The sequence below is a fragment of the Canis lupus genome, chromosome 14 (assembly GCF_003254725.2).
Source record: "Canis lupus dingo isolate Sandy chromosome 14, ASM325472v2, whole genome shotgun sequence".
Lineage (NCBI taxonomy): Eukaryota > Metazoa > Chordata > Mammalia > Carnivora > Canidae > Canis > Canis lupus.
This window is the reverse complement of record NC_064256.1, coordinates 33,199,294-33,271,382: the sequence shown is the minus strand read 5'-3', so window position 1 is coordinate 33,271,382 and position 72,089 is coordinate 33,199,294. Positions and strand designations below refer to the sequence as shown.

At 40.3% G+C, this 72,089-nt stretch overlaps 2 protein-coding genes and 2 long non-coding RNA genes across 7 annotated transcripts; 3 read left to right on the top strand and 1 right to left on the bottom strand.

Annotated features, from left to right (window-relative positions):
• The first annotated feature begins 13,011 nt into the window (after positions 1–13,011).
• Positions 13,012–13,877, top strand: FERD3L (Fer3 like bHLH transcription factor). The gene has a single exon (XM_025464800.3). The coding sequence runs from the start codon at positions 13,012–13,014 to the stop codon at positions 13,519–13,521; it is 510 nt and encodes a 169-aa protein (XP_025320585.1). The 3' UTR covers positions 13,522–13,877.
• A 3,031-nt stretch (positions 13,878–16,908) lies between these two features.
• LOC112670538 (uncharacterized) lies at positions 16,909–41,646 on the top strand. Its single transcript, XR_007402036.1, has 3 exons — positions 16,909–17,061; positions 37,535–37,630; positions 41,544–41,646. It is a non-coding gene; the product is annotated as an uncharacterized LOC112670538 (long non-coding RNA).
• On the bottom strand, positions 39,884–45,554 carry LOC125752472 (uncharacterized). Of its 4 annotated transcripts, XR_007402034.1 has the most exons (5): positions 45,347–45,554; positions 44,889–45,062; positions 43,697–43,781; positions 41,744–41,905; positions 39,884–40,390 (listed from the first exon to the last, which is right to left on the bottom strand). It is a non-coding gene; the product is annotated as an uncharacterized LOC125752472 (long non-coding RNA). The 4 variants fall into 4 exon arrangements; XR_007402035.1 differs by lacking the exon at positions 43,697–43,781 and having other exon boundaries at positions 44,798–45,062; XR_007402033.1 differs by lacking the exon at positions 43,697–43,781.
• Positions 45,555–46,077: 523 nt separating this feature from the next.
• Positions 46,078–48,122, top strand: TWIST1 (twist family bHLH transcription factor 1). The gene is made up of 2 exons (XM_025464312.3): positions 46,078–46,886; positions 47,454–48,122. The coding sequence occupies exon 1, from the start codon at positions 46,218–46,220 to the stop codon at positions 46,842–46,844; it is 627 nt and encodes a 208-aa protein (XP_025320097.1). The 5' UTR covers positions 46,078–46,217; the 3' UTR covers positions 46,845–46,886; positions 47,454–48,122.
• Positions 48,123–72,089: the final 23,967 nt, after the last annotated feature.

The window sequence follows — 72,089 nt, the reverse complement described above, 5'->3', positions numbered from 1 at the left end:
CAGGGCCTGATGCTGGAAACCCGGGATCCAGTCCCACATCGAGTCCCACATCGAGTCCCACATCGAGTCCCACATCGAGTCCCACATCGGGCTCCCTGTATGGAGCCTGCTTCTCCCTCTGCATCTCTGTCTCTCATGAATAAATAAATAAAATCTTAAAAGAGAGAGAGAGAGAACCACTGTTAGACTTAACCCATGAAACAAAATCTTTAGCATACATAACAATATGCTGGATAGGACAACCTTTGTCTACCCATCAAATATTGTGATTCCATTAAATCAAGGGTGGGTCCAGAAATCTGTCTTTTAGCTAGCAAGTCATTCTGAGACAGATTGTATATAGATCAAGTGATATTCATTGTCTTAAATGCAAAACAAGCTTTGTATCCTTCCGCTCTGTTTATTAAGGTCTGCCTAAAGTACACATCTCAGTTTCAGAGGAAAAATAAGACCTGGAGAGTCAGAAAGAAGAGTGACATCAGAGGCAAGGTGACCTGTGAATGCTCCAGCAGTTTCGTAACCTCCACACAATGTAATGGAGAACAGTTAAGAAGAAGTTCCACCTATGCAAGCTCCATCCTCTAGACAGTGATCCAATAAAATGTCCTAGGATGCGCACCAGAAATTACTTTTCCTGGTGAAGTAAGATGGGACTAGAGAGAGGCCGGTGCTCTTCCTAAATGCTAGTGTTTTCTTTGTAATTACTGTTGCTACAAAAAGTCTCAGTTGGAAAAAAAAAAAAAAAGTCTCAGTTGATTTCCTCAGGACTCTATGAACTTTAATTTTTCATAACTTTAAGGATTCCAAAGATGGCATATTTTAAAATATCAATGTAAAACTTCATCTCACAACGATACCAATATTCATTAAAAATCAACTTTCTCAGGCAGCCCCGGTGGTGCAGCGGTTTAGCGCCGCCTTCGTCCCGGGGTGTGATCCTGGAGACCTGGGATCGAGTCCCGCGTTAGGCTCCCTGCATGGAGCCTGCTTCTCCCTCTCCCTGTGTCTCTGTGTCTCTCATGAATAAATAAATAAAATCTTTTTCTAAAAAATCAACCTTCTCTTTTATAGAACCCTAAAATGGGAACATTCCAAACCAACATTCTACTGGGATAAAATAATCCGCTGCTTTCCTCGAGTATTATTCATAGCCATATCCTATTCAGAAAAAGAGTTGCCCGCTTTGGTATTCATGATGAAAAAGTAAAATGGATGGTTCCAATGCCAGAAAATGTCTTGGTCCGGACTGAGAAATACTTAATCCGGAGCGAATGCATGCCGAGGACGAGGAGGCACACAGATGAGAGGTAGACAGCCCATGCACAGTACATAGTAAGCGCTCCAGAGCCTCGTACCGGCCGGTGGCCGCCCCCTGACCGTCCGCGGAGGTGGGCTCCCCGCATCCCACCAGACGGGCAAGTCCCAGTCGGGCGCCCTGCGGGGCACCGCCGCCGCCACCCACCACCACGCCGACGGCCGCCTGATAGTCCTGCCGCGCGGTCCCGGGGGGAGCTCGGGGCCCGCCTTCGCGCAGCGAGTTTGCGCTCCCTGAGGCCGTGCCCGCGGCGCCAGCACCCGCGTCCCCTGCAAGCTCCACGGCCTCGTCGCGGGAGCGGTGCCCCGGGAGCGGAGCAGGCCCCGCCCGCCATCGTCCGCGGGTCCCGGGCCACCGTGTGCCCTCGGGCCTCGCGGGCTGCGCCGACCGCACCACGGGCCTTGGGTCCGCCGCGACCCGCTGACGACTCCCCGCCCATCATTTGCAAGGTGGACCCCGAGGTCGTGAGCCCGCCACCACCCCGGCGCTTCGGCTCCCAAAGCCACCCAACGACCGCTGCCCAAATCGGGGGGCTGGCGGGGAGCGAGCACGGTGACAGGGCACCTGGGGCGTCCCAGCCCAGAGACTCCTCAGTCCCAGCACTGGCCACTGGAGCCCCAGGGGGGTCGACAGCCCCGCCCAGCCTCCCGTCTACCTCTACCCTGCCTACCTGCGCGCTGGGGGCGGCGCCTTCCAGGTGGGCGGGGAGCAGCGCCAGGCCCTGAGCGAGGAAGAGGGCATGCGCGGGCGTCCTGCTGGTGCTCCCCGCAGGCAAGCAGCCCTGGGATCTGACTTCCAAAATTTGACAGTGGGTCACCCTTTTCAATTTTAATATCATAGTGCCGGTCATGATTGAGCCCATGGCCTAAAGGAAAGGGCCGTTTAATTATGAGATGTGAGAGTCAATGAATAAAAATATGGCAAGAAGAGGAGAGCAAAATGGGTTGAACAGAAAAAGGCGCAATGTGGAACCCTGCCCAACCATTATAATACTGTGTGTGTGTTTGGGATGTTTCTTCTCAGATGAGAGAAAGGGAATAGACAGTGGCCAACAACATTTGGTATTGCTCGCATTGTTGTTTACTTTATTCCCAGGGCAACAATGTTGCAGCTCACACTTTCCATGTACTTTACACAGCAGGCCAAGTCAAACCTGAAATCCAAACAAGGTCAAGTTTCCACACTGTGACCTACGGTTAGAACAAAATAAATCATGCAAATCTTTCTTTAATCTATGCAGTACAGATAAATTGTCAGAAACTTTTAAAAATACCTGATCATTTTTTTTTCTCTAGCATCTTATCAATTTAACTCTAGTATCTGATCTTCCCTGCTATCTTCAGTTGTCTACCATATTATAGCTGCGCCCTGTAATGAATTAAAAGAAGTTTATCATACACTTTCTGGTGGATTCCGACTGAAGATAACCAATCTGGAGATAATGGTCCCAAGAGCCACTTCAAAGTCAGCTGGCCATGGAGAAGAGTAACAGGTCAAACCATGGTACACAATCATAAATCTAAGGTAGGAGTAACAGAGACTAAATTTTAAAGACTGGAAAAATAGGTAAACTGGGACTGCTTATGTTTGTGAGATAAAGCATAAGGAAACTTGAGAATAGATCTACGGATGTGGCCACTAGTGTGGCAACTTAATTTTAAAAGTCCTTTAAGTTAATAGTATGTGAGTGAACCACTGTGGCTCTAAAAGACAAAAGTGCTAAAGGCTCAGATCTGGAGATGAGAGCTGTATGAAATCCTGAAGGAATGTATTGAAAGAGAATAACAAAACTGTGTAACAACCACTTTGCCAAATAAGATGACTGATATGCTATTAATGCCACCTGGTTGAGATGAAAGGATTTTTTTTTTAAATTAGAATTTTCTCTTGCCATAAAGCAACACTTTGTGAGAGTGCTCTGGAGGGTCATCATCCTTCAGGACCCACAGAGATAATGACAGTAATGGTTTCCACCAGAATGATGGTTTTCTCCATCCATGATACTAACCAATATGGAGATTCCATAATCCTCAAATGATAGCTATAAGAAGCCACAAAGAGGCTAAAGACAGTGGCAGGATAACCAAAAAACCCTGCCCAAGGAAGGCTGGTGAGTCAAGAAGCAGGAAAATGGTTAGGAACCTTTTCACTTCAAAGTTTCACTTTGTTAGTTTTGAAACAGCCAGCATTTTTAAGCTTAAGTAAATCACTTAAATTTAGAAGAGATAATATAGGACAGAAATAAATCTAAATGATACCTTTGGTATCCTTACTTAAAGAAAGTTATTTAATGAAAATATCTAGTGAGCCCAATACAATATTCTTCATTGAAGAAAAAAGGTGATAAAAAGCTTTCAAACTCAATGCAAAATAAAATTAAACGTGTAATTCCATAGACTGAGTTATTGAGGAAATGCAGTGTTAAACTCTGTGCTAGGTGCTGATATCAGAAAGATAGAGATATTAGTTAGTGGGAAGCATTGTACCTTGGTAATCAAACCCCTCCCTGGCTTCTGACTTATGTTTGAATGCTTATGTGAGCATTTACACATTTGTGAAAACAACCATCTTGAGACTCATTTGGAAACTGGGAAATAAGAGAATCTTCTGCATAAGGCTGTTGTATTATTTTTTTAAAGTTTTTATTCATTTATTCATGAGAGATACAAAGAGAGAGAGAGAGAGAGAGGCAGAGACACAGGCAGAGGGAGAAGCAGGCTCCATGCAGGGAGCCGGAGGTGGGACTCGATCCTGTATCCCAGGATCATGCCCTGGGCCAAAGGCAGACACTCAACCGCTGAGCCACCAAGTGTCCCCAAGGCTGTTGTATTAAATGAAATATATGCACAGCACTTAATACATAGTAAGTATTCGATAACATTTATTATTATTATTACCAATGGTAGGTTTTTTTATGTTTTGTTTTTTTTTTAATTTTTTACTTATTTATTCATGAGAGAGAGAGAGAGAGAGAGAGAGAGGGAGAAGCAGGCTCCATGCCTGGAGCCCGACGTGGGACTCGATCCCGGGACTCCAGGATCGTGCCGTGGGCCAAAGGCAGGCGTTAAACCGCCGAGCCACCCAGGGATCCCCTTGTTTTGCTTTTTAATGGTGGTTGTTTCATTGTTGTTTTGGAGTTTCTTGGGAGAGGTAACTCCTCTCAATTACTCACAGGCAACTCCTGTGAAAAATAAAGGGAGAGAAAACAGAATTGAGCTGGCAAGAGCCTGAGACCGTAATACTTATATGACAGCTGTGGGGAGAAAAAAAAAAATAGAAAACAACACAGAAGGAAACTCAAGCTATGATGCAGAGCTGAGAAAAAGCTCAGCAAACATAATAGGGAATTCTGGAGCAAATATCATCTATGAGGAAGTCCCATATTAGGCAGAAATGGCCAGACTCTAGTTTGTTTTGTGCTTAGGCTGATCAGAAAGACTGTAATCTCACCTCGAATGCTTCAGTGACTCCTAAGTCACTGAGGATGGAGCATGTTGGCTAATTGCAACCCTTGCAGTTGAATGAGAAATCTAGTCAGTGCACTTCCATGGTTACTATTTGGAGTTCATATTCTAATGAGGGAAACTGAAAGTACACAAGTGAAGAAATAAATATACAGATGTTTTGTGTGCTTTGGAGAAAGATCAAGCAATGCAAGAAAGTTAGAGAGTACGAGAGAGGGAGTACTAGTTCATATAGGATGGTCAGGGAATGCTTCTCTGATAAGCCAGCATCATCCAGGGACCTGAAGAAACAGAGGGAGTGAGCTATCTGGATATCTAAGAAAATATTGCAGTCAGAGACAATAGAAATGCAAAGGCCCTCGGACAGATTATGTGCTTACATGTTTGAGGAACAGCAAAGAGATCAGCATACTTAAAGCAGAGTGAAGGAAAGGGGAAAATAAGAGATGAGCTCTTACAGTATTGGAGTGAGAAAATAGTGTATCATGTAAAATGGTGCCTTTAACTCTTACCCCAAGAGAGATAGAAACTTATTCGGTGTCACCACTTGACTGTTAATAAATATACTAAGATTTTCAAAGCTGAACTCCTGATCTTCATCCTCCCCCAGATCTGCTTCTCCTGGGATCTTTCTCATTTCATTTGATCACACTTTCTTTCCAGTTGCTCGGGCCAAAACCTTGGGATGGCCCTTGATTCCTTTCTATTCTTCAAATTCCAAATATAAGCCATCAGCAAATCCCATTGAATATTCTTCAAAATATATCCCAAATATAACCACTGTATATCACAGCAAGTGCTACCATCCTGGGTTACTATAAGAGCCTATCTATCTCCTTGTTTCCTGTCAAATTTGTTCTCAACACATTAGCCAAAAGGCTTATTTTAAACAGTAATTAAATCTTCAGAAGGTTCCAATGGATCCTCAATTTATTCAAAGTAAAAGCCAAGGTCCTTAAGTGATTGAAAATATCCTACATAATGCAAACCTGCCCTGTACTACCATACTGACCTCATCTACTTTTTCTTTCTCCCAATTCTTTCTGTCTGATGGCTTCTGTGATGTTCTTTTAGTATCACAGGCATTCTTCCACCTTATCCTCTCAGAAATGTTCTCTAAAATGTCTCTGCCTGGAACACTCTCACTTGCTATGCAACTAACTACCTCCCTGCTACCTTCAAATATTTATTCAAATATCACTCTCCAGTCAGACTGTTATGTGATAACTCTACTTAAAACAGCAACCTGCCCCTAAATTTCAGTATTCATGGTCTCGCTTATATTTAGCAATTTTTTCCATAGCACTTACTATCCTCAACACTATGAAGAATTTTTTGTGTTTTCTATCTTGTTTACTGATATATACCAAATTCCTAGATCAGTGCCACAATGATCAAGCACATCATAGACATTCTATAAAAATTTGTTGAAAAAAATTATATAGTATATTTTTAAATTTAGTGTGCAATGCATTAGTGTACAATAGAATAGCAGGTTATAATTTGTATATATTGTTGCAGGTAGTACATTCATGTATAATATTAATTTTAAATATAATTTCACTTTTTAAAGTAAGAATATCATTAAATATGTTAAGCCAAATTAAGTTGCCCACTTTTTTTGAGTTAAAAATGGTTTGATTTTTGGAAGTTAACATATGTTTCAACTTAATATTTTCTGCATATCATAAATAAATAGTATAACAGGGAAAACTTTTGAAAAATTATTAAGTTGTAAAGTCACACATGTAGTCTTTAATCTCTGAATATACACAGAACTTAAGGAGTTAAGGATGACTGTCAAGTCTATAATGTTTATTACAAAAGAAAGTCACATTTAAAAATAATATGCAAAAATATAGCATAAGAAAATGAGATGAAAAATATTATTTGGGGGAACTAATTTATAACATCCTGAGGGATTTTTTTCTTCATACCTCTTTAGTTTTCCACATGTTTTTCAAAAAGAAAGATTTTGGAGAGGGTTCAAACAACAACTAATATAAGAACTACTATAATTGAAAATTTGGAAAATACATTTATTCCAAAGGCTAACTGAAATGGAACTATTCATGTGAAGAGGAAAAACTTGAGACAAAAAATTAACATTTAAAATTAATATTTTTAGCCATTAAAATCATTATTAATTTAAGCCATTTTTATAAGTGATATTTTAGAAATAGATATAGAGGTGCCTGGGTAGCTCAGTCATTTAAGCCTCCAAGTTTTGGTTTCGGTTTTGGCTCCGGTTGTGCTCTCAGGGTTGTGAGATCAAGCCTGACAGGGGGTCAGGCTCTGTGCTCAGCATGGAATCTGCTTGAGTTTCTCTGACCTTCTTCCTCTCACACTCCCTGCTGCATATGTGAATGCTCTCTCTCTCAAATAAATCAACCTTTTAAAAAAAAGATATAAAGTAGTGTATGTGTGTGTGTGTGTGTGTCTGTATATATATATATATATATATATATATATATATATATATATATATATATATTCCAGTTAAGAAATGGGCAGGAAACCTGAATAGACATTTTTCCAGAGAAGATATATAGATGGCTAACAGATATGTGAACATTGCTCATCATCAGAGAAATACAAATCAAAGCCACAATGAAATACCACCTCATACCTGTCAGAATGGTTAAAATCAACACAGGAAACAACAGGTGTTGGTGAGGATGCACTCCTCCTACTGTCGGTAGGAATGGAACTTGGGGCACTTGGGTGGCTCAGTTGGTTGGGCATCTGCCTTTGGCTCAGGTCATGATCCCAGGGTCCTGGGATTGAGCCCTGCATCAAGCTCCCTATTAGGCTGGGAGCCTTCTTTTCCTTCCTGCTAATGTTCTCTCTCTCTTTCTCTCTCTCTCTCTCTCTCTCAACTAAATAAAATCTTTTTAAAAAAATGCAAACTGGTGTAGCCACTCTGGAAAACAGTATGGACAGTCTGCAAGAAGTTAAAAATAGAACTACCCAAAACCCAGGAATTACACTACTAGGTATTTACCCAAATGATACAAAAGTATAGATTCATAGGGGTACATGCACCCTGATGTTTATAACAGCATTATCAACAATAACCAAACTATGGAGAGAGCCAAGTGTCTATCAACTGATGAATGGATAAAGAAGATGTAGTATATATCTACAATTAAATATTACTTGGCTTTCAAAAAGAATGAAGTCATGCCATTTGCAATGACCTGTTTGGAGCTAGAGTGTATTCTGCTAAGCATAATAAGTCAGTCAGAGAAAGACAAATAGCATAAGATTTCATTCACATGAATGTGGAATTTAAGAAACAAAACAGATGAGCATATGGAGGGGGGAGAGAAAGAGAGGGAAACAAGCCATAAAAGATCCTTAATGATAGAGAACAAAGTGAAAGTTGTTGGAGGGAGGTGGGTGGGGGGTGCATCAAATGGGTGATGGGCATTAAGGAGGTCATTGTTATGATGAGCACTAGGTATTATGTATAAGTGATGAATCACTAAATTCTATTCCTGAAACAAATATTATATTATACATTAACTAACTAGAATTTAAATAAAAATGTGGGAAAAGGGCAGCCCCAATGTCCCAGCGGTTGGCACCACCTTCAGCCCAGGGTATGATCCTGGAGACCTGGATGAGTCCCACATCAGGCTCCCTGCATGGAGCCTGCTTCTCCCTTGGCCTGTGTCTCTGCCTTTCTCTCTCTCTCTCTCTCTCTCTCTCTCTCCCTCCCTCTCTCTCTCTCTCTCTTTCTGTCATGAATAAATAAATAATCTTTTTAAAAATGTGGAAAAATAAAAATTAAAAATTAAATAGCATATCTATCTGTTTAATCTTTCAAATCATTGTCTAATTTTTTTAGGTACCAGCAGAAAACACAACACTAAATAAAGAGATCTGAGATAAACTGGAGGTATATCTTTTCTCACATATTAATCTGAATTTGAGAGGTACAGCTCTACTCCATTAGATCATTTCAGGTCCCAGCTTTCCATTGCTCTGTATCACCTAGGGCAGGATTCAGCAAGCTATAGCGTGAGAATCAAATTCTGCCAGCCCCTTACTTTTGTAAATTAAATTCTATTGGAATTCAGCTACCTCCATTCATTTATGTATTTTCTGTGGTGTTTTTACCTTACAGTGGTAGAGTTGAGGAGCTGTGATAGAGATCATATAGCCTACACAACCTGAAATAGGTACTATCTGGCCCTATATCGAAAAAGTCTTCCAGCCCCTTGGTTAGTGCTAGCACACCACCAAACTACTCACATTCCAGGCTAGAGTAAGAAAGCAAAAGACCAAGTGGAAAGCAAACAATTTCAATTGTTTCCAAAGACCAACCTGAACTTGCACATACTATGTCTCATTTACTCCAGTGTTGTGGGGTAGACATGTGCTCAGCAAAAATTCAGTGGGTCAGAAACATGCCCAGCTAATATATGTGTGGGCAGGTCTATTACTAAAAGGAAAAAGAGTAAGTAGATACTGGGGAATGCTGAGCAGTTTCTGCTACAGTTAAAGGAGGCAGGAGGCAATATAGGTGGAAATAAGAGTACAAAGGATAAATAAGCCTCTTGAAGCATCTGCCTTTATTGAATGAATTCTGACAATTAGAAGTACTTCATAAAGTAAAAGCCTGCTTTCCAGGAATTTTGCCTCCTCCTTATTTTTTCCTAGTTAAATATAATTCACCCCAAACCTGGTAATGCTAATACTTTAAAGACTACATCATCATATTTGGTATGTGTTTTCTTTCAGTGACTAGAAATAAGCCTTCAGTCTGGGCAATAGCAACTTTAGCCTGGTATGCACGCTTCCCATGCAGAGCCTCTTCTTGTTACTCTATAACACCTCAGTATAATTTTAGTCACAGTGCCTACGGATTCAGTTGCTTCAGGAGAATTTTCACAATTCCTGTCCATCTTCCTGGCACACATATACACATGCATGTGCTCAACAACTTAATATTCACTTATATGTTTAAATGCTTTATCTTAGCAAGTCCTCATTATAGGCACTCCAAGGAATGTGAAGATAGGCTTATTAAATAGGACAGGGTCAGCAAACTACAGTTCAAGAGTCAAATCCAGCCCACTGCCTAATGTTGTAAATAAAGTTTCAGAGCCCACAGCCAGTCTTTTTCATTTACATATTTTCTATGGCTACCTTTATACTACAAAAGCAAAGTTGAGTAGTTCAGCAGAGATTGTATGACCTGTCAAAAGCCTAAATTACTATTTTGCCAATTAAAAAGAAATCTTGCCAATCCCTGAACTACACCATTCTGAGGAGCCTTTAGTTCCATTTGAACTCAGGATTATAAGTAGAATATCAAGAAGTTAGTTTGGATGTAAGCAAGAATTTCGTAGCTCTAAATATAGACAAATCCTAAAATTGATTTCCTTTTACATTTCTTGAACCTTTTCCTGGAGCTTCCAAGGGCAGAAAAGGTACTGATTTCATTTGGAAATATTTTAATAAAATAAATAAGTTTAATGAGGTTTAATGGTTCCTTCCAATGAGATGAGCTGTTTTAGATCACTTACAAAATTTATTACATTTAAGTGTATATTTACTGTGGAGCCAAATATCCACAAAAGTATTTTTTAAAAGAGTAGATGTTTCAAAATAAGCAGATAAAAACAATTTCACTTATTTCTGTTCCATAGTTATATTTATAAACAAAAAATAGAGTCCATCATTATAACTTGGACTTTAACATTTTTGCTCTAATTGTGTCATCATGATTAGAGTCTTGTAGGGTAAACTGAAATTATTGTGGTATAAACAGAAGTGTTAATCTTGGGATATTATGATTAAATTGGATTTTTAATTATTGCTACAGACCTATTTAAATTGTATTTTTAAATTATTGCTACAGACCTATTAAGAAATTTTTAATAAATTCCCTAATATTTTAATGTCAATATTTCAACCCAGTTCTGTGCGTTGGGTTCCATTAATATTGCTGTAGGCTTTTTTTGTGATAAGATTGTTGAAATATTCATTCCCTTGCATAAAATCATAAAGAATTTTAGTCCAAGAAAAATATCTGTTTAGAGTCCTGTGATAGTTCTGATACCTATTTTATTAAATTTTGCTTTTAAATGTCTGTCATGTTTCCCTTCAGTAAGTGTCCTAATATATTTTGTTGTCAAACTAGATTCTCACAAGATAAAGTATTTAATCCAGGCATTTAATCCACATACGTTTGCATTTAAAAGAGAAATTTATGAGAAATATTAAAAACTAAAAGTGAACTATAAAATGTGTCCAAATATTTAATAACACATTGTTAACAAGAGTTAGATAGCATGTTACTGCTTACCAAAACAAAAATTAATTCTCCCATTTGCTTATCTTTTAGTCACTGTTGAAATTCCAATTCATTTTTTTCAGTCTTCTCTTTGAAAGAAGTTGAGTAAAAATCAACAGGTTATCATAATCAAGGATCTCATATTCATTAACATCTTTCAAGAACATATATTTCAATTCTCTGCCTGAGCTACCACCATGCACATTGGAGCATGAAGAATAAACGCAAAAGAAAAGAAAACCAACCAAATAACAAAAGAGCAAGGGAGAACACAGACACAAGTGGGTTAAAAGAAAGGATGGATGATAGAAAAAGAAGAATTCAAGATGATACTGCTGGGAGTACACACGGGGAAGCCAGAAAGAGAAGGATTTGTGCTGACCTGTAAGAAATAGGCTGTTTCTGGGAGCTGTCCAATGTACTAACAGAACGGGCACACAACTCACCTCCTTAGTAGGAGTTGCTGTCTTCGGGGATTCTTTCTTGAGCCAAGGTGTCTCTTTACTCATCTTTTAAGACTATTTCTTCTAACCCATCTTTAAAACAATTTTCTAACATGTTATTCTGCTCTTCCGTGTCTTAAAAATCCCTACACTGTATAATAAATATAGCTACTGGCAAAGAAGGAAAAATGAACCCTTTCTTTGTTAAAGTATTAGAGGTAATATGAAATCAGTAGAACCTCATTTTCCTTATACCAAATGTAAAATCTCCTTTCACCTCAAAAACATGATCTAAAGATAACTTTAAAATCTCCCTTCCATAGAATTCAGAAGTTTTCACTCTTAAGTCCTGTAGGGCAGTACGAATCAATGAGGAAAATAAGCTAGGTGGAAGTGAAGATTTATCTGTGTTCGCAAATACCGATCGGCAGGGAGTTTAAAAGTCGAAAGACTTCACAACAGAGGGTGATCTGATCGACCCATTGGCTTATCAAAGGGTAAATCTCATTTTTGAAAGGAGATTGAAGTTGTTTTGCTTTGGAGGGGGGGAGAGGGTTTGCTTTGCCCCCCACGCTGGGGTTACACAGTTAAGTACACTCAGACAAAATATTATGTGCCTCCTTTTTCCCCCCATTTTCTAGCCTTCATAACTTTTGTCCTCAAGTGAAATCTTGCTCTTTACATGAGTAAGAGATAAGTAGGGAAAGGAGAGTCAAGTGTCTCAGTTGTTAGGCTGATTGCAACAAAACGGACTTTAGAAATCAGGGTTTGTAACGAGGCAGGAGAGCTTTTTCGATGACCTGGAAGGAGAAAGCCGGTTCCAACAGCGACTGCGGGGAATGCGCTCTCGGCCCCCCCTACCGTGCTTACTTAAGCTAATGGAAGATCTTGCCTTTCAGTGGCCGCTGCACTGGGATACCAGACAAACAGCTCCCCTCGACCCCCGGCAGACAGGGCCCCTCTTCAGGACATCATTAAAAGCGCATGCACTTGTTTCACACCCAGTGGCAGCCTCCGGTGGCAAGATTCAAGACTTCTACTCTGAAGCCAGGGAGAAGCCAGAGCGGTGGAAAACATCCTCGCTTTGAAAACCCAAAGCTAAATTAAAGAGCTACATGAGATAAGGAGCCTGAAGAATATTAGTTGGCTGCGGGGGGTGAGGAGAGACACACACACAAAAAAGCACAGCAGGTAAGAGCTGGGGTCTGTTGCCAAATAGGAACTGTCCCAGGTGGCGCATCGAAAAGGATCTCGGAATCGGAGGCCTAACCCTTTGAGACTCCCATGCGTGCTCAAGCTTGTCTTCTTCCATCAGTTTCGGGAGGACAACACTGCCAGAGCCTTCCCTCTCGTTGCCACTAACCCCGTTATCCGCTTGGTTATAAATGCGAATTCCCCCGGCCCTTCGCTGATGGCGCTGCCGCCCATCGAGAGCTGCTAGGAGTCTCGCCGCTCCCTGCGAGGCAGGGCCGGGGCGGTGCGATGGCGGCCTACCCGGAGGGCTGCGTGGACGCCACCGTGCTGGACTTCGTCGCGGACCTGTCCCTGGACTCCCCCGGGCACCCGCTCCTCTGCGACTTCGCACCCGGGCTTCCCTTTGGGGACCGGGACCTTGTGCTCCGAGAGGGAAGGCGCAGAAGGCTGGCAGGCTTTGAGGAGGTGGACCCAGGAGAGGAGGGCGAAGGAGAGGAGGGGGAGGAGGAGGAGGAGGAGGAGGAGGAGGAGGAAGAGGAGCGCGGGAGAGGCGCCTCCCCGCTGGGCCGTCCCAAGCGGAAAAGGGTGATCACCTATGCCCAGCGCCAGGCGGCCAACATCCGCGAGAGGAAGCGGATGTTCAACCTCAACGAGGCCTTCGACCAGCTGCGACGGAAGGTGCCCACCTTTGCTTACGAGAAGAGGCTGTCCCGGATCGAGACCCTACGCCTGGCCATCGTCTACATTTCCTTCATGACCGAGCTCCTGGAGAGCTGCGCAAAGAAAGAAACCGGCTGAGCGGGAGTGGGATGGAGGCGCCTCCGGCCTCCCCTCCTCTCCTGGGCGCGCGCGGCCTCGGGGTGCTTCAGGACCTGGCAGGGTGCGGCCGGGGGGCCAGAAGGGACTCTTCAAGACAGAAGGGTCTGGCCTTCTGGAGTTTGGTCCGGGGTTGCGAAATCACAGCCCCCCGAGAAGCGTGGCAGCCCTAGCGCTAGTACACACGCGAGCGGTGTCAGCGGAGTCTGGGGCAGCGGCGCGCAGGGCAGGGCGCTTTGGGACTCAGACCCCGCTGGGGCTGCTGACGCGAGCGCCCAGATTCCGCTTCTGCCGGCCTGTGGGCGAGGGGCTAACCCTCTCCCCAAACTGCACGCTTCCGGGGCTTCTCGAGAGGCCAGACCAGATTCCTCTCTTTCCGAAAGAAAAGAAAGAAAGAAAAGAAAGAAAGAAAGAAAGAAAGAAAGAAAGAAAGAAAGGAAGGAAGGAAGGAAGGAAGGAAGGAAGGAAGGAAGGAAGGAAGGAAGGAAGGAAGGAAGGAAGGAAGAAGAAAGGAAAAGAAATAAAATAGAGGTTCCTACCTTCCCCACCCCCACCCCCTTTTTTTAAAGCCTCCAGAGTCGGTGCTGCCCCATCCTGGAGGGGCCGCGCGCCTAGGGTGGTCCTGCAACAGAAACATTTGCAGGGGGTGCAGGGGGTGGGGTCTTCGGACCTCTGGCCCGGTCCTCTTTGGCTTGTCTAGAAGGAAGGAGATGAGGAAAGAAGAGTCCAGGGGACAGGCGACCTCTGAGAAGGGACAGGATCCCCCCTCCCCTCCCCTTAACGCGCAGAACCAGAAAACTCAATCGGGTCCCTCCGGGAGGGAGACCGACGCTTGAACCCCGAGGTGGACGGGGAGGCGGGAGGGGGGAGCTCGGGCTCAGGCTCCAGGGTCGCTCCCGGGCTTCTGGGGATCTCGAGCTCTCGGGACTTTGGCCGCCGAGCGGGGCTTCCCCTGGGCTTCCGGGAAAAGGACCTGGTCTTCCCAGTGCAGCGCAGCTTGAGCGCGCACTTTCAAATTTTTAGCTGTAGACAGAGAAGATGGCTTTCCTTCTAGCCGCAGCTAGGTACGGGCAAAGCAAAAACTCAGAGGAGGAGATGCATCCTTCCACTTTGGAAAACGTGTGTGATGGAGATGAGGTTGAAGCGGGGACCAAAGTGAGGGCCCACCCCCAGTCTGGATCCTCTGACTTTCCACGTTTTTTTTTTTTTCCTTCTGGGCGACCTGCAAACACCTGAACTGCGGTTATTCAGATAGGCGTAGGTAAGTGAGGAGGAACTCGAGGGAACAAGGCCCGCCTAACTGTAAATTCAGAAATTCTAAAGGATAAATCCCAATGCTTTACTTTGTCGCTTCACCTCACACACCTATGCGTGCACACACACATACACAATATACACACACTATTCTCCCTATCATACCTTTAGAAATATGATTCATTTTTATTAATAAGTACTATATACTCATCCTAGAAAGTCTGGAAAGCAAAAGTTTAAAAAAAGTAAAATTTAAATCCACATTACCTCCGCTATTATTTTTATTTCCTTCTAGTCTTTTTTTCCCTGTACAGTTATAAATTATATTTGCTTAACAAATTTGAGATACTTTTCGATATTGATCTTTTTCTAATCAGCAACATAGAATAAGCACTTTCCCCCTGACTTTAAATAATTTTTGAGCATAATTTTGATTACTGTATTTTATTGTCCTAACGATGTACCACAACTTAATGCCAGTCCTTTACAAGTAGAGAGCTAAAATACTTCCTTTTAAGAAAATAAATGTTGATGCAAAGAGCACTCTTCTAAATGGTCTTCTCTGCCTGTGATAATTTCCTGATATTAGATAATTAGAAAGAAAATTTCTTAACCAAATGAACATTTAAGTTTGTGGCTAAAAATGGCCAGATTGCCATCCAGGTCTTTTCTGCTAGTCTACACTCCTTCCCACCAGCATTGCAGGGATTTGCTTGTCTCTCAAGTGTCTTCTTTTAAAACTTTTCCTAGTTCTTCTATCTACAGGAACTGAATTAGTTCTGAAATGATCACCCTACCAAAGGTGATTTCTTATTTTGGCCATGTCTTTTCACCATGATTTTTTCCACCTCTACCATAAGACAATAAACAAGTAAAAGGGAAAAAAATGTAACCAGATAAGACAAAAAAAAAAATCAGGGAATGTATTTTTTTTTATTCTCTAGAACCTTTATAAAATAAACCAAAATTTGGACAATGACCCCTACATCAATTTTATAAGGTAAAATTACTCATTTTTCCCTCTTTTTCTAGACAACTTTTTGGCTACTGGGACTGGCATATCTGTCTGTATTTTTAAATGATTTTATCTATTTATTTGGGAGAGAAAGGGTGAGAGGGAGAGAGGGAGGTCACAAACATTGGGGAAGGGTAGAGGGAGAAGCAGACTCCCCGCTGAGCAGGGAGCTCCATGCAGTATTCTATCCCAGGACCCTGGGATCATAACCTGAGCTGAGGGCAGAACTTAACCCATTGAGCCATTCCGGTGCCCTCTGTATTTTTTAAGATAAATTTAAAATTACTCATTTTAATATATAGAAAGAACATAACTACTTATTTCCCAACTTCTTATGGAGTGCTAGTGGCTCCATCAATACTTCGTGTTTATACAGTTATTTATTTAATCAATTAAAAAATATAATGACATTTTATGTATAGAGTGAATGGGTTCAAAATTGAAAGAACTTGCAGAAGCTCACTTACTCTCCCCCTTAAAGTTCTCCTGAGAATTAAACATCATGTTAAAAAAAAAAAAAAAAAAAAAAAAAAAACAACCTGGTAAGTTTTTTTAAAAAAATGGCTCAACTCTAGGAATCATCAATATTTTTTTGAAAACCAGAAATTAAAAAAAAAATCTGTATAGACAAAAGGACCTCAAAATCACTGGGTCCTAAAGAATAAATACAAGCAATCCATCATCCTTAATCCTCTCCCTCATATTCTGAAACAGTCATATTCTTAGTAAGCACGTAATATTCTATAGTGCATACCTCTTCACCATAGTAATATCTAAAGAGACCCTAAATGATAAGCAATGTCCTCATTATCACCAGAAGAATTATATCCATAATTCTTGAATCCATTAACCCGCAACTGTTTTGTCCTTTGTAAATTATTTTATATGTTTAGAAGCTGCTTTAAAATGTAAAGTCTCGAGGCATTTTCTTTTTTTTTTATTATTTCATCTATTCATGAAATACAGAGAGAGAGAGAGAGAGAGAGAGAGGCAGAGACACAGGCAGAGAGAGAAGCAGGCTCCATGAAGGGAGCCTGACGTGGGACTCAATCCGGGGTCTCCAGGATCAGGCCAGGCTGAAGGCGGCGCTAAACCGCTAAACCGCTAAACCGCTAAACCGCTGAGCCACCCGGGCTGCCCTCAAGGCATTTTCTTAATCATTGTACTGATAGAATAATTTGAATAATCCAAATAAGGATTATAAACACAGAAAAATGGGTTGACTTATTTCTTACACCAAATCATCCATAGAAGTAAGACAAAATCATCTGCATGAATCTGGTACACCTCCATATCTTGACACTCAACTTTTTTTTTTTTTAAGAATTTATTTATTTATCCATGAGAGACAGAGAGAGAGAGAGAGAGAGGCAGAGACATAGGCAGAAGGAGAAGCAGGCTCCTCGCTGGGAACCTGATTGGGGACTTGATCCCTAGATCTGGGATCATGCCTGAGCACAAGGCAGATGCTCAACAGCTGAGCCACCTAGGCATCCTGACACTCAACTTTTCTAAGCAATATGACAGCTTCAGTTTTTTTTCATGTAAGAGACATAAATTTTATGTTCTTTTAATTTTCTTTCTTTCTTTCTTTCTTTTTACCATAGTGGACACACAACATTACATTAGTTTCAGGCGTACAACATAATGATTTAACAACTCTACACTATATGCTATACTCACCACAATGTAGCTACTACCATCTGTTGGTATATTTGTTAAAAAATTTTATTTGTTTGTTTATTTGAGAGAGAAAGAGAGTGCAAGTGAATGTGGGGGGCAGAGGAAGAGGGAAAGAGAAACCCAAGCAGATTCTGCTCCACAATGAGTATGTAGCCTACAGAGTCTAACACAGAGCTTGATCTCAGGACCACGAGATCATGACCTGAGCCTGAGCAGAAACCGAGAGTCAGATGTTTAATGTACTTCACCACCCAGGCACCCCAAGTATACTTTTTAATACAAATGTTTTTAGTGCATAACACATCTTATGTTAAATTTTTTTTTTTAAGATTTTATTTATTCATGAGAGACACAGAGAGAGAGAGGCAGAGACATAGGCAGAGGGAGAAGCAGGCTCCCTGTGGCGAGTCTGCTATGGAACTCAATCCCAGAACCCTGGGATCATGACCTGGGATCATGACCTGAGACGAAGGCAGAGGCTCAACCACTGAGCCACCCAGGTGCCCCAAAATTGTTTTATTCTTTATCTTTTAAACTAACACTAATAAACTACAAGTAGGTATTCTCAATACCTTCCACCAGTTAAAAAAAATCCTACTGTTAAATTACTTCTGGAAAATTAAAATGTTTTTGAAATCTAAAAGTTATTTGGACGTTTGGAATCTAAATACCATTTTAGATGTTGTTTGGGGCGATTTATTTACATACAATTTACAGTCTGAAACCTTCCTTTTGGTCTCAAACTAAGTTCCCCATAATTATCAGGTTACTATTAGTATTCAGAACTGTAAACCAAGAAAAGATCTATATGAAATTGTATTTGAAAGACATAATTGAACTTTCCAAAGAAAGTAAAAATAATCAGAAGCCTTTTACCATCAATGGGCAGCTATTCAGGATGATCATCTTTTACGGTTGCCCAATGTGAAAGCAGATTTTGGCAAAATTAGCACTGAAAATTGAACCAAATATTATACTTGTATGCATAATTTCTGCATGAACATACAATTAAGATCCTTAGATGGAATTTATTATTGCATTCGTCAGCAATTCCATTATAAAAACATGATGGTGGAAGGTTTATAACAAAACTATAAAAATGCTGAGATGAAATCTGATAAGCAGAGTTTAGCACAACTGTTTTCTTAATTACAAATCTTCAAAGAAAATTTCAAAGGCAACGAAGACACTTAAGTACATTTTACATATGACCTTCCAAAATGAACCTGCAATTTGAAAAACCAGGAGATTGTCTTTAATACAAAAAGTAAATTATTTTATTTTTCCAAAAATAACTGGTGGACTAATTTAAAGTACTAAATCTACTTTTCATAGGGTGATATTATTTCATTAAATTTATCTTTAATATAAGATAGAAAAGTATTGAAGTTTTGGTATATACCTTTATCTTGGTGCAAGTTCATTCAAAGGTTCCTGAACTTTGCCAACATGTTGGGTGAAGTTAGTCCTAGTTTCTGGTCACTACCCTCTCTTGCTGTGAATGCTGGACTAAAAAAGATTGCAAAACAAGAGTCAGCAGTTCTGACCATTTTGTTTTGACTTTGGGGTTTCTTTGAATCCAAAGCTCAAAACCAAACCTGGCAGAGGAGGAGAAGTAAAGGAAAGAAGCCATGTAAACTAACATGAATAAAATACCAGAAAGATGGAAAAAATCCTCAAGTCTCTATAATTCAAAGCCTATACATTTCCACAACTTTCTCTGTGACCCTAAATTTTTAGTTCTGTGCCTGAAATATATTCCATAAAGAAATACAAGGAAATGCAAAGAATAGTATGAATGTATTTTAAAACACTTCTTATGGTTACTATTTGGTAGAAATCCATTCTTAATATTGCAGAAAGCAAAGAATTTTTAATGTTCAGTGAAACCAAAAATTTAATAAATATGATGGAAATTATCATAATAAAATGACTTATGGTTACTTAGTGCTTTATGGTTTTCAAAGCACTATTCACGTACCTCCTCTCATTTGATCCTCCCAACTGGATTTCAAGGGAACTAGAGTCTCTCTATTAAATTGAGTCATCACAATACCATCTTAAAAATTCATTCACTCATTGAAATCAGCATGATACTGAGATACCTATAGAGGACCAACAGTCACATATAAGCAACACTTCACTTTGAAAGATATTGTTTCCAAAGATCAAAAGCACCTTAACACACTTTGTGGATGATAAATTATACAAAAGGCTAGTAGAGTCCAGCTCCCTCAAAGCCAAATTTTACCACCTTCCATTTAGGGCTCTGTGAAAGAGATTTCCACCTGCAGTCAGCAAACGTAGATGACCTCAAAGCAGCTGTTGCAGACAGCTTTTTATAATTTCCAGTCTTCAAAAGGGAGGAAAATATCTATGAGAATCTGGAAATAGATCAAACAGTTGGTATACAATAAAAGGCAACAACATCACATACATGTGTTTGAATGAATGAACAAATGAATGGAATATGATTACACAATTATTTTACTGCAGATAATTTTGTGATTTCTCCAAAACTTAGTGAAATCACTAGTTGCATTTGTTACAAATCAGATCTTGAACTCACTGACTATATTTAGTCCCATAGTTTAGTGAAATGTTGGAGAAGCTACAAATGGTCTGAAGGAAAAAAAATGGAATAATTGGATTCTTAGGTCTGAGTATAGTAACAATATCTATAACCATATTTTTATTTATATAATAGCACGTGTTCTAAACACTGAGTTGGGTTCTTTACATAACTATTAAAGTTCAAATAATAATTTTAGGATATGGATACCATGATTACCCTAGCAGTCATGAGGAGAGTATGGAATTAAGAAGTAAATAACTTGCCCAGGCTCAATCAGCAAATAGATAGTGAAACTAAGATTTATACCCAGTCAAGGATTTGAGACCAATTTCTTAGGGACTGAGGTTATTTGTGAATGAGTATATGTTTATTATTTTTAAGCAGAAATTATGTGCTAAAAATAAGTAACTATCTTTATAAGGATCAGAAATGTGGACATGTGTTTATCATGTACCAAAGGAATATAGTTTTTTTAAAACCGGTAAGGTGGACTACTGGTGTAAGTTTTTGAAGAGGCCTTGAAATAATCTTCTATGGATATTTTAAAGTCAAAACTTTCCTCTAGGGGCTTCAATGCAATCCTGCCACAAGAAAAGAGACAAAACTCTTTTTGATGAACATAATGATTATAAACACAAGCTTTGGAATTTGGCAGAAGTGGGTTTGAATTGCAAGTACATCACATCATGTTATGGAAGTAGTACAGCTTATTTAACCTTGTTGGCCTTTAATTTATTCATCTTTAAAATAGAGATAATAAGGCAGCCCTGGTGGCTCAGCGGTTTAGTGCCACCTTCAACCCAGGGTGTGATCCGGGAGACCTGGATCGAGTCCCACATCAGGCTCCCTGCATGGAGCCTGCTTCTCCCTCTTCCTGTGTCTGTGCCTCTGTGTGTGTGTGTGTGTGTGTGTGTGTGTGTGTGTGTGTGTGTCTCATGTATAAATAAATAAAATCTTAAAATAAAATAAAATAAAATAAAATAAAATAAAATAAAATAAAATTAATAATATTCAGCCAGTTGGGCCATTATAAGGATTGACTGAAATATGTATGCAGAGTAAATGGTGTACAAGCACTCAGTAAATGGTAACTACTATTAAAATACTCATCATCATCATATCCCTTACAACTTTATGGCAATAAAAAGTCTATGAACAAGGCACCACCTTTACTACCAATGATAATATATGAAAGTACAAAATATAAAAAGTAGAATTCATTATAAAATACCTTTAGGTAAATTGAAAAATATCAGATTTTTCCTCCAATATTTTTTATTCCTGGAATACTTATATGTCAGCATTTAGTTCTGGTCTCTGCATCTTTCTAAGTGGAACAATACACACCCGTCAAATGAACAGGGAGATCAAAACTCCCTCCTTTATTTTTTTTAAACTTATTTTTATTTATTTATGATAGACATAGAGAGAGAGAGAGAGGCAGAGACACAGGCAGAGGAGAGGGAGAAGTAGGCTCCATGCCAGGAGCCCGACGGGGGACTCCATCCCGGGACTCCAGGATCGCGCCCTGGGCCAAAGGCAGGCGTGAAACTGCTGAGCCACCCAGGGATCCCCCAACTCCCTCCTTTAACTTGCTACTGCGATTGCATATATATTTTAAAGGAAAGGAAAGTGATTTTAAATCTGAGAAAAATGATATGAATTCAGAGAAGCTCTTTAAAAAAAGAAAGATTTTATTTTACTTATTCATGAGAGACACACAGAGAGAGGCAAAGACATAGGCAGAGGGAGAAGCAGGCTCACTGCAGGGAACCCAATGCAGGACTTGATCTCAGGGCCCCGGGATCATGCCCTGATCTAAAGGTAGATGCCCAGCCATTGAGCCACCCAGGTGCCCCTCATTCAGAGAAGTTCTATTTTATCAGCAGCCTAGACATTACATTTAAATATATATTGTCCAAGTAAGTGTGCGTTTATTCAATCAGATAATTTCTAATGGAATAGTTCTGTATCTTAATTGCAACAGTAGTTGCACTGACCTATATATGTGATAGAATGACATAGAACTATGTCTTTTTACACCGATGTTAATTTCCTGGTTTTGATATTGTAATATAGTTATGTAAGATATAACCAATGGAGAAAGCTGAGTGAAAGGCACACAGAACATCTCTATACCACCTCTGTAATGTCCTATGAATCTATACTTAATTCAAAATAAAAACTGAAAAAATCAGTTAATAACTATGACATTCATTTGAACCTATAAAGCACCTAACAAATGTGAATTATCATTAATTTTAGGGAGACATTCACACATACTTGATTCTTGTCCTGTTCTATAATTTTTCTTCAAGTGTTTCATGAAAGTGAAGCCAAGTTTTGTTCATGGTATTATGTGGATCCTGGAATGAAAATCAGGACTCTACCCCTGAAAGTCATAGCCAAGAACTAAATATCTGATTCTGGATTCTGTGGTCCATGCCAACTTCCTTGGCCAGATACATTCATTCTCAAGTATGGGTTTGAGTGTTGGAAGAGCTACACATCCTAATTTTGCCACTTACTAGATTAGATAACTCACTTAAAAGATCTGGGCTTCAGTACCAATCCTGGTCTATAAAGTAGAAGTAATAAATGCAGAGTTATATAAATTGTCAGAAGAGATCACATAAAGTGCTTAGTACAATGCCTCATACAAAGTAAATATTTAGTGAATGTTGTTATTGTTTATGCTATTTCAATGTTGAACGTGTATATAAAATAAAATGACAATTCAGCCTTTTAGAAAGGCTCATGAGAACAAATACGAAAACAATATTAAATTGTCTTGCTTCTCCTAAACAGAATCAGTCTTTTAATTAGCATGGCATTTGTGCCAAATTTAATCTGCCAGCATTATAGTAAATTTTTGTTTAATTTTGTTTTTAAACATAGAAATTTAAAGATAAGGCTTCTGGTCCATGACATGTAATCACAATCTTTGATCTGCCAGGAAGGTCACTGTAAACCCTACTTTTCTGAAATAACCTCTAAAATTTTCATATAAAGTTTTTTATATGAAAAGATGATACCTTGATTGGTAAATCCTCCGAGAATTTATTTTTGAACAAATTCATTTTGAAGGCTGTAGTGTTGGTAATAGCAATTGAGAAGTAGAACTGCCTCAATTATTATGCATACCTGATCTAGACAAACATGAAATATGAAAACCTGGAACTCAGTTCAGTCAACCAGGAATAGATACACAATCATGCTTTGTTTTAGGTTCCCTGAGGGACATAGGAGTCCCTATGCACCCCAGAAGTTTAAATAATTGCCACCTGCTTTCCACAGAAGAGAATCAGAGAGGAAAGGAGAAAAGGACCCTCCTTGGAACAACAGAGAGGGAAGTTGGGTCTCAAGGTGCATTATTGGAAATCCTGCACTATTTCTGCCATTTATACCTTTATGAAAATTTGGCACCTAGCTTTACCCTCTTTATTCGTGGATTTTTTTTCACTCTGAAATTAGTAAATTTATACAAAATCTTTGAAAAGTTTTGTACACTTTGGCCTAAATTTATTTGTAATTTAAATAGGAGTTTTTGAAAAGATGAAGTTGGCATGAATTTCTCTCAACATTTAAAAATGGGTAACTCTAAAAAAATTAAATAAATAAATAAAAATGGAGTGTCTGGGTGGCTCAGTGGGTTGAGTGTCTGATTCTTGATTTCAGTTCAGGTCATGACCTCGGGGTCCTGAAATCAAGCCCTGCATTGGCTCCATGCTCAATGAAGACTCTGCTTGAGATTCTCTACCTCTCTCTCTCTACTTCTCCTTCTGCTCATGCTAAATAAATCAATAAATATTAAAAAAATAAAAATGAAAATGTGTAACTCTTTCATATCCACTATTTTAATAATTTTTATTCCTTGCATAGAAAGATAAAAGGATAATTGTCATGTCTTGTTCCTTTGAAAAGCTTTGATTCAACTTTAAATGGTTTATTTGAGGGTTGATGGTAAAGGGCCTTCTGAAATTTACTAAAATTTTTCTGACTTGGGGAGCATACCCACTTTCAAATATTCTCACCATGGGTTCATACTTTGACCAAAAAATGTGGTAACTATAGTTAACAAACATTTGACAAGTGGTTTTGTTAATTGTAGATCTTATTGAACATGCCACACCATTGCTTTCATCACTATTCCCTTGCTTAATCTCACCGCAGTCCATTAAAATTAGAGCAGATGAGCTCAGTTAAAATATGCATAAAGGATGCCACTTTGTTTCAAGACGACACAACCACAAATTAAACTTCATACCCTTACTAGTATATTGCATTTCATCAAATTCAATCAACCACTTCTAAAGTTAACATGAAGCAGGCTTAAAAATGCTTAGGACTTAAAGTATTGCACAACAAAACACAACAAAAATCTTCCCAAATTGCATCCACATGAAATAATACACCATACTTTAATCCAAATCTCAATGTCCTTATCCAGGACACCCTCCAAGCTTCTCTTTCTATGGTTATAACCCTTCCTTCCATTGTATGGTTCACATACATGCAAACATGCATACATGTAAAAGTCTTTTTATCAGAACGCATTCAAAAGTGTTTTAGAATGGGTGGTCCTTATGTAAATTTTTTCACTATTAACTCAAATCTTTTTTTTTTAATTATTATTATTATTTTTTTTATTTATGATAGTCTCACAGAGAGAGAGAGAGGTAGAGACACAGGCAGAGGGAGAAGCAGGCTCCATGCACCGGGAGCCCGATGTGGGATTCGATCCCCGGTCTCCAGGATCGCGCCCTGGGCCAAAGGCAGGCGCCAAACCGCTGTGCCACCCAGGGATCCCTATTAACTCAAATCTTAAAACTGATTTCATATCTCTTCCTTTTTCTTCATACTTTGGTAGTTTCACTATTTTTTCAAATTGCCATCTCTTTCTTGAATATTTCATGTAATATTAATGATTGTTGAGCATTTCTAACTTTTGTCACCAAAATTCAAGTAAGCATCAGTGTCTTTACATATATTGAAAACAAGCCCAGGAATTATTCCAGTTACTGACTGATCATTAGCCACACATAAGTATATCAGACCTAAATATAATTACCAAGACCAGCAGCCAGTAAATTGTAGAAAAGGTGTCTGGAATTGCCATTCAGGAAACCTACAGAACACTCATTGATTAGATGAGGGTCATTTACTCAATGAGAAAAACAGAATTTTCCCTGGGAGCAGAACTACTTCCTCTTGGAGAGATTCAATACTATCTGAAGTTCAGGTAATTTACCATATCAAGAAAGGCGTTAGGATTCAAGAATGCTCTCTGAACTTTGGCTCTAGTTGAGAAGATCTAAGCCGTATTTTACAAGATTAGGGCATTTTGTGAATTCTTACAGCTTGCTTACAGAAATTTCACTAGTAGGAATTTAGCCTAGGAAAATAACACTATATATTATTGTTTATAATATTGAGAAAATAACCTAGATATCTAAAAATGTAAGTCCTTAAAAGATGTAAGTCCTTGTTTAAAATTGTGGTCACCTGGGTGGCTCAGTTGGTGAAGTGTCTGCCTTAAGCCCAGGTCAAGATCCGGGTCCTGCGATGGAGCCACACTGGGCTCCCTGCTCAGTGGGGAATCCGTTTCCCCCTCTGTCCCTCCCCTCAACTCATTTTCTCCCACCCTCCCTCTCTCTCAAATAAATAAACTGTTGTGGTCATTTAAAGGATGATGTACAAAAGAGATTGTGCTGTGAAAAGATGATTCCAAAAAATGATAAATGAAAAGGTATACAGCTAAATGTAAGGCATGATTTCATTTCTGTTTCATATAGATATGTGTATAAATATGTGTTTATGTATGCACTTTACTTACATATAAATATTTATATATGGATATAAATATTTTACATATGCTCTATAATTGGCCATTTTTGTACTTGTTTATATTTTTCCAGTTTTCTAACATTCTTTTGTAGTCAGAAAAATAGCATAATTATTTTAAAATAAGTGGGACTACATCAAACTAAAAGCTCTGCACAGCAAAAGACACTATCAAAAAATTAAAAGGCAATCGATGGAATAAGAGGAAATATTTGCAAATATCTATCTGATAAGAGGTTTAAATCCAAAATATCCAAGTAACTCTTACAACTCAATAGCAAAAAACACAAATAATCCAATTAAAATGGACAAAGGACAGGAAAAGACGTTTGTCCAAAGAACACCTACAAACGGCCAACAGGTACATGAAAAGGTGCTCAACATCACTCATAAGCATGGAGATGCAAATCAAAACCACAATGAGATGTCATCTCACACCTATCAGAATGGCTATTACCAAAAAGAAAAGAGAGAAGTGTTGGTAGGATGTGGAGAAAGGGGAACCCTTTTACAATGTTGGTGGGAATATAAATTAGTAGTCACTATGGAAAACAGCTTGAAGGGTCCTCAAAAAGTTAAAATAAAACTATTATATGACCCAGCAATCCTATTGCTGGTTATCTATCTGAAGGAAATGAAGGCAGTGTCTGGAAGGGATATCTGTGCTCTTCATGTTCACTGCAGCATTATTTACAACAGCTGAGACACGGAAGCAACCCGGTGTCCACTAATAAATGAATGGATAAAGAAAGCGCGGACTATACATGGATTGGAATACTATTCAGTCATTTAAAAAAAGAAGAAAATACTGTCTTTTGCAATTAGTGATGGATTTTGAGGTCATTAAGTCAGAGAAAGACAAATACTGTATATTCTTACTTACATGTGAAATCTAAAAATACCAAAATCATAGAACTGGAGTAGAATGGTGGCTGCCAGCAGTTGTGGGGCAGAGGAAATGGGAAGAATGGGAAGATGTTAGTCAAAGGGAACAAACTTCCAGTTAAAAGATTAATTCTGAGGGTATAATATACAGCATTGTTCTAATGAACAATACTGTATTATAGACTTGAAAGTTGATAAGAGAATGGATATTAAATGTTATCAAAATTAAAAAAGAAAAATACAATTATTTTATATTAAAAATAGCCACACAAAACAATTTGTGAATTTTGTCAGTTGTGTGTCAGGATGCTATTACTCAAGGGAGAACTATTGCCTTCTTAGCTCTAAAATATTTATTTATTTTTTTATTTTTTTTTTTTTGTTTTTTTTTTTTTTTTTTTTAGCTCTAAAATATTTAAAACTAGGCATTTAATATGCTGAGATGTGACATTCTGTAATATTTTTCTTTGGATACCGCAGAGCATAACATTATCAGCATACTAGAGGCCTCTCTCATGCTTCCCTCCAATTATGGCCCTTCTCTCCCTACAAGGATATCCAGTAACCTGATTTTTAACAACCTTGATTAGCTTCCCAGTTTTTGTATTGTTTTATGTGTAATGGAAATCATCGGGTTTGGGGAAAAGACTGCTTTTCAATTACAAATCTGTCTTCAATAAAACATGTATTTTGACATTCCTCCTCCCCAAACATACAAGAGAAGTTGAAATTAATTAGCAAGATAAGGAATAAATTTACCATTAACTACACAGAGTTAAAAACTAAAAGGAAAAGTACTTGTAAATATACACTTCAATTTTATTGATACTGAAATGGAAAATGCAAGTGGAAATTTTAACAATGTTGTGAGCCTTCTTAAACACAGCTGAGTTCACCCACAACTTACACACATACACACACACACGCCTAATAAAAATAACTATCATAAACTATACTAATTTCTAAGGAAATTCCTGGTTTTTAAACAATTAGCACCACAGTTTTCTTCCTATTTAGCTCCATGGGCATTACAATGCATGTATGAGTGCTTGTGCATGTGCATTGTGTGTGTGTGTGTGTATGTGTGTGTGAAGGTACAAATTGTATAACATTTAGTGTTTACTTCATCTTTTTAAAGGACATATTAGAACCAGATAAGTGTACATATCCATATGCATATTCATTGTCATATACTTTTCATATTCATGTTTGAAAACTGCCATATATTAAAAGAAAAAATATATTTCTAACATAATTTCAAAATATTTCAAACTTGCACTGCTTTTAATAACTTTTATTGTTTTTAACATGTGACATTTTATCCCCATTAGCAATAACAGATGTCTAATGCATTAAAAAGGAAAATCCTGCACATATGTTGAAATAGAGGACTTTACTGAAAGGAAAGCATGTGCTTTGATTTATATTAGTCAAAATTTAGATACTGTACTTGGTGCTATTTCAGGAAATGAAAAGGTGAGGAAACAGTTATATACTATTAAACCAGAGCAAAAGTCTCCATAGAAACCAAAACAGTTTCAGTGGGAGCCACATAAGCTAAATTAATACCTAGAATATGGTCATATTAGCCCCTAGAGAGCTAATTCGAATGGAATAAAAACCTGTCTACTGGTTCATGCATGTTACATAGTATTTACAATTATTCTTTGTTCACGTCTGATTGTCAAAAACTCATCAGTCGAGACTATGAAAATCTGGGTGAATACTAAAGAGAAAAGATCACAAAAAGTCCATTATCTTCACTACAAGTCAAAGGGCAAACTGAAAAATAATGAAGGAGAAATCCCATTTTATTTGTATTTGGCTGGTGTTTTGCCTCAGATTTCACAGACACTCCTGTAGACGTGGCTCCCCACTCCACTGCAGACAGTGCTGAGTGAGAAATCACAAGCCAGTAGGGACAGCAATTGATTTACTGAACAACTACTATGCACTAGCTGCCTACATATACTATGTCATCCCATCCTTACAAAATACTATGATGAATATTAATATGTCAACTTTACAAATAAAAAAAAACAAGCTCAAATTGGATAAAATATCCTGTCTAAACTTAGACAGGGTGGAGCCTGATTTTGACCTAGTTGTCTCTTTCTCTAGAAGTGACTGTGACAAATGTTGCCATAGTATAGCTCTGTGCCCCTGTCAATTAGCTGGACGATGGCATGTACTCCTTGTGAAGGTGGCCCAGCATTGTTTGTGCATCCAGTTTGGTAAGGAACTTATTTAAGTACAGACTGAAGGACTCCTTTAAGGGTTACTGTTAGTTCCTATGGTTTCAATTTATACCATCTTTCAATACTATATGTGTTGCTAGCAGGATGATTTGAATTTTATGCAATTTATGTTTTGTTTCCTTACTCTCATTTTCTATATTGCTTTGTGTTCACAGAGTGTGAAAGAGTTTCTTCCATCTAAATTGGGCTGTTTTCTTAAATGCTTCAGAAATACATATGTGTGACCTACATGTATAGCTTCTTACTGCCTGATAACTATAACAAAAAGGCTACCACCTCAAGACCACATAATCCTTGATATTTCCTTCATGCGATGCATTTGAGGCTCTGATTTAGAATTAATGATGAGGTACACTGTCATCTAAAGTATCCTACATAGGATATTTATCGTATTTATGATGCTTGGAACAGCAAAAAAAAGGGGGGGGGAGGAGGGGAGAGTACGTGAAATATATAAGCATTAGATAAATCTATCTCGTGTTTTGGCTGATATGTCCTAACTAGTCCAACCCTTGTGCTACTGGACAGTTACTTTGTTTTTTTTTTTCTTTTTGTTCACTGTATTTTTCTGGCTCCTTAGCAAAATTAAAACTAAATTGAGATGATCTTCTATAAGTGAAATTCTAACCTTAAAACTGAGAAAATTTCCTCGTAAAGATGTTTACTTCATCATCTCCACAAAAGGAAAATACAACTTATGGGTTTAAACTAGTTCATATCTAAATACAATTCTAGTATAAGACAATAACATTGCCAAGTTATAATGCCAAAGAACCCAAAAACAATGTAAAGAGCAGCACCGAGGTCAGAAATGTCAAGTCCTACTTGCAAGAGGACAGTGTGGACAAACCCCAGTGAAACATCTTTTAAGAGGGAAGGGTACTATTCAGACTAAACTATGAATCTAAGGGTGGCTGGAAACTTTTCATGGAGGCTGATCATAAATTTACTACTGAATGAATCAAGTGGCATAAGTGAATATAATTCTTAGATTTATAACATTTAATTCAGAAATAGAGGTTCTCTGGGGCACCTGGGTGGCCCAGGGGTTGAATGTCTGCCTTTGGCTCAGGTCATGATCTTGGGGTCCTGGAATCGAATCCTGCATCGGGTTCCCCACAGGGAGCCTGCTTCTCCCTCTATGTCTATGTCTCTGCCTCTCACTCTTGTCTCTTATGAATAAATAAATACAATCTTTAAAACACATACACACACAGAAATAGAAGTTTTCTTGAGATAAAATTCCAACAATGGGAGAATTTCCGTGTCAGAAGATATGACTTATGACATTTTCCTTATGAGCTTAAAGTATAAGACCATTATTGTATCTCTGATTTTGTGAATGTTCTTTAGACTACTTCAATATTGCATAAATCTGTTTTTCCCCCATACTGACTGGTTTGCTACAAGTTAGTTGTTGGTGCTTTTTAATATTCCTATATCATTCGTAATTGGCTTTCAATGCATTTATATTACAATTCTACTAGTCCTTTCTTGATCATTCATGCCACAAGGATAAGTGGCTATGTATAACAAAAAATAAATAAAATCCTCATAGATCTCTCTTGCCTCCCTTCTCTTCCCTCTTTCCCCACAGTTTTTCCCCTTGTTCATGTTGTCACTGTTAGATTCATTAACTAAATTTTATATAATAGCATATAAAAGTTTATTTTCTTTTCTAGATTCTTTCCTTCTGTGAAAAATGCATGCAAATTATGTTTTCTACAGAAATTATAGAGAAGAAAACATGAAGATCTATTTTCTTCAGTTTAGTGAAGTGAGTGGGCTATAAATATCTCCTTTGGGAGAGAAGTTGACAACATGATCAAGAAGGTGAACAATTTCCTGACTTCCCTTTCCCAAGTCAATATGTATGGTCATTCTTATGTGCAGCCCTACACTAAGCAAGCACATAAATGTTAGCGAGGAGAGAGTGAAAAGTAGCAATAATGTAGGCTCAGTTTACATTTAAATTGGGCTGGAGCAAACTGAGTTCTCTTGCTCTGTTCAGCATCCAACTCTTGTGCTAACTTTCAGGAAGAATTTAACAAAAATCTATCAAGTTTATTGGATGCTTACTATGGGCTTGACTCTGTTCTCAACACAATTTTCTCCTTCAGTTAAGATATCTTCCCTAAAATGAGCTCACAGTGGAATGAGGGATATACACTTACTCAGCTTGTGCAGATACTGGATGGGACATGTGGGAGTCTTAGGAACACTAGCTATTGGAATATAATAGAAGACATGTACTTAATATATTGTAAGTTGTGTGGTACCTTATACTGAAATGCCCTTAGGTTGAGACTGCTGGAAGAGGAGCACTGACATGCTGAGTAAAACAGCCACATACCTAGCACGCACACTATGACTAGGTCTAAAGGAGTAAATTCTAAGCCATGCTGAAGCCAAGATTCATGACTATTTTATTCACTACTTGATTAAGAGCCTGTTAATTATCCAACACGACCCATTCTCCCCTTCTTCCTTTAGCAAAAGAAACTGTGAAAGTGATGCTTGACATGGCTATCCAGCTAATGACTACATTTCACAGCCTCACTTGTAGTTAGTTGTGGCTAAGGGACTATGAGCTAATAATGGCATGTGAGGAGTAGTCACATGTAATTTCTAGACAGGGCCCTTTCGAGAGGACATGTCTTCCCTTGGCTTCTCTCCTTTCTCAATGGCTGGAATGCAAAATTGAAAGGAGACCTAGGGTGGTCATGTGGTCCATGAAAGAGAAGTCATATTTTGAGGATAGAGTAAGAAGTTAAATCAACAAGGCTGAGCCATTAAGCCAAGCCTATAACACCTATCCAAATTTTTCATAAAACAAGCTGTACTGTTTAATCCAGTACATTTTTTAATCTATTATAGTACTATATGCTACTTAATATATCTCTTCCTCCCAGGTGCCTGGAACAGTGCCTGACATATAAAAGGGTCTCATTAATATTGTGCACCATGAAGGAGCAGAATGAACTCACACTGCACAAGTTTTTAAGCCTAAGGCCAGAGTACAAACAGGCAAGGACTAAGTTTAAATTGTTCTAACCATGTTAAGCTGATATGAGAGAGCAAGTGCTACATATTATGCCTTTTCCCCACCCCAGTTTATAACATATCACAACTCCTCATACCCTAGCCTCATCTCACAAGGCATCAGTCTGATATTTCAGAATGGAAAAACAATCGCTGGACAAAATGAAAGAGAGCCTGAAATGTGATAGAGTAGAAGTCAGCTTGGGTACATTATAGAACACAAAGTATTGTCATTTTATGACAGTACAAACAATATAAATTTGATTGCAATACAATTTTTTCAAACAAATAGTTAAAATATATCTTATCTAAATTCAAAGTTTTAAATTATAAGAAATTTAGCATGCTTTTAGTTCATCTGTCTTTTATGACTTTCTCTTTGGTTAATGAAGTCTGGGCTAAGAATACTAAATTACAGAAGATGGTAATTATTGTTACACTCTTGCCACCAACTAGGGCAACAAAGCTTTCAAATTACATTACTCATGTCTTCCATTTAAGACATTGTTGGGCTCAATGGTTTTCTCAACCTTACTTCATTTTACTATCAAATTTCAGGGAGCAAAATCTAAAAATCACTTCTCAATAGCTTTTAATATCTCAGCTAAGAAAGATAGTATTTACTGAAGATAGCCAGAAGTATATGTATTATTCAGGACATTCAAAAATCTCTGACAGTATTAAACCACACAGAGAGAACTGCTTTTGTTAAGGTTACTTGTAGTAAGTCATCTTTGTCACCATAACATCATAAACCTATGTTAAATAGCTTTATTTAAAAATAAAAACAGAACAGCCCTATGAAATTTGGGTATTTAATATATTGTCATGAATAAAATCCTTTATGAAACTGAATGCTTCCTTTTCCAATTTACTTAAGTAAAAAAAAAAAAAATCTTTCAGGAATAGTCAGACTTCTCCTGGACTCTGTGTGTGGAGTGTGTGTGTGTGTGTGTGTGTGTGTGTTTCCCTCATGAAACCTATGGTATTTCTGTGTGTGAGGAAGAAATGAGGAGTGGAAAAACAAAAGATATTTATTTTGTAGAGTAATAAATAATCCAGAAGGGGCATAGGGATTAGTGGAGGAGTATAATTTTAAGTAGTAGGGTGATATTTATGAAATTAGAGATAATTTATTTTCCCAAGAAGAAAGCAGGACAAATTGAGAAGATGCAATAATCGATAATACCAGTATTTTTAAATGGTGGATCAGAAACTTGGTTCTAAGAAGTCTAGTATACAATATGAATAGGTGCCACAAAAAAAAAAAAAAAGACTGTAGTCTTTTCCTTTCTCATCAGTATTTGTGCTGGTGCTCCTACACACACACACACACACACACACAAAATGCTCAATATGTGTGTGTATATATGCATATATATGTGCATGTACATTCATATATATACACACACACCTATATATGTGGCATATATAGCTATAGTAAGACTAGATATGTTTATCAAACAATTTCAGAATCTAGTTAGAATTAATATTTGGTTGAATATCTGTGGGAAGAAACAGTGTCCAAATCCGTGTTTTTAAAACAAGTGTCTTTAAAATCCCTGATTTTTGAGGAACAGATAATACTTTATATTTCACTGTTAAGTATACTGGCTAAAATGTAAGTTTAAGATAACACTGAGGTAAATTGAGAAATATTTAACCTGTGATAGGACCTGCATATTTTTGTACATTCCTAAAGAGAGTAATAATCGAAAAACAAGAATTTATGGGATTCCCATTTTGCACACTATGGAGCCCACAAGGAATATGGGAAGAGTCTGGTTTCTTCTTCTTCTTTCTTCTTTCTTCTTTCTTCTTTCTTCTTCTTCTTCTTCTTCTTCTTCTTCTTTCTTCTTCTTCTTCTCCTTCTTCTTTTCTTTTCTTCTTCTTCTTCCTCCTCCTCCTCCTTCTTTCTTCATTCTTCTTTCTTCTTCTCCTTCTTCTTCCTCCTCCTCATTCTTTCTTTTTTCTTCTTCTTCTTCTTCCTCCTCTTCCTCCTTCTCTTCCTCCTCCTCCCCCTCCTCCTTTCTTTTTCTTTTTCTTTCTTTTTCTTTCCTTTCTTTCTTTCTTTCTTTCTTTCTCTTTTCTTTCTTTCTTCTTCTTCTTCTTTCTTCTTTATTCTTTTTTTCTTCTTCTTTTTAAAGATTTTATTTATTTATTTATTCATGAGAAACACAGAGAAAGAGGCAGAGACATAGGCAGTGAGAGAAGCAGGCTCCCTGTAGGAGCCTGATATGGGAGTTGATTCCAGGACCCCAGTATCACAACCAAAGGCAGACACTCAACCACTGAGCCACCCAGGTGCCCCAAGAGTCTGGTTTCTCATAGCAATTAAGCTTCTCAGGAAGAAAATACTAACAAATGAAACAGATTCCAATGTGAGCCACTTAACACTAACTTGTGCTACAGGGAGTCTCAATGGTATGAATTCTGGAAATGCCATCTCTCTTGGAGTTCTGAATACACTGCACCCAAACTAATTTCCTACTATAGCGTGAATACCCAATCTGTCCATCTTGATAGGGAGACTGTACTCCTTGTAATCGCTTGGATGGAGGAAAGGGTGGGCTGGAGTAAAGAGATGGATTAATGATGGCTCTCAGGTTTTTAGGCTAAGCAATTAGATAAATAATCTACTGAGCTTGTGGGAGGAACAAATTACATTAGAGTAACAATAAGTTCAAGATGTCTGTGAGAAACCCAAAGTGTGGTATGAAGCAGATAGTTGAATAAGAATCTTCAGCTCAGACAAAACACCACCTACTATGGAAAATGGAAGTCATATGGCTCCTGTTACCATTTCTTGGTAGCCAGGGCATGGATAAATTATTGAACCTCCTCCAATTAGTGTCTCCATTTTGAACTTTGAGACCTCAGGGAGTGAGACAGGAACATAGGAACAGCTGCTCTTCAAACAAATTGAATCATGGATTAATTTCCTCATTTACCCTGTAAACCCTTCCTTTTGCACTTAGAATTGAATGTAAATGCTGCATCTCAAGTCTACAAGGTACCACCTAACTTAGTACTCATTTAAAATAATGATATCAGGGATCCCTGGGTGGCGCAGCGGTTTAGCGCCTGCCTTTGGCCCAGGGCGCAATCCTGGAGACCCAGGATCAAATCCCACGTCGGGCTCCCGGTGCATGGAGCCTGCTTCTCCCTCTGCCTGTGTCTCTGCCTCTCTCTCTCTCTCTCTGTGTGTGTGACTATCATAAATAAATAAAAATTAAAAAAATAAATAAATAAAATAAAATAAAATAAAATAATGATATCAGGGCACCTGGGTGGCTCAGTCAGTTAAACATCTGCCTTTGGCTCAGGTCATGATCCCAGCCTGCCAGGGTCCTGGGATGGAGACAGCTCTTGGCTCACCGCCGAACCTGCTTCCTCCTCTCCCCGCTGCTTGTGCTCTATCTCACTATTTCTCTCTCAAATAAATAAATATTTTAAACTTTAAAAATTTTTTAAATTAAATAAATAAAATAATACCAAACACATATCAAGTGCCAGGCACCGTTTTAACTTACTTATGACTCTATTTCATCATGACAACAACTGATGATGTACATTATCCTCTCTCCTTCACAGGAAGCATGGAGGAGTAAGTAACCTATCTAAGGTTACATGGGTAGTGATAAGTTGAGTCATATTTGAACCTAGGCTGACTGGCTCCAGAATCTGGTCTGTAATCTACTGCACTGTTTTCTATGACAATTCTGTCTTGCCAGAAAAGGGAGAAGTACTCTGGACTTCTAAAATGTCTTATAGTTCTAGCTCTATGATTTTACTCAAGTGTTTTCTTTATATGCAGTTTCTCCAGTTCTGCAATTGCAATGTTTTAGGAATTTTATAATAAACTAAAATGACCATCTAATTTAATCTAGGGAAATGACCTAGATTCTTATTTTTAATCTGCTTTCTTCTATTCTATTCTCCAATAGATCCTCTACCATACCTATTAACTCAGGGAAATGACAAAAGCTAAAGCACCCTGTGTTTGTAGCTTCTATTGCTGTTGTATTCACAAGTAAAATCTAACAATCACTTTGTCTTACCAAAATTTGCTGTGAAATTCTCTCTCCCATTTAAAATATGTATTAAAATAAAATAAAATAAAATATGTATTAAACAAGTACTGTAAAATGTTTTAATGAATCTCTAGAAAATATCTGGGTGCCCAATTTTTCATGTAAGAATCAAAATAATGAACACAATAGTGAATGAATGTTACATGAACCTAGAACTAAAGTTGATTTTTCCTGATAATTATATTAGACTATAGTCTATTTTGGAGAATGGCCCAGTTAAAAAATAAATTAAATATAATTCATTTGCAGTATCTGTTCTTCAGTTATGCTGAGTCCACTGATATGCTTCAAATTTCACATCTTTGTTGTTCTTGTCAGAATATTTTTAACAATTATTTATCCTCAGCCTAAACACTTGGTTGTGAAATTAAAATTGCCATTAAAGTTGCTTATGACTGCTTGTGGCTATTTTTGTTTTCCTCAGTCATTATATATACTTCATATTCCCTGGAAATAGTTCTACTCTTGAATATAACTACATTTAAATAGGTCCATTATAATTAAAGCAAAGAGACTATGATTCGTATTTGCTCTTAACATGCATCTGATGGTGAAACAGAAGAGTATGCATTATTTGATAAACACTTTTCCAGGTTCTAAGATCCTGGCAGACATCAAAATGATGAGAAGGCCAGTGGGTTCTTGTTTCCTCACTATCTCATTGTACTCTATCTAGAACTGAATCGAAAAGACACCTCGACAGCAACAGCCACATGGAAGAGCAGGCATGGAAGGCTTAGACAGGCCTTGGAAAAACTGCAAAGGCCTTAATACCACAACCATTCCTTTCTTCATAACTTTCCTTAACTTCCTGATCTCAGCTCTCCAATGTGTCCCTGTGTCCTTGGCTACCTTGGGCCCCTCCCTTCTTGAGAAAACTGCCATACAGTGGAATTCACTCAAAGGTTTTAGTAAGCCAATGTGTTACCTCACCTTGGGAAATCTGCCATCTAAAAGAGGAACCTGAAGAGGACAATGCCAGGCCCCAACATAATGAGTTACTTGTAACAGGTTTAAAGCATGACTATGGGAAGTATCAAGTGGTTTTGGAGGAAGCCCCTCCTGCTCCCTTTCAAACCACTTCACTGCCTGTTTTTACTTATATTTGGCACAAAAGTTTAAGCCCACAGTTGGCCACAAGCAGTTTTCAGAACTAGAAGGAAACTCATTCTCATCACTTTGGAAAATGCTTTTAGATTCCAAATATTGTCAAATTGTGGAGTTCAAAGCAGTCCCAGAGAAAACTTTTTCATCTATAAAACTATCAGACTAGATAATTTCTAAAATGCTTTAAAGTTTACACATTTTTGAATTTTACACATTTTTCAATTACTTCATTTGACAGATGAGGAGAGTGATACCTCCAGATCTGAATCCATCCAGTCCTTTTCTCTCAGCTTCGTATTATCCTGTCCACGTGCCCCAAAGCTATTGCAATGGTGTAAGTTCTCATTAGTAAACTGCTGTACTTACATAATGTATATTGTGGGTTGAGCCAAGAATTCCCTAAATATAATCACATAGCTGTCTAATTCATCCATCCCCAGCACTGTCTATCCATAGGCTGTATTTTTTTTAATATTTCATTTATTTATTCATGAGACACACAGAGAGAGGCAGAGACATAGGCAGAGGGGGAAGCAGGCTCCCTGCAGGGAACCCAATGCTGGACTCAATCCCAGGACTCTGGGAGCATGACCTGAGCCAAAGGCAGACACTCAACCACTGAGCCACCCAGATGCCCCCATAGGCTGTATTTCTCAAATATAAATCTAAACATGTCCTTTCCTTGCTTAAGAGTCTTCAATTTCCCCAATTGCATTTAGAATAAAATTAGCATGGCACAGGAAGTTAGTGATCTAAACTTTGTGTCCTTTCCAGCCGTTCTCACACTCCTTCCATCTCCTGCCATACAAGACTTCTTACCAGCCCCTGAGCACAGCATGCAGGCTCCTGTGCCCCTGCCTCTGCCCATGCTGATCCCAGTGTCTTTCCTTCCCTCTACCTTTTCTACTTCTCATCTGGTTCACTCCACGGTCCTTCTAGAGTAAAGCAGAGATAAAGGGTAATTCAGGAACACTGCAATGTATGCTTCCTGTAATATTTATGGCTATCCAATTCTGCTGAAGAGAACAGATGACACAGTATAGAAATAAGACAAAGAAAAGAAATGACACTGGGACACCTGGGTGGCTCAGGGTGAGATCCCAGAGTCCCAGGACCAAGTGCCACATCGGGCTCCCTGCATAGAGGCTGCTTCTCCCTCTACCTATGTCTCTGCCTCTCTCTGTCTCTCATGAATAAATAAATAAAATCTTTAGAAAAAGAAAGATGATAGTAAATATGGAAAGTAACCTCTAAGATATCTTAGATATCACTAAAGTGAATAGGAAGGGACAGAAAGACTATGTAAGCATCAAATAGTCATGAGGCTCTCAGGGAATCCCATAATCATGAGGTCTTAGGCTCCCTTTTGGTAACATCCTACCTGGCCCACTTGTTCTCTGGCCCAGATAGAAAGATAAAATCTGTAACTGCTCAGAGGCTGTGTCAAGTCCCAAGACAAAAGTATTTGCCTTCTGTAATAGAGCAAGGTTATTTTACCTTCAAGCATCCTCCAACATTGCTCACCCTTACTTTGGACCTCTTAACCATACCATCAGCAAGGAAAGCTGATGGAAGGACAGAGAGGAAAAGAGAGAGAATGATGTGAACTCATGTACTCCAGGATTTGGGTAGCATGGCCCTGCCTGCCTGTTTGCAACCTATTCTAGTATATTAACCTACTCTCTTTCCTTTTCTTGCTGTATATTTTATTTTTTTAAGATTTTATTTAATTATTCATAAGAGACAAAGAAAGAGAGGCAGAAACATAAGCAGGGGGATAAGCAGGAGCCTGATGAGGGACTCAATCCCAGGCCCCTGGGATCATGACCTGAGCCAAAGGCTCAAGCCACCCAGGTGCCCATGTATATTTTAAATTGACTTAATAAACCATGTGACATGTGCATCGTAATCTGGTTGGTGAGCCTTTCTGTGTGTTTCTCTCTCTGAAACAGGCTTCCTAGAAGTGTATCTGGAGATTACCATGGCAGTGAGGTAATTTCCCAATGCACAAAGTCATCTTGTCACCTTAGACCAGGTCCAGTGTCCTTCCTTGACATTCTTTGAAAACATCTATCATAGCAGTTGGCTCTCCATGTTACAAAATTGTTTTCATGTTTTAGTTCTCATTAGAGTGACATCTTTGATGTCAGGGACTAAATCTTCTTACTCCAAGTACCTAATATAATTAGAGACGGATGCATTTTTATCAAAGAATAAATAAACGTGCTGTAATTAGTGCCAGTTGAACCCAGAATTCAGGTCTTCTGAATGCACCATTAGGCAGAACCAGAACCTTACAATCTCTCAAGGTGTTGAATGGGGGTAAGTGAGAATAAAATGCATCACTTATAGCTAAGTCTTCACTGAGGTATCTCAGGTGGGGAAGGCAAAGGTACTGACCTTGGCTAACCACAGGGAAAAACACCAAGCTTGATCTCCACTGCAGAGATCAAATAGAAAACAAGAAATGAGCTAGGATTTCTAAAATCTTACCAAGATCAGAAGCATTTTTCTCAGAGTAATAGTATCAGTGTCCCCCCCACCCCCACCCAGAAGTCTTCCCGTCCACTACCATGAGAGGCAGGGATGACAACATAGATCACCTTTATTCTAATTCTGGAGAGACCACATCTATTAGATGAACATTAACCTCAATTAAAAGTTTCATGGCCCTCCACCTAGTTCCTTACTTCTCGTTATGACTTCAGTTAGAGTGACAGGGAATTTGAAAATTAAATGCCTACACCAAGGGACAGGTAGCTACTTACAACAGTCTCTTTGAGCAGAAACTGAGGCAAATAATCTTGGTGCTTTTCTGCTTCCCGCTAAGTGCACTTCTTCCTGTCTCTTGTGATTTAAGCCTTTTCTCTGATCACTGATCCCTACATAGTAAGCCTCAGTCTTTTTCTTATAAGTCTTGGTCATTTGTTCTAGCTCCCTCTTCCACTCTCTTCACATTCTTTTTTTTCTCTTTTGATCTCCTCCTTATTTTCACTCTGTTCTTTCCTTGTCTTTTTCTCTTCTCTTTCCAGCTCTTTTGGTCCACTGTGCAGGTCCTCCAGCAGGGTCTCAGAGGATGTGATTAGGAATGCATCTGCAAGAAGACACAAATGCAAAGCAAAAACATTGAGTTCCAAATAAAGCAGGGATTCCCCAGCCTGGTTGTTACTGGCACTCACCCAGAACTATAAAATTCTTTTAGAAAAGTATCAAGACATAATTCATGTTAGTGTATTTTAATTGACAAAGTAATCTTATGGTCTGAAACCTTTTTTGAGAAAAAGTAATAAGAAAGAGGAAGGTGATCTCAAATTAAAGAGTGTGCATAATAATATGGGGCAAGGGTTGGGAGTATCTTAAAAATGTCCTATTTTTCCATATCTTTGAAAAATGATTTAGTTCTTAACCTATGATGTGCATTAAAATATAATTGGCAAACCATAAAACATAATTTCCATACATTTTTTCATGTAAAGACATCCCAAATGCTGAAACTAAAAATTCAAACTTTCAAAGATATTTTGGAATAGTCACATATTTAAAAACAACAACAACAAAAAAAAAAAAACCTGTTTTTCATTGCCAAACATGGCTCTAAAATTGAAAAAGCAAAATCCTAGGTCACTCAGAGTTTTGTACAAAATTCTGCTAATGTAAAATAAATATTTTCCCTTAAAATGGTAGTTTTTCAGTATATTTTCATAAGCATTTTTCTTTTATATTCTACAACAAAAAGAAAACATCTTCCAAAAAACCTAAGGTTTGAATGCCAACTCATGCATATTTTTTAATTAATAAAGGTGGCACAAATCAAATAGGCATATGCAAAATGACAGTCACAGATTGTACAGTATTTTTGCTATTTTGTTAGTTTTCTCCTTCTGTGAGGTTCTTTTAAAGCTAAGTTCTCTAGGAAATTGTGTCCTCTTGTGGTCACTGGCAAAAACAACATGTTTTGGGCAGGAAGAATCAATCAAAACAATGGAAATAGGATTTAAGGCTTCAGGAAAAGCCATTTGTGAAAAAAGGAAATCCCTTGAAGTGGAGAGACATGAAAGTTATGAGTAATCAGAAAAGCAACTTTATCTGGGAAAACACAAAATTTAAACCATTAGATTAAGATTTAAATTGCTCAATGATGAAAAAGAAAAGATAAACATGCTCGTGAAGTAGGAAGCCTGTATTCATAATAAAGGCCTCTTGTGAATAACTATATATTTCTTCCATTATTTCTTCACTTACTCCAGCAGCCCCCCGAAATAGTTGAGAGCATATTTCACCAAGGTTAACTGGAAGCAAAGATGGGACGTGGCCACTCTAGCCTGCATACCCAATAAGCCAATAGAGGTGTGTGTATGTGGGGGGGGGGGGGGGGGAGGTTCTTCAACGCTCCATTCTTTGCACACTTGGATTCCTCTCTACATCCAAGTTCAGCATGTTTCTTTACCTCATCCTCATTTTGAAGGCAGAATGTCAGATAGTTTAAAGATGAATTTATTTGAAATTTTGATTTGCTCATTCGAGGTATTCCTGGCAACTCAATTTCTTAAGCTTTATTCTTTTTCATTTTATTTCTGGATTGATAGTTTCACAATTTCTATTTTTGTTCCTTAAAGAAGTTCAGAAAGAGAAATACAGAATCAATTAAATTCATGAATTCAACTATCATTAAAAGAGAAAAAGAATGACCTCTTCTTTAGGGCAAGGTGCTCAAACATCATTAAGGCTGCCTGTGTCGCTGAGCAAGAATTTGCTTTTACACAGAGTTATCAAAGTCACTTGTGCTGACACGAACTTCATATTCCACTTTGATAAAATTCTCTTACTTGAATATCAAACTAGGCAATCCCTGTGGAGTGTTCAAAACAAGATGAAATCTAAGATGTATAATCTTATTCAACTGCAGCCTTTTCCAATTTGCGCCCTCTTCTGTGGGAATGCTCCTGTGCTTCATTCATGCAATTCAGAGAAATTATTTCACAAAACTCTAAGCCAACTTACAGGTGGGAGGTCATCCAAAGACTGAGAAGAAAGAGTAGGCACAGATTCAAATACTCACCTTTTTGTACAAACCCAACTCCAAAATTTACTCTCTTGCTAACAATTCTAGAGTATATGTAGGTTTCTTTTCCTTCTCTGAATGTACTTATAAAGGATTGTTGCTAAGAGAATATCAGTGCATATATATTCAAACTGGAAGAATACAGATACATGCATAACTTACTGCATATGCTCAGTATGAGATTCCTAACTTTGTTTCTCCTAACAGTATTTTTTTTCAATTTTTAACACAGCACACATTCCTCAGGAAGGGCTGCGAACATGCCAAGTTTGCAGTTTTGAAAACAAAGCTCGTTTTGAATTATCCGAGTGCAAAAGAAAAACTTTTTTGTTTTCAGTTAATTTTTTTTCAGGGAATTTATTTTAGAAGTAGACAAAATGATTTAATTCCAATCAATCCAGTATTCCCAAAGAAGGTAGTTCTCCACTACCGTCCTTTAAGTCAGGCTGAGTTCAGCCCCAAAGGGAAATTTCTAAGACCGTTTTTAAGAGCCTGAAATTAGGATTTTCAAACTAAGTCTGCTTTCCCAGCAAGTGTGGACAAGAAAATTGTTAGACAAAATGTTAGGTAGGATATAGCTATTGATGAACAGAGAGGGACAATCCGGCCATGAAATATTTACGGTTTGCAAAGGAGGGAGTATCAAGCCCCAAACATTTTGAGAGGTAATTCATTTGGCAAGCCACAGCCTTCTGCTCAAAAAGTATCAGGCTAGGCACTCAAAATCCCTCTCATTCTCACCCTCCACTCTTTTGGAAGAGTTCAAGAGAAATTTCTTCTCGGGACTAAAGTCATTCATTGTGACTCCGTCAGGAAGATTCCATGCTGTGATGGTTCTGGTTAGGTCATTCATTTTAAACCCCCTCGTAAGTATTCCGGCATCCAGAGCAGAGCCTCAGCCCTGGGGATCCCTGGTACCCAGTGGCCAGGCGCTCCTCATCCCCTTTATGTTTATGTTTTAGTGCCCAGAATAGGGTTGGGTTCACTTGTTTAAGAACCAGTCTTGGAGATTGATGACTGTGCAAGTCCGGCTGGCTAATGATCCCTGGCTGCTGCGCTGCTGCGGACTTGGTTTCTCCTCCAGCTTCTCTGCCCTCGTTTTCATTCCCCAATCCCAACTCCCCTTGGTCAGGTAAGGTTTCCCTTTACACTTTGCCCACACTTTCCTGTCTTGCTCTACCCGTAGCCACAAAGGAAAAAGCCCAATTATTCGATCTCCTTAGTTTTAAGAATTCAACTAAAGGGAAAAGAAAAACAAAATTAAGAGATGAGATTGATCTTTAAAGAGAGAGAGAAAGCGTGGTAAAGGTGGAAAAATTTCAAGATTTCCGCAGCCACCTTCAAATAAAAATCGTGGAATAATCGGCAACTTAGAACACTTGGTAGAGTGTGGCTGAATTCTCTGCTTCCGAGAGATAAAATCCTAAAGGCAGAAGATGTAAACAAAAGGGTGAGTTATCACAGTGCGCTTTGTTTTAAGGATACCTGCCTGCAGACCGTTAAGTGAAGGTATCCTTAATTTTCAGGCAGGATCTCATTTTAAAATACCGCAGCGACTCCCGAGGCAGGCCAGTTGGCATGCTGTGGTCATTGTTTCTGAATATTTGTGAAAATGGTGATAGCCAAATCCTGCAAGTCGCCCCTCCCATGAAGGCACAGCCTTGTTGCCCCCCCCCACGGGGGGGGGGGGAGGGAGGGACGCCTCTTGCCCTCACTTCCCCCAGAAGTCTGAGCCCTTCAGCCAGTTCCAGGCACTCCAGACCCCCGGGGGTTTCCGGACTGAAACTGTGAGCCTCAGCGGGGCACAGCCACCTGGCCTGCCCTCTAGTACCCCGGGGGGGGGGGGGGGGGGCTTCCTCCTCCTCCCGACACCCACAGCCTCGACCCTCGGTCAGGCCCAGAATGGGGCCCTTCGCTGAGTTAATTCCCGTCTGACACTCCAGTCTGGGGACAGCGTGTGCGGACCTCGGCCTGCACAAGGGCACACAACCTCCACACCCCCAGACCTCCCCCCTCCTCTGAAAACCGAATACGGTTCCTGACCTCTCGTTTGCTTTGCAACTTAACAGATGAACAAGAAATGGTTATTCTATCCCAACTCGTTCCAAAAGAGAGAGAGAGAGAGAAACAAGCATGGCATTGCAAAGATGGGTTTCTCAACCACGCGGCTTCCCTTCCAGCCCACCGACTTTTGTTGCCTCCTATTTGCTAGAATGTGCATCAACCCCCACTCGCGGGGGAGGGGGGGCTAGTTGTTGTCAACGTGTTGATAGAATTGCTTAAAATAATAAAAGCACCCAGTAACTGGACCGCGCTTGGGTCACCCGAAGCATAACTGCCCACTCCAGCTCCTAGGATTGAAGGGCGGAGAAGGTGCCTCGCACAACGGGCAGCTGCGCGGGTTCGGGGTGGAGGGTGGGGGGTGGGCTTGAACCCCACCTCGCTCTCTTACGAGCCTCCCTTTAGGGGTCACGATGTGGGGCTTTATGTGGGGGTACGGTAGGGATGACACGGCCGCGGGGTCCTCCACCTTGGGCCGGCAGCTCAGGCGACGCGGGCCGCAGCGAAGACCCTGCGCTGTCCCTCTCCGCCCGCTGCTTTCTCCGAGGACAGGGCTGACTTCCGAGAAAAGAACGAACTTCCTCTTTTTAGCCCCGTCGGAGGCGAAGTCTTTGGGGTGGCAAGCGGCTTTAGGCTTGGGTCGCTGTGGCGGGATAAAGGAAGGCCCAGATGCTTCTGAGGGAGGGGTGAGAGCAGGCCGGGGCACCGAGCCGCAGTCCCCGCAGTCGCGGCCACGTCTTCAAAAACCGCCCACGACCTCAGGGCCAGCCGCGGTGGTTTGGGCTTTGCAACTCGGGGTGTGGGGGTGGGGAGGTGGGGAGGTGGGGAGCCCCTCCGTCCACCTGGCTATTGGGAGGAGAGCTCCGCGGCTGCCAGTATTCTTGCCCCTGCCCCCGCCCCGGCCATCCCAAAGCGGCCCCCGCGGACCTAGAGGGTACAGGGGCGAGATGAAGCATCACCCACTGCGTAGAAGCTGTAGCCGGAGCTGCCGCTGCTGTCACATCCACTCCGGGAGGGACTGACACCGCGGCCGAAAGGTCCCCTCCGGCCGCCTTCCGGGGCTGCGCTCGGGTGCGGGGGCGCGGCCCGCGCGCGCTCGGGCGCGGAAGGAAATCGCCCCGCGCCGGCCCGCGGAGGGCGGCGGGGCGGGAAGGGGGAGGGCGGCGGGGCGGGGAGGGGAGGCGGGGAGGCGGGGAGGCGGGGAGGCGGGGAGGCGGGCAGAGGGCCGGCCGCCGCAGCCAGGTCGCCTTTGAATGGTTTGGGAGAACGAATTGTTAGACCCCGCGGAAAGGGGGGTGGGGGTGGGGACGAGGAAGGGGGTGGGAGGGCAGGGGGGCCTGGAAAGCGGAAACTTTCCTATAAAACTTGGAAAAGTCCCTCCTCCCCACGTCAGGCCAATGACACCGCTGCCCCCAAGCTTTCCGCCCGCGCGGAGGTATAAGAGCCTCCGAGGCTGCAGCTCTCGTCCAACTCCCAGACACCTCGCGGGCGCGCCGGCACCGGCGGCGGTTCCGAGGGCAGGGCCGGGCCGGGCCGGGCCGGGCGTGCGTGCGGCCGCTGGGCGCTTCTTTTTGGACCTCGGGGCCATCCACACCGTCCCCTCCCCCTCCCGCCTCCCTCCCCGCCTCCCCCGCGCGCCCTCCCCGCCCCGCCGAGAGCCTCCCGGGCCTCCTCCCGCCCCTTCCTCGGCGGCCGCACCGCCCGGGCCGGCGCCGCGCGCGGGGGAAGCTGGCGGGCTGAGGCTCCCCGCCGTCCTCCCTTTCCCGGGCCTGCGAGGCCGCGCGCTGCCACCTGAGAGATGATGCAGGACGTGTCCAGCTCGCCAGTCTCGCCGGCCGACGACAGCCTGAGCAACAGCGAGGAGGAGCCGGACCGGCAGCAGCCGCCGAGCGGCAAGCGCGGGGGGCGCAAGCGGCGCAGCAGCCGGCGCAGCGCGGGCGGCGGCGCGGGGCCCGGCGGGGCCGCGGGCGGGGGCGTCGGAGGCGGCGACGAGCCGGGCAGCCCGGCCCAGGGCAAGCGCGGCAAGAAATCTGCGGGCGGCGGCGGCGGCGGCGGCGGGGCGGGCGGCGGCGGCGGCGGCGGCGGCGGCGGCAGCAGCAGCGGCGGCGGGAGCCCGCAGTCGTACGAGGAGCTGCAGACGCAGCGGGTCATGGCCAACGTGCGGGAGCGCCAGCGCACGCAGTCGCTCAACGAGGCGTTCGCCGCGCTGCGGAAGATCATCCCCACGCTGCCCTCGGATAAGCTGAGCAAGATCCAGACGCTCAAGTTGGCGGCCAGGTACATCGACTTCCTCTACCAGGTCCTCCAGAGCGACGAGCTGGACTCCAAGATGGCAAGCTGCAGCTATGTGGCCCACGAGCGGCTCAGCTACGCCTTCTCGGTCTGGAGGATGGAGGGGGCCTGGTCCATGTCCGCGTCCCACTAGCAGGCGGAGCTCCCCACCCCCTCGGCAGGGCCGGAGACCTAGGTAAGGACCGGCGCCTCCGCGGGTCAGGTGGCGGGCGGTCAGACGGACGGCCGGGCCGCGGCTCCCGGCCCACCTGGCCTTCCTCCGCGCCCCCCCCCCCGCCCAGGTCGTCCCCCGCCCCCCCCCCCATCAGCCTTCCCACCCAGCCTGGCACCGCCACCTCTTCCCCCGAGCGTCCCTGAAAGGCAGGTCGGTCCCCGCTAGGGTGAGGGGGACGCGCCCCGTGCCGGGTGTGCTGCGTGTGCGTGAGTGTGCGTGTCGGACAGGAGGGAGGACTTGAGAGACACTCGAGGGTCGTGGGGAAGGGCAAGTCTGGTTGCCAGCGCCTCCCTTTCTTCTGGCTCTAAGTTTTCGTTCTCCTTAAAACAAATGCTTCCAAATTCCACCTCCTCCTTCTTTCCGCCCACCCACTTCCTCTTGCCCTTGGGCTGAAATCCTTCCAGGTTGTTCAGCGTAATTTCTCAGTAGTGGTGATAAGAACAGTGCTCGCTAGTCTTAGAAAACAGCCACGAAGACCTAAACAATAACCAACTTTCCAACCCCCCCCCCCCTTCTGGGTTTTTGCAGATGTCATTGTTTCCAGAGAAGGAGAAAATGGACAGTCTAGAGACTCTGGAGCTGGATAACTAAAAATAAATATATATGCCAAAGATTTTCTTGGAAATTAGAAGAGCAGAACCCAAATTCAAAGAAACAGGGCGTGGGGCGCACTTTTAAAAGAGAAAGCGAGACAGGCCCGTGGACAGTGATTCCCAGACGGGCAGCGGCACCATCCTCACACCTCTACATTCTGATAGAAGTCTGAACAGTTGTTTGTGTTCCTTTTTTTTTTTTTTTTTTTGACGAAGAATGTTTTTATTTTTATTTTTTCATGCATGCATTCTCAAGAGGTCGTGCCAATCAGCCACTGAAAGGAAAGGCATCATTATGGACTTTCTCCATTTTAAAATGGTACCAACCAGAGGAATTTTAAGAACGTCTTTAGAAATAAAAATACGGGGATCTAACTGACTTGCAAAATCACAGTCAGTTAAACCCTCTTTACAGTCTTCCTCTGAGAGAGAAAAAAAAAAACTTAAAATACAAAAAACAACATTCTATTTATTTATTGATGACCCATGGTAAAATGCAAATAGATCCGGTGTCTAAATGCATTCATATTTTTATGATTGTTTTGTAAATATCTTTGTATATTATTTTTCTGCAATAAATAAATATGATTGAAAATTTTAAGAACCTCAGAGTTTGGTCTATATTTTTAAAGCTCAGGATTAAGTTGGAGGTAAATACCTGCTTGTTTAACTCTGGAGGCACCCAGGAGGGAGGGGGCACTAATATAAACAAAGCAGTGAAAAACGCAAATAAACTAGCTACTGACAGGCACAGGCGTGTTATTTAGAAAGACAGCTTTATTATTATTATTCCAGTTTGGTGTTCAGTGGACTTTGTAGCATCTCTCCTTCATCTCTTATCAGGCCCCCCAAACAAGCAAAAACTTAGGAAATTTGTTACTCACTTCTCTTGCTTATATTTTGAGGAGGCAGCTGTAAAACAGTTAAATGCAAATAAGCAATATGAAGCCAGGACTATTTTTCTCTCGTTACTGTATTTTTTTGTTCTACCCTCCACTGTTTGTCAGGACTTTTAAGTAATAGCGTTCATTGCACTGAAAGGATGCCCAAAGTGTTACTAAAATGATCTGTATCTGTACACTTACAAATCAGTAGGAATGCGTAGAAAAGAATGAAGTTTAAATTCAGCAGGAGAGAGAATTCCACTTGCAAAGTAATTTGCCTCCCTCTTTTTTCATGAATGAAAATGATATTTATGTCACGTTTGCTTAAAAGAAAAGCCAAAGTTAAGAATATTTTTCCATGTTGATGTTATCCATTCGAGAAGCATGCTCCTTCTTTATATATAAAGAACATATAACTATGGAGAGAAATACAATAAACAAAACACCTGAACTTTCAGTAACTACTAGAGCACTTACAATTTTAAGTGCTAGAGCTTTCATTTTCCAGTCAGTTCTTTAGCAAATATATTTTATTCAAAATTACACAATTTTTCCCTGGTTACTTACAGGTATACAAAATCCGAAGTTAAGTGAAACAGTAACAGTTAAACAAATGGGGCTTGAATTTTATTTAATTCTGGTTATTTCTGAGCCAGGAAAATACTGGTTTTTATAACTAACAACATTATAAGTAGTAAGTTTGTCTCACTTAGGACTTAACTTTTACATCTAGTTGACTGCATTCAGGTGTAACCCGGGAATTTTTCAAACTAGAAAATAATTTTGCTGTCTAATTGAAACAATAGGTATGGCAAACAAGTGTACACGAATCCAAACAGATCATGTTTGCCCAACTCAGATTGAGGTTATTATATTGCCTGAAGGTTTTCGTTTCCTTCCCACACATCATCAGAGAATGCTGACATAACAATATTGTAAATTTACTATTCTCAATATCTTAGACCATGTTTTACGATGAGGAGCCTGTAGCATTTACGCACACTGAAAGATTAGTGAAGGCTTGGGGAATTAATTTTTGGATTTTGGTAGTCCTTTATCAAATAACTACATGAGCCGGGAAAGTGATTATGTGTGAGTGTACTTATAGGGTGTGGGTATATTTGTAGAATGTGTGTATGAGAGAGAGAGAGAGAGAGAGAGAGAGAGAAGGGTAGAAATGTAAGGAGGGTACCCTAAAAGGATGAGAGAGAGCATCAAGATGGTAATTCTCTCTTCTGTGTGTATGTATCATCCTACCACCTCCATTTTCTAAACTGTTCATGGAGGAATCTCCTTGTTCACTAGCTTGGTATAACTATTTGATATTTCAGATTTCTTGATGTACATCAGGATGGAGCTGACCGTCATTGCTGAGAAGGTAATCTCTATATTATCTCTGATGATATAAAACCCAGAAGTTTCAAAAAAGGTAGCCTTTCATTTGGCTTTTTAATTAATTTTTTTAAAAAAATTTTTAGTGTTTTATTCTCTTTACGTTTCTGATAAGAGAAAACCTTTTGCAGAAAAGCAAATGCCATATTTATGTTGCTAAACTGAAGGTAATATTTTCTCCTAGAATTTAGGGGAAATAAATGAATGAAAGAAAGGTAACAGATAGCTTTTCTTTGAATGAGAATAATTCCTGGGGGAAAATCTTAACTATTAGAATACAATTTTCAGTTTGCAAACTTTTTATGTTCTCAATCTCCTCCCCCATTACACATGAGAATGCAAATTCTTTTTTAGAATAGAAATAAAGCCACCTGTGTTTCTCTTGCTCTACCATTATTTCCTGTTTTAATTTTATTTTTTTGCTACCTATCCTTATTTAATGGACACTTAGAATGAATTACCTCTGCTCCAGAAGTGAGAATTTAATGTGGTGGCTGGACAGGGGACTCTACTCTTTAGCCAGGAATGCATTTACTGGAGAGAAAATGCTGTATAAAATTGCCTTGGGTGAATACTAAACAACTGAGTAAGAATGTTTCCTTCACTGTGCATATATATATATATATATATACATACATATATGTATGTATGTATACATATATATATTAAATCTTTTAATTTCGTTGGATTGATAGCCTTCAGTCATAAGCAGTAAATTTTTGTTTTCCTATGAGAACATTCTGTATACACACACTTCCCTTCTTCGTGCACACACTTGCTAAGCACATGCACAGATGATAGATAATTCATGCACGGTTGCAGGTACCCTCCCTAAACTGGTACATATCATTAATAAAATAAGGTTAAATAGCAGAAACTCACATACTGTGTGTACTTTTTTCCCACACTCAACAACGGCACAAGCTTTCTGCTGCTTCAGTCTTCAGGCTCATATTCATAATAGAGCTTTTTAAGGGACACTTGGCCTCTTGCAAAAAAGTCGAGCATTTTGCACATTCCACGGTTTGGCAAACTCAGAACTGGTTATTTTCTCTAGACCGGTATCAAGTTCTTCTCAGGCATATGATTTCACTTGAAGTCCTGCCCAGGAATCCTTCAAAGTGAGCGTTTGTCCCGCTCTCATGATGTCAGGCGGTTTTCCCTGCATCTGTAATTTGAAGAAAAACAAACAAACCTGCGGGGAACAAGCGCCACGGAAACCCAAACAGAACTCCGTGGGGAGCGGGAGTCTCACCTGCGGCGGGCCCGGGAGGGGGGCGCCGGCCCAGACTCCCCTGCGTGGGTGGCGGGCCGGTGCCACACGGTGGGGAGAGTGACAGTGTCCGTGCCCTTCTCCGACTGCGTGGACCGCTCCGGGCCGCGTCTGGCCGCTGCGCAGAGGCGGCGGTTCCAAGTGTCAGCGGTAGCAGAAGGAGCAGCAGCAACAGAGTCAGGCAAAGGCCCAACCTCAAATTTCCAGAGACGGGCCTCTATTAGCGACAAACGGGGGTCGGGCGGGGGATCCCCGGGGGCCACTTTTCCAGAATTTTCTGCCTGTGTGTCATAAAGCGTGCCCCACCCCCAGGACCAGCGAAAGTGGAAGGAAAGTGCACCGGCAAAGTGGAAGGAGAAATCCGTTACCTCATAATTTCTCAAAGCCGGCTATCCCACTCTTTTCCCAGGAAACCTCGAAACCGAGACCTCGGAAATGCAAACAGGATTATTAATTATCCTCATTTGCTGAACAGCAAACGATAGACCCGGTAAACAGGGCACGGGATACATTTGCCATTTGCTTTTGTCCCAAGGCCCCAGGACGTGAGCCCACTTAATGTTCTTAGCAAATCAAAGCACGTGTCCTTTGAAGAAGGTGTGTAATTGGAGTTTAAGGCATGTATGGAATTCCCAGATGTCTATAAAGTAAGAAGGAGCATGTGGCAGGTCACTGGAAGGTGGGGCAGGTTAAAATCACTGGCACAAAAGTCCCCCCCTTTACATTTCTCCTTCTTTATAAGGGCCAGGGAGATAAACCTTGGGGGAACGGATGGGACGGGATCATAATGAATATCCAGCTTCTCATATCAGAGTCATAGTAACCATGGTAAAAAAGCACATGGTCAGAAAACCTCAAAGAAAACACTCAATTATAGCCGGGATTTCGTGGGCGCCCTGCAATGAGATCGTTTGGGGTTTGCTGCAGCGAAGGCCTCCAACGGCTGTCTTTCTTGTTTACGTGGACTGTTTTCTTTTCCTTCCATCCTCCCCCCCAACCCCCCACCATCACCACCACCAAGTTTGTGGATGTGTCTTCGTACTTACGCGTGAACAAAATTCCAGATTAGGAAAAGAAAAAAAAAAAAAAACATTTCCAAAGACATCCATCCCAAAGGCAGCCTTTTTTGGGGGACTGGAGATGACGACGAGCAAGTGAAATTAAATTTCTGTAAAACATGCAGTTTAGACATCTACCAGATAGAGCGAACGTTCCATGAAAAGACAACCATCAGAATCAACAGCAAGCACTCTTATTTTTTTTTTCAGTTCACTGAGGAATATATAGATGTACATGGGACTGTGCGCTCTAAGCTTGCAAGTTTGAATATTGCTTATTAGGCAGTTTTTGTTTTGTTTTGTTTTGGGTCTGAAGCCTGAACCGAAGGCAATGTGACTTTTCTCCTTGGGTTCAAGATGGTGCCCTCGTTTACCTGCACAGTGGAGCCCGAGGCGGAGACGTAAGGACGGGGTGTGCCCAAGAAGCTGGCCCTGGCAGAGGTTGGCGTGGGGAGGGGGGCGATGCGGGGTCGCAGGAGGCTGGGGGCCAGAGCGCGGGGGCTGGAACAAAGCGCGCCACAGACCCCGCCACTGAGGCTTGCGGGAGGGCGGGAAGGACCCACCGGGGCTGATGCGAGTGTGACAAGTGAAAAGCTAAGCAGGTACCTGAAGGAAGTTTATCTTGCCCAGATGTTAGGGCTTTTATGAAATGTCACGTGAAGAGAACAGATGTACGATTTGCAAATGGGGCCACGCCTGTAAATACAAGGAAGGCAAATGCTTGGAGGAAAATCCAGGCATAAATCATCAACCTCCTTTTCTAGATATCTATTTTCTCCTTTAAATATTTGCTTCCGGAAAGGGGAGACACGTCTTAAATCGTTAAGTGCCTCTTCCAGGAGAAGTCACACTCTTACCCCTTCCTAGCAGCCCCCCAATCCCCTAAGTGCCTTGGGTGCAGAGGGTTGGGGTGGCTGGCAGATTTCCACACCGCCCCCCTCTCGCGCTTTCCTTCTTTACGTTCCCCATCCCCCACGTTTCTGTCTTGGCCTCTCAGAGACTTTTGATCCTGAGAAACGTATCGGATCTCGGTTTGGAAAAGCTGAAACTAATCAATTGCCTTTTTGAAGGGGTAGAGAGTGATAAGAGCGAAGGAATGCCAGGACTGACAGACCCTAAACCTCCAAGATGCTTGGCTGGGCTGAAAGATGAGCGGGTGATCCCTCCCTGCTGGGGCCGGGACCCAGGCTCTGGGGATCTTTGTTGCCCATTGGGTAGGGCTTTTAAGAAATTACATTATTAGTTTGATTGAGGATTTTTAAAAATCTCTTGTACAAATAAGAGCCCCCCCCCCCTTTCCATGCAAGAAGGAAACTCGGTTCATAAAATTGAAATGAATTAGTAGTTGCCCAGTTGTGGAAGACAGTCCAATTCCTTTCTCTGTTCTTAAGAGAGAGATGTTCATAGAGGTTATTGTGAATATTAACGGTTGGCTCAGGCCTGGCTCTCTGTGCACAGTAGGGTTTTAAATATTTGTTGACAATATCTTTAAGACTGTACATTAAATAAAGGAACTGTTCTGTGGCTCTTCATTTAAATGCAACATTATTGCTAAGTGTTAAATTGATAATCGCCCAGCTTAGAGTTATTTATATAGCTGCCCACACAGCTCTGTATTTAAAAAGAAATTTTTAAAGTTGGTGTATATTCTCCCACAATAGTAAGTCTAAATTTACTGTCGGAGTTTATATTAATACCCTTTGGGTTTCCAAAGAATTGAAAAAAGTTCAAAGTGATCACGTTAGCTTTAAGGGTGACAGTTTTAAAAATTCGCAAGACTGGATAAACAGACACATCTTTTCTCTCTATGGTATTTAATCCAAATACCCCTCCAGCCATCCCTGAAGGAACTTAACCTTGATTTATTACCTTTGGCTACATATCATATCTGGTTATGGCCCCCAAAACGTCCTGGAGGAAGACCTCAGATCCTGCCCCTCTGGGTTTGCCCAGCCAAGATGGATGTTGGGTTGAACTCCAACACTCTGACTCTGATATGTGTTGCTTTCCTTTGGGGCTTCCAGACCTCTATTTCTAAATATACTACTGGACACAATAGTCCAGATTTCTCTTCCTCTTTTGTTTCTGAAACTTAACACCAATCAAGGAATTGTTACTATTCTTGAAAGCCAACATGCAGCAGAAAGAGAGGCAGTCAGCCTGCACGTTTAGCAATGATAATCCTTCAGAACCGGCCACTGATGCACCCCTACAACAGTGCTCCATTCCTAGGCAGAACCCTACCTTCCAGAGTAGCATTCTTGAAAACGTTCTTATAAATCCCTCTTTCATCACCCCAGACAACTTGTGTTAGTCTCTTGCTAAGGTTGCCCCCCTTGCCTCATTCAACCCTTGCCTTCTCTTGCTACCCCCCATCCACACACACCTTTTAAAACTCTTAACTTTGTAACATATTAAAGAGACTTGGAGCAGAGAATCCTTCTTCCTCTTCCTTCTCTCCAGGCCTCGACTGAGTGAAACTTAAAACACATCTCATAGATCAGTTTTCCTTCTCTGAAGTTAGGCACAGTCCACGACCCGGATTTTCAAATAGCCCAGGCTGGAGTCTGCAATATTTAATCCAGTCAGCTATTAAATGTCCTCCGGCTAAATCAAGAGTCTAAGAATCCGTAGTGGGATAATGATACCAAGAGCAGTTTGGTAAAGGAAAGGGGGGCTGGGAGGGAGGGGGCACGGACTGCAGGGATCCTTTGATTTGGAAAATCCTGTTTTTAGAACTCCTGTCAGAGTAATAACAAAGCAAAGAAACATGAAAGAGCAGCTCTTTGTTCCAGGATATGGTTTTAATGAAATACTACTAACACACACATACACACACACACTCATGGAGAGAGAGAGAGAGAGAGAGAGAGAGAGAGAGAGAGAGAGAGAGAGATCTACTATTAATAACCGCTTCTGAGACTCCGCTTTTCCTTTACCTATTAGGGACAAGCAGGCTGCGCAACGTGATCCCCTCTCCCCCTTTTCCGCTGCCTCCTTCCCTCCCTAGTTAAGCCAAAGTGATTGTTCTGATGAGTCCCGGCCCCGCACAGGACCTCGAACTGACACTGCCCTCCGCATCCAGGCTCCACGTCCCTTCTCTGAGCAAAGCCAGCCCGCCTTGGGACTTGAGTACCAGGGCATTGCCTTCTCCTACCCAAGGCGGGCACCCTGCACTCTGGGAGCTAGTTAGTTCTCCTGGTCCCTGCTTGGAGGCCTTCTTAGGACCCCAACACATGTGGCACCAAAGGGAGAGCGTGCCCCAAATCTGCCTGCCTTGGCTCCCAGCTGACCCTGCCCAGCACTTTTTTGTTGACTTAAAACATCCGGAGGGACTGCAACTAATACAGCGAACGGGCCTGGGGGGTAGGGGAGGAGAACGAAGAGGCAGGGGGTGGGGATCACCAGAGAAAAAGCAACAGCATTTGGGAAAGGGGGGGGGGGTGTGGATCAACCTTTTAGGCAGGGAGAACGAGGCATTTTAGCAGCCGCGTCTGTCATCTGTAACAGTGGACAGATAAAAACCGTCCCAGATCAAAGAGGTTCCTTCATAAATCACCCATAAGAAATGGATTGTGAGGAGTAAAAGACACGTGTCGAGTAATCTCAACCCAGGAGTCAGCGAGCTGCCAGCGCCGTTCCTAACGCCCCCTCTCGCGGTGCCCGCTTAGGGAGCGCGGCTCCCGGCAGGGGATGTATGTGGGGGGAGGTCTCTCCACGCTAGTACCCCCCCCCCCCCTCCACCGACCTCCACCAGCCAAGCTCCTACCCTCCACCCCGCCGCCCCCTAGCTTCCGCCTTAGACCGCGGCTGGGCCATCCCCGCTCCAGACTTGAGATATTTCCATACAATCGGTTGACTCTGGCTTGACCAAGGAAGTCGTGGTGAAAATCGGAGCGTTTTCTCATTTCTGATGCAAGAACGTTGCTGTCTCAGAATCGCAGACATCTACCCCTCGAGGTCCTCTCTTAGTGTCCTTGTCTCTCTGAGGATCCCGCTTGAGAGAACTCGGAAATTTACAGTGCTACGGTGCAAATGTAACTCAGCCCGGAGAGGGAGTTCGGCGAGAGCAGAAATTGCCTGGGCGGGTGTTTTCTGTTCGGAGTTTTCGAAGTTTCGGATGAACAGTGCTTTTGCACTGAGGGTTGCCGCACTAGCGTAATCTGTAAGGAGCACTTGCTGCACCTAAGCTAGGACCAAGTGAATTCTCTTTCTCCGCCTCCCACCTGCCCAGCTCCGGACTCTTGCACCTGCTTCTCTTGATTGGAAAAAAAAAAAAAAAAAAAAAGCAAAAGCGAATGTCCAGTCTCGCGTTCTAAACTCTCCAGCCAGCTGTTCTTAGGACCCCAGAAACGCGTATTGGGCGAGTTTAGAAATGTTGTGGTTGGCCATCCCCAGGAAAGCAGTTGACAAATCTAAGTAAGACAAGATAGAGCTTGTGAATTTGTGCGGGGCGATTTACAGCGACAAATGCCTCTTACTCCTTCGTTCTCTCTCAGTTTTAGCATCCTCCAGATAAGTAGGATTTTGCTTATAATAGGTGTTTATGGTTCAGGAATTGCACTTTGATCTAGGATTTTGGGGGTGGAGTGTCTAAGGGGTCTCTAGACGCTTGTCTGATTTGAATGCTTTTCAGGATGATTTATGGCAAAAGGCTCCTTTCTGACACTTCCAGATGCCAAAGCTCTTACCTTCCAGGAAGGGGTGAGGGAAACCTGCTTCCAACAGCCGCGACGCTGGGAGCCGGAGCGCCTACCGCGCCACCCTGCGGGTCACCTTAAACTGACAGCACGCACCACCAGCCTCCTTCTCCAGCCCCCGATGACTTTTCCCCGCCTTCCAACTAAGGAGGAGGGAGAGACCTTCTCTTTTTGATGACCCAGCTACGGAGGGAAACCGAGTCACCGCTGTAAAATTAGCCTCTTGCAGTTAACTCTGTTTTATGTAATTAACCACCTGCTCCCGCCCAGTTGGCGGTTTGGTGTTAATGCGATTTGACCCCCGAATGTGCAGCGGGGCGGGAATCAGCCCTCCGCTGGGACTCCCGGTGGTTTCACCCGCCGGCCTAAGCCCCTGGCCGAGGCCGCGCGGATCGCTGTCCCGGTTCCGGCGGGGCGGAGGCCGGGGCACAGCTCAGAAGCTGCCGGGGCGTCGGGGCGGGGCGGGGTGGGGGCGGGGGTGGGGGCGCCGTCTTTCCGAGAGCTCCCCGCAGTCTCAGGACGATGAGCCGAGGCCAGGAAAAATAACCCTCCCGACTCAATTACTCCGAGCTCCACCGTGGAGCTGAAAAGCTGAAATGTGCGCCGCTGCAGGGGGGCAGGTCAGACAGGGCGGACGCTATAGCGATTTGGGGGGGACCCCCAGGGCCCGCGGAGCTGGGAACGCGCTGAAGACATTTGTCAGCCTGAAGCTAAAGGTGGGCCCGACCCGCAGTAGCCTCCGCAGACGCTTTTACCAGTGGAATCGACGTTTTTCCAGCCATTTCTTCTTTGAAATGTATCAGATTGGGGAAGGGGGAGGAGGAACTTTGTTTTCTTTCTTCTTTCCCAAGGTGAAGGCAAATTAAGGAAGGAATTAGCCGCGCAGGCTTGAAGACCAGCGGTGAGGAGGGTCGAGGCCAGGGCACTGCTAGAAAACGTCTGCTTACAGAGGAAGGTTTCGCCCTGAGTGATATTCTAGTTATTGCTTAGAATCCCACAAGGCTGGGAATCTGTGATATCTGGGGGAAGAGTGTCTGACTATTTCAGCCTTTCTTTGAGGAGCCTCCACACTCCCTCCTCCCAAGTCCCTCTGAGCTTGGTAACTCGAAGAAGGTCAGCAGTTTGCTTTCCCAGTTGAGAAGCCTGATTTCCTGGGTAAAAGAGAATGGATTAACTCGAGAACCTTTTTCAAAAAGAGTATTTTCCAACGGACAGGCTTGCTCCATTCTTTGTGACATTACAAAACAAAGAACCAGATCAGAGTTTATTGGTTTATGCAGAGACGATCCTGATTTGATAAGCTTAATCATATGACAAAAGACATACTGATTATTCCCCTCCTCTCTAAGGGCAACCTGAGAGTTTTTGGAAGTCACTGCCTTTTTCCTAGAGTTCCAGTCACTACATCAAAAGACTCAGGTCACCTCTTGTCTTTTCTGTATGTATATATTCAAGAGCATAAAAATATTAAATAAAAAACTTTTCCAACTTCAAACCTATCAAATGTTTAACAGCTGAAGGATATTCATCTTTAGGAGGCAGGCCAAAATGTCAATAAAAATTTAATTATTTCTGAAACATATGGGAGCACTTACAAGACCCAAAATGTGATACTAAGTATTGATATTGAGAGGAAACCAAACAATATACTTTCATATTTGCTGGTCAAGACCTTATACCCTGAAAAAGTTCCACAAGCCGCAGAAATTTTTATTCTTCCTGACAGGGTTTCTAAAACTAGCATGAAAGACAGGTTGGTGGTCAAAGGGGTCACCTGTGTCCTGTGTAAGGAAAAATTAGTGTTGAACTCTTATGTGTTTGGGATTTGTTTGCTGTAGAAAACCGTCTGTGATATCTGTGATAGCAAATGGTGTTTCAGGAGGTGATGCGGGAAAGGGTACATTGGTGTGGCCATTTTTGATTTTTTTTTTTAATTTTTATTTATTTATGATAGTTGCACAGAGAGAGAGAGAGAGGCAGAGACACAGGCAGAGGGAGAAGCAGGCTCCATGCACTGGGAGCCCGATGTGGGATTCGATCCCGGGTCTCCAGGATCGCGCCCTGGGCCAAAGGCAGGCACTAAACCACTGCGCCACCCAGGGATCCCCTCCATTTTTGATTTTTAATGGCTACCACAAATTGCTTTTCTGAAATGTTTCATTCAAAAATTCTTTCCAGCTTATAATTGTGCCATGTTGAGAGCAATCCCTTTATGCTGGAAGGTGACATTGGTGGTATTATTTCTGTAGTTGACTGTGATGAATGAGACTGATATGCAGCTTGGAATAATCTCCAAAATATAATCAGGGCCTCTTAAGTAGCTACTTTTTCCATATATGACCTTTAGCTTATTTTCCACTTACAGCTTCTATAGGACTTTTGATTAAAAAAAAAATGACATCAAACATTAACTATTGAATTGCAGGTTAATTTGTTGGTCAGCTGCTACTTTTGGATCAATCCTTTGATAAACCCTGATAGTTGGTTTGATTTTGTTGTCATCATTTCCAATTTTCCTTGTGGTTCACTTCACAAGGCCTTCAAGAGTTTCTTTGGGTACCTGGCTTTCTGCTTCCTTAGACAAGAGGTTCTTAGTGTCCACATTAGCCTGATGGTGATTTACATACCTTCCTGATTGATAACCCATTTAATTTACAGTGAAGGACTCTAGAGTCCAAAGTGTTTAAGATATTTGCCCTGGATGAACTGGGTCTAGTCTGTGCCCATTTCTCTACTTGGGAGCATGGTTTTAAAATTTTAAGCAGGATAGTAAACTCCAGAATTGGAGTACTCAGGTATGAGAACTATCCATTTTCTTCTAGCTGATCAACTATTCCCCAAGGCTCACTATTTTTCTCTTTTACTACAGTTTTGCATAAACAAAGTAGATAACAGGGTCATGACTGTCTGCTAATAGGTGAGTCTGGACACTGCTCTGTGTGTAGATATAAGTAACACCTGGTAAATTGTAAAGGCCAGCATCCTAGTTAGCTGTTTCATCCTTTCATTTCCTAAGAATGAAAATGAGTAGTCTTTGTTTATACTAGAAATTCTAATAGTGATATTATGAATATGTGTACCTTTCAGAGTACTTTTTATTTTGTTTTGATTTTTACAATTACTGATACAAAGCCTTGTTTTGTGGAAAAATGCCCAAGACCATTATTTTTGCCTTTTAAAAGGATAATTACCACTATGAATACTCTTATGAATTCAAGACTGATGGAAAAAAAGATAATTTAACTAGCATGTGCAGAAACTGTTTGTTGGGCAGAAAAACCAGGAGTGTAGTTTGCCCCATGGAGTGATTATGGAATGAGGCAGAACCAAGGGAGAATGATCATAAGTGGGTTTTCCTACTCTGTGCAAATGATCCCAGAGGCCTTTTCAATTTCTGATCTGTGATGCTATGCTTATGTCTGACATGCTTTCCTAGTGGGTTTTGTTTTCATGAGTTACTGATGCAAAGAACAATTTGAAATCAAGTTGCAGGTAGCACAATTCTGAAAAGTAATATCTAGGTAAAGAATGTGTGAACTTTTTCAAGTATAGAGCCACAAGTGACTCTCACGTACTCCTGTGAAAGATCTACTCAATTGTCTGATCATACAGCTAGAATTAAATATCACATAGATCTGCAGAGGTGATTTCAAAATGTTCACTCTTCCCCAACCATTTTTCCCCAAGTGACAGGTTGCGTGGGTGGCCACTATGACACTGCCTTCAATTAAACAAATGCATGATTATTCAGTCAACAAACACTTCTTGGGGACCTCTCTAATGTCTAAAGGCTATGTAGAAGTGACTGTAATGTTCATCAGAACATTATAGGAACCTCTAATCACAGAAGGTTGGTCTCACCTGTGGATATTTGCTGTGTGTGTGCTGAAGGCCCCAACAAGTGGTTTTCTTTGATATTCTGGGGTGGTGCAGAAAATGACCCCCCCACACAGTGGGAAGAATAAAAGTGGAGAGGGAAAAGTGGTTCACTCTGCATTTAATATTCTCAGAGTAGAAACCTTAGAATGGAGAGTAAAAGTGACTAAGAACATCTTCTTCTGGCCTATACTACTTCACTTTCTTTTCAATGCACATTCAGTAATTGGTAGCAACATCCTATATAGTTGCTTATTAGACTTTAAGCCTTTTGTGACTATCCAGCTCATTACTATAATCCCAGCATTTTGCTTAGCACCTGTCACGAGACATTTTTGTTGATTTGAAAACCCCTTTTTTTGATTAGGGAAACTGAGGTAGAGAGGCAGAATTTACATCTAAAAGAACCCCCCAAATGACAATATGACAGTCCCATACTATGATGATGGGATAATCCATATACTTACTTCTCAGGTTTAGAAAGAAAACCCAAATAAGCACAAAAGTAGACATATACTAAAATACTGAGATTCAGGCATTAATTTTAACTTAAGTATCTTAGAGTGTCTTTCTGTATGGAGCCAATAGCTGTCATTTGCCTGTATGATTTCTTGGCGTGATTAACTAAAGGGATCCCTTTCTTCCAGAGCTTATGGCTTGCCTATCAGAGCAGGGTTGACTTCAGGTCCCATTACCCCATGGACCAACTGCCCTTCTTCCATGAACATCCCTCACAACCATGGGTAGCAGCCTTGGCACCTCAAAAGTAATCATTGTCAAATTTAACAAGAAATCTGACTTCCTTATTATCAGTATGTTTTCATGCCTATGAAATTGATTCCACTTGATTTCTGTCAAAGGCCCTAAATACAGAGTCTTCACATGTGCTTCTTAACCAAACTGGGGCAGTTTATCCAGAGAGGTTTCTCCTCCTGCTCCAGCCAGTTAGAGTTCCATTTTCCTATATTCTTAGGCTATAAAAAGCTCTACATTACCCCATCACCTCCTAAAACATTATGAACACTGGTAACTAAACTGTGTATGTCAATCAGTATCTACTGAAAAACTGAAATTCCAAGTTACTTACTTATTGCATATATATGCATACATTATTCCAAACCCAAGAGCGGTGGTTTAGAGATTTAAATATAATTGATTGTGAATTGAAAAGAGGTATTCTAAAACTATTTTAAATTTGGTATGATTAGCATGAATGGAGAAAGCTGCTTCTCCACCCCCATTCTTCTCCTGCCTTCCCCCCTCACTCTAGGGATGTGGTGAACTTGTGTAATTTAAGGCAGGTGGTCCACATAGTAGGCTGACCACAGAGGATGAGAGAGTGTGCATTTGATACCCTGACTGCTGCTCTTTAATAGACTTTAAATACACTATGACTATTATTTGGCTTTTGGCTATTACATTTATTTTCACTTTCTTTCAAAGGGTTCTCTCTTTCATTTCGTCATTTTCCACACACTGAAATGCAGCCCAGGTCCAATGGCACCAAATAGAGGATTTATCTATATTGTCATCAAACTAAATGCAAACGAAATATCAAAGGGGGGCAGAGGGCACCACTATATATGGCTCTTGAATGCTGACAGAAAATGCATGCATTTTTGTCTGCCTAGGTAATAACAATACTTTATTTTTATATAAAGCCTTTCATCTGAGAATCTCAAAGGCCTTCAAGATGTCGTTTGGGTCTGGCATTCTTCAGTGGGCTGCCCTTTGTCTCTTTCAGTAAGGAAACATTCTTGCTGGGTGTAGCTTCATAACTCAGCTTGTACTTGAGTGTGCACATTCAGGGGTTCAAGGGCATTGAGTGTTTCTTGAATCCATCAAACAAGTGACCAGTGATGACATTCTCAAAACCACCCTGAGGGGAAGATGGGTGGCAAAGGTGATTATCTAATTTGCAGACTGAGCGGTTGTGACACAGCAGGTTAAGTGACTCACCTGAGGGCACGCGGTGGAGTCTTTGTTACTGCTGGAAACAGTAGTAACATCTAGCAGACCATTAGCGTGGCTGTGTTTCTTTGACAATCCCACCTATCTGCTCCTTGACCTTTCAGGATGAAAATCTCTAAGAAATGGCACCCTCGTGCACATGAAAAAGGGTTCCAGTGTAAGGAAGAAGGATAAAGTAGCAGCTTTGGAAATGTATAAGATAAAGAAAAATCAGTGAGTCTAAAATATAAAAGAAATATCCCTTGAACATAGAAAGTGGAAGTATGATCTTTAAATTCCATTCCTTATAAGTAAGAGATGGTTGATCTCAGCAGGAAGCATAGATTTAATGTGATATGTGTTTATGTATATATGTGTAAATTCTTTAAGCTATTTGCACATTTTAAAACTTAAAAGCAGTTTTCATTTATATCTTACATATAACTGTCTTTTTCTTTCCCGGAATATTGTTTTGCTCATCATTTTAAGCATAGTTACTGGTTTCAACGTCACAGTTTTTAATCTGAATCAAAGAGCCTTGAATCTGGATTATTCCTTGGCATCACTATACGATTTACTGTTAACTCCATGTTTGACAGTTCTGACTGTGTATTTCACTTAACACTTATGTTTTAATATCCTCTGGGGACACCATACATAATTTACTTTTAATTTTAAAATTCAGCGGAATAGGGATCCCAACTCTGGTTTGCAAGTAAAGTCACTTCTGTGTTTTATTCCAGAAGGAATATGTATATATATTTAGAATAGTGAGGACTTCATAATAAATGAGATTAGTTTTCATCTGAGAATAATTGTACATTTGAAGCAAACTAATTTATTAAAGGAAAAACTTATTTGTTTTGCTTTTCTTCCCTTTGTCTTATATTCCTTTTGAGTTTCTGCTGTGGGACCTATTTTTCCAAGTAAAGGACTACTATGAAAAAAAAAAAGTTCTGGAACAATTCTAATATCATACATCCTGAATCCTGAAGCTGTCATTAGTCCATCCTACTGATAGTTATATATAAAGAGAAAACTATCTCGAGTGTATATCTTCCTATTTTTCTAAGTTTAGAAGTTCTCAGGTCCAAGATATGTAATTTAGAAAGCTTAGAAAAAGCTGTTCCTTATATAACATTGGTTTTTATCATATCAGGGGTAAAAATCTCTGTGATATGCCCATTTTCTTTATCTGTACATACCATCTAGGTTCTCAGCTTAGTTTTGATCTGCTCCAGAAGAAATATGCATAAACAAGCAGGAGTAATGATGAAAAGAAGTTAAAAGCTTAATTATCTTACTTGAGTTTGAGTCTAGAATCTGTACTGGATCTTGTCATTATCAGTCTCTCTCTTCCAAGAAATCTCCATTGCTTTGTGCTGTCTCTACAAGTAAAGCCACATTGGAGAAAGAAGGTTGAAGTTTTAGCAACATGAAACAATGAAAGATGCTTAGGATTTTCCCCCCTGCTTCATTAGAAAAATCTAAGCATGATTTTTGCTCTTCTGTACCTTACATAGAGTAATCAAACCCTTCATGCTGGCCTTTTCATTGGTATATGTGTCTTTATTTTGAGATTCTGAGGTCTTCTTGCCTTATTGATTTTGCCCTAAATGAAAGTTTCATTTGTGATGTATAATTGGGTTAGTTTAGGGTTTACATGACAAAAAAGAACAAGTCTAAGCTCTGCCACTTATCAGCTATGTCATTTGCCAATTAATTGAATTTATCTGGGCATGAGCTTCTTTAAAATTGGGTAGGACAGTAGATTATATCACAAGCATTATCATTCTGTCATTCTATGGTCTAATATCCCTGATGACACTTCAATAAAATACAGTTTTAAATTACCATTGCAAACTAACTTCTCAAGACATTTTCTATCATATGCTTAATTTTTAATCTATCAGATTAATTAAAATATATTTTCTGAAAAAAATTTAACTTAAAAATTATGAAATAAAGCATTATTTAAAATCCAAAAGCTCATGCTGAACTTTGAATTGCTATAGTTACAAAACAAAAATGAAAATTCAAAATCTGGAAACAAATGCAAATGCAATGATAAATCAATAACATCTCTATTTTTAAAAGCCATTTGCTAATGGTTTAGCAACTATTTTCTTGTTAAAGGAAAGTATTTGTTATTTGTCCCTTAAATCAAAGATTAAATTCTATCTTAAACCATTCATAAGATTTCTTTACTAGTCAATATTAAGCTTATTCATAGCTATGTTATACGTCTATGAGAGACAATGAGTGTACATGTTTACATGTTTACATACAACTAGCATTCTTATTACTGATAATAAAAATGAGAAATACATGAATATATATTGGCTTTGAGGCTTCTTTAAAATATTAGTTCACAATTCTTCATCAAAATTTCCTTTTTCACGTATGACATCAAAGTGAGGGTTTAAAACTTGAAACTTTTCTTAGGATTCATTCTCTGAAGTATTTCTGTTTCTTGTTTTGTTTTGTGGTCACTAACCACAGAGAAATTTGTCTTTTTTACATATGCTGGAAATAATTTACTGCTTTTAGAAATATTAAACCACAAAAAAACCTCCAATGTTAAAGAAACATTATGGGTCTGCCGAAGCCCTCAAAAAGCCAGGAAATTGAGAGTTAATGCGGAAGCTCTGATCTGGCTCTGTGTCCAACGGACTTTAGACCTCTGAAGAATGACAGGTAGCACCCAGCCCACATACCTGCCAAATATTTAAAAAAGTAAAACAAAACACAATATTGGCAGGGTGATATGGTAGGAGGCACACACAATTAGTGTAATTTATCTGATACATTAATATTCACATTGGCTTACTATAAAATAATACTTTTCATGAACACCAATTCTTGCCCGATCTTAGTCCATAGACAAAGATCACAAATTCAACAGTCTTCTAAAATGGCAATGCAGATTTTGATCTATGGTATAGGTGTATTCAATGGTATGAACTTGACAAAAATCATATTCTGAAATGAATTTTTAGAAGTAATATTAACTTGTACAATCTTTGTATATGGTGTATGGAGAAATGGTGCTTACAAGTCCACCTATTTTACTGATTTCACTTAAGAGATCAGAGATCCAGGCTATTCACACAAATTAGGTCTCAGGAAATAAAGTCTCCTGTACGTACATAACACAGAGGCAAAAGTTCAGTGGCTATAGTGCATATATATTTTTTAAAAAGTGATGTTTTTCAAACATTATCTTACATTTAATTATATAGAAACCACAATTCATAAATTAAGAGCAAGTTTCTATTGATGAAAATATTTAATCTAGTTTCTAATTACATTGTATTGAATTGTTTAAACAATGTAATACTTTTCCTCAAAAACTTTTGCTTGCCTGTTATTTCCATTTTAATATTTAATTATTATTTGGTGCAGAAAGTGTATTTTGAATTTTTAATGAAAACATCTATATTAAAAGTGGTTTTGTTTAAAAATTATTAAATACAAAAAAAATTATTAAATACATAATTTATTAACACAATTAAGCCTAAGTCATAGCAAATTATATCACTCCATTGAATATAATGCTTTAAATGTTTAAAATCTTTAAATAGAGAAAGGACTTACAGTTCTTGTATTATAGATATGCCCTTGATGTTATCATCCAAAAAGAATTGTCATATGACAGTAGTAGTATATTTTAAAAGTATTTCTGTTGAGCTGGAGTTTTGTCAAAATAGTTAAACAGTGATAATTAATTAAAAAATTAATGTATTGCTTCATTTACTGTCATATTATTTGTCATATTATTATCAGCAAATAATAAGAAAGGTGGTACAAGCCAAATGTATCAGTTACTTAAAGGAAGCACATTTAGAATCTGAAAGATGAAGAACTGAATCAGAAAGCATAAACTGTTTCCAATTTTAATTAAGAAAAATAATTTTTGTTTTCTGATATTAATATCACCTCACCAAATTTTTTTTCATTTTAGAGCTCTGTTTTAAAAACGAATAGACTGTAAGAATGAGACATAATGGATGATATATTTAAGAAGTACTCATTTCATATACATTCATATACATTTCAATTTATTGAAAATTGATAATTCGCCTGCCTACACTAGTGATTTCAGAAAATACTGGTAAAATAACAATCATTTAGTGAGAAACGTTTAACAACCTATTAAGTAGGAGTTAAATTACTTTTATACTTCAGAAAGGATTAATTATTGCAGTCTAAAAACACTTTACATGCTGATTGAATATTTATATATTTATGAACTTAGATCTACAATCTTGCTTTCTGTACTTGAACATAGAAATGTTTAAAACATATTATTGAATATATATAGTGAAGTCTTTCCAGATTCAGGAGCACAATTATAGTTTTTCACATTACATATTCCAAATCATAGATTTGATCGGGTTGCAGCTCATGTATAAATACACTTGATCTTAGCCAAAAGGCCGAGAAGCAATTAGCTCATGTATAAATAAATGAAATTATTCAACCTACTTTTTAACATAATTTCTCCCCATAAACACAGGAGACATGTTACCAGGCAGAAAAATTAGTACATGAACAAAAGTTGTCATAATGCACTTCTAAAGATTAAACTTTGTGAGCATAAAAATCACAGCTTTACAAATAGGAATCATTTTGCCTTTCTATTCTGGACTTAAAGGAAGACATTTGACACATTTACATGGCAAACTTAGTCAATGTTTGAAAATGCTTTGTAGTGGCCAAAAGCTGTGCATTTCCTTCTGTTGACCTGATTTTTTTCTTCCAATAAAGTTAATTAATAGAAGATGCATCAAACAGGATTATTGCAGATGTGCACATATTGCAGTGCTAATTGCTCTTATTTTTACAATCCAGTCCTGCACATGCTTTAATTTATATTTGCCTGAGTTAGCTTTTTAGAGTGAATTAGCGGCACTCTGCCACACACTGAATAGTAATGTGCTTGCATCACTCGATTATCTCAGATGTGTTATTGTCTAGAATCCATGCTCCTAATTTCCTTACCACCCACACCCATCTCTTTCCTCTGTTTGGAAGGCTGATTTGTGTTAAGAAGGGACCACCAAGCTATTAACTCTAGGACATAACTGGCATTGTTCATAGAGAGCTGGGCTTATGATCATATCACATTTTAACTCTTCCACCAGCATTATCCTTGTTTCCCCAGTGCTTTCAAGAGGCAATAACTCCAAATGCCTCGCATGGAAATGATAAACTGCCTGTTGTTCCTTTTCTTTGAAGGAGTTCTCCTGCAGAGTATCATATTTAAATAAATTGCCATTGAGTTTAGCAAGCAGCACAATCATGCCCATTGAGGTAGAGTCTTTTGATCATATTTTGTAATGCAATCAAGGATCACATGAGGATTCTCGAGCAGGCCAGCCTTGCTGTGTGCTAAATAGGCGACAGGAGAAAGAAAACATTAATTGCCCTGAATCCCACTGACATAACAAAGCACACCTGTGTCCCAGATACTCCAGGCCCTAAGGCAATGCTTACATGTACGACCAGAGTAACTCTTTTCACTTGATTGATCAGTAATTTCAAACTACCAGATTAAAAAAAAAAAAATGCTGATGTATTCAAATCATCAAAAAAGGTAAAATATGTGCACATAAGCACAGCATTTATGTGCTTTTATGTGAGAGAATGTACTAGATGAGAAGCAGGAGACATGGGTTCTAGGCCCACCTACTTGTTGACTGAGTTGACATCTCTGCCTCTAGTCTCTTCCTCTATCACACCCTCTAAGAGTTAGGAAGACAGCCACAAAAACTGCTACTTACTATAACAGTTGTCTTGAAGATTCCATGAGAGTATTGTTAAGAAAATCTTTAGGATTATAAAGGATTTACAAATGTGCTGTTCTGGTAACTGAATGGATGTGTGTGGCACACACTGTATATGAGTGGTGTCCCATTCTCATGACCTCTTTGCAAACATTTTTACAGTATTGATGTTTCTGGAAAAAAAGACTTTGGTGTCTTTCATCTACCAAAGATAAAGAGGCACTGGTAGGGAATTTCTAACTGACAGGTTAATTGAGGAAACTTGGGGACACTGTTGAATTTCAGTCAATGGACTTAAAAACAGGCAGCAGATGTGGAAATGGGGGTTTGTAAGGAATTTCCTGCTCTGCTGGTCCAGCATTCTGACTTTCTGCTAAACTCTAAGATATCAATGAGAAAGAACTAGTCTATACCATCCCAAACCATTTCTTTCTGACAGATACTGTTTATTAACCTATTACCCTCTCTACTTTTTCTTTTTTTAGATGGCACAGGAGAAAGAAATAAAATCAAGGAAGTAATTAATGAACATAAACTTTTTTTCAGTCTCTTCTAAGATAGTTTTGCAGTTCAGATTTATCTCTGCCCCCCCAAGAATAGGATATAACTTATTTTGCATTCCAGTGAGACCTCAGAAATCAAAATGGAAATGCCATTTTCTCAGAATATTTCTCCTCTTTTATAAAGAAGAAATGTAGAGCTCTGGTCCTAGTCTGATACCTTACCTCTCTCCCAAAAGGGAATAAAAAAACAAGGGGACTGAAGTAGAAAAGCACATCTTTGGTCCTCAGAAGACTGAGGCTCTTTCATAAACATTACAAAATGTTTATAATTTTATATCCTTATTATGAGCTGAAGTCACATAACCTGAAAATTAATGACCAAGAAGGCAAATGGACTACATGGCTTTCATATTCAGAGCCTGTATTAGTTCGCTAGGGCTGCCATAAGAAAGGATCACAGGCTGGACTGAAGCAACAAAAATTTATTTTCCCAAAACTTTGAAGGCTAGAAGTACAAGATCTAGGTGTGGCAGCATGAGTTTCCTCAGAAGCGTCTCTCCTGGGCTTGTAGATGGCTGTTTTCTCTCTGTGTCTTCACATAACCTCTCTTCTATGGCCTAATCTCCTCTTCTTACAAGGACATTGGTCATATTGAATGAAACCCACCATAATAAACTCATTTAATCTTACTTCCTTAAAAACCCTTTCTCAAGATATAGCCACATTCTGAGGTACTGAGGGTCAGGACTATAACAGGCGAATTTTGGGAGGGCACAATTCAGCCTGTAACAGAGCCCTTTTCTGTACAGAGTACTGAAAAATGTTGCTTGAAATAGCTTGAAATCTCTTCCCTCAGTTCTTACTGACATTGCAGAAAACATAAAATGTATTCAATTTACAATCCTGCCAATACAGGTGGGATTCCTAGGAGATAGAGTGATGCCTTTGGGATTAAAACAAACAAACAAACAAACAAATAACCCAGATGGAGTAATTAATCAAAACCTAAGTTAAAATCAGAAGTGGCAAATCCACTAAGTGATAAAAATTTAAATAATCTGAGAAACATTTTTTTTTCATTGTATAAGGGAAGAGCTACTTCAAACATCCTGTTATTTTTTTAGATCAATCCACACAAATAATCCACAGTCCCATCTATAACCCTGTCTTATATTTCCCCATAGTCTTTGTTTCTTGCCTTTCCAACCTGGTAGCTCTGCCCCTGTCATCCCCACCCCATTTTGCAAATGTAAATTTTATGGGGATAAAGTGTTGTCTGTTTTGGTCACTTCTGTAATCCCAATGTTAGCCATTCGATGAAAGTTAAGTAAATATTTCTTGAATAAGTAGCAAGGTTGTTGCTCAACATTAGAGGCTAGGAGTTTGGAGCTCCAAGTTACTCTCTATTGCCTCTTATACTTTGTGCATTGCAGAAGCAACACAAAGTATCTAGGTCTCCTTTAAGTCCAAAGAGTTTGGCTAAAGCAGATCTTCATAAAAGACTTGAAAAATTCTGGTGCAGTCTCAGTCAGATCATGGAACATCTTGATTAGTAGACATGCCGGTGAGTCAGTCAGTTCATTGGATAAAAAAGTCAGTTGTTTGTAAGTTAGCATATATCCTATCCATATACACATTACCTATAATTCTTAAAGTAACCCACAGAGTAAGGTATATAATCCTCATCTTACAAATAATGTAGTAAAGTTCAGAGAGGTTAAGTAACTTAGCCAAGATTTCACAGCCATTAATGAACGGAGCCAGGATTTCAACTTGAGTTGGTCAGGTTCAAGGCACTATGACCTCACACCTATTCAATTTCATTTCTAGTCAGAATGGGCACTCTAATGAGGTTGGGGACACATAGTTATAGCCTGATAATAATTTTAAACATCCTGCTTTCTTAGGTAAAAGAATTGTCAAAATACTACTCTTCTCAGTGAAGTCAAACAAAAATATTGGCTTGTTGTTATAAATACAACATGTGTAATTAAGAGCTGGGTGGTATTTTCTGAAAAGAAAGGAAAATCATCCATCCTTTCTCAACCGATTTTCTCATAACTTGACTTAAACGAACCTTATTAATCAGGACAATGAAGAAAAAATTCACAAGACCCATGAGTCAGCCCATTTCAGATTTTCAGTGTCAGCATATGGCCTCAAAGCCCAGACACAGTATTTTCACATGATGCATTTTTGACTATTTATTACAGGGGAGGTAAGAGAAGAGGAAAGCAGTCTGTTTTGTTATCCATCCAGGAACACAGTTAATTGTCTTCATTCCCAAAGGCAACTTGGCAGTTTTGGGCTTGGTGCCCACATTGTTCAGGCTGCGTTTGTTCTCACATCTCCAGAAGGGCTTTTAAAAAATATTTTAGGTATTTCTATTTCTTCATGTCCCCTTCCCATCCTCTAGAGAAATTGTTTAAATCATATGATGGATCTAATTTAGGCAACAGCCCTGCTACAGCTCTTCAACAGGGAGACTTGTTTTCTTTTCACTTTATGGTGCTTTATATAGGACTCTTTAGTCATTTTTATATAATTTCTAGCAATTTGCAATCCCAGAGTCTCATCTGTTTTTAAAATGCTGTCTAAATTGAATATTTTGTACACAACTGAAAGTCTTTCTTTCTAGCAATGAGCAGAGTAAGTTCTAAAAATAAATGTTCTTTTCCATCCATATTTGATTCTAGTGATTGGATTTTAATATGGGGTATATTTGGGGTTCGTGTATACTCATTGTATATTGAAGGTTTTCAATCAATGGTTGGTGAATTGAACTAATATGCCGTCCATGTGGCTGTTCACTTGCCCCAGAACCCTCCTTCATTGTCACATATTTGAGAAGCCCACAGCTTCCAGAGTCTGTTTCTTTGATTCACATCTTCCTTGTGGCTGCCCGGCAATATAATGTTTTGCAAGGCCCTCAATCTCTTTACACTCAGTTTCCCCATTTGTTAAATGGCCAATAATGGTATGTGTCTTAAGAGGGTGTGTAAGTTAAATACAATTACCTCTCGATGTAAAGGATTAAGACCAGTGTCTGTCCCATCATATTCCCTAATAACTATTTGGCTTTGTTATTGTTGTGGCTACTACTATCATCACAGAAGATGTGGGGGGAAAAGTCACTCTTTGTTTTC

Bases quoted from the DNA above. Each gene is read 5' to 3' on its own strand.
- FERD3L (XM_025464800.3), top strand. From the start codon at position 13,012: ATGGCGGCCTACCCGGAGGGCTGCGTGGACGCCACCGTGCTGGACTTC.
- TWIST1 (XM_025464312.3), top strand. From the start codon at position 46,218: ATGATGCAGGACGTGTCCAGCTCGCCAGTCTCGCCGGCCGACGACAGC.